At 50.2% G+C, this 71,448-nt stretch overlaps 2 protein-coding genes across 3 annotated transcripts in view; both read right to left on the reverse strand.

Moving 5' to 3' along the window:
* Positions 1 to 2,915: 2,915 nt before the first annotated feature.
* Positions 2,916 to 24,807, reverse strand: LOC149325308 (decapping and exoribonuclease protein-like). Of its 2 annotated transcripts, none has more exons than XM_089563145.1 (6): positions 24,373 to 24,807; positions 17,424 to 17,653; positions 16,414 to 16,657; positions 13,424 to 13,559; positions 9,224 to 9,309; positions 2,916 to 4,111 (listed from the first exon to the last, which is right to left on the reverse strand). In XM_089563145.1, exons 1-6 carry the CDS (start codon positions 24,780 to 24,782, stop codon positions 3,991 to 3,993), a joined length of 1,227 nt encoding a protein of 408 aa, XP_089419271.1. In that variant the 5' UTR covers positions 24,783 to 24,807; the 3' UTR covers positions 2,916 to 3,990. The 2 variants fall into 2 exon arrangements, with proteins under 2 accessions (XP_089419271.1, XP_089419272.1); XM_089563146.1 differs by having other exon boundaries at positions 24,368 to 24,807.
* Positions 24,808 to 53,535: 28,728 nt separating this feature from the next.
* The window catches only part of LOC149325309 (thiol S-methyltransferase TMT1B-like), a 19,349-nt gene continuing 1,436 nt past the window's right edge, over positions 53,536 to 71,448 (reverse strand). Inside the window, exons 2-3 of the mRNA XM_089562931.1 lie at positions 65,627 to 65,776; positions 53,536 to 53,898 (exon numbers count right to left, since the gene is read on the reverse strand). Coding sequence (XP_089419057.1) covers positions 53,665 to 53,898; positions 65,627 to 65,776 — 384 coding nt within the window. The 3' untranslated portion in view covers positions 53,536 to 53,664. The remainder of the gene's footprint in view (positions 53,899 to 65,626; positions 65,777 to 71,448) is intronic.

Raw genomic sequence — 71,448 nt, forward strand, 5'->3', positions numbered from 1 at the left:
ACAGGTGAAATCAAGAGGGAAAAGTGGGCTTGGGCAGGGCATGTGATGCGAAGGCAAGATAACTGCTGGTCCTTAAGGGTAACGGAGTGGATTCCAAGAGAAGGCAAACGTAGCCGGGGACGGCAGAAAGTCAGGTGGGCGGATGAGATTAAGAAGTTGACAGGTATACGCATCTGCTGCATCTGGCAAAAGACGGGGTTGATTGGAGAGACGTGGGAGAGGCCTTTGCCCTGCAGTGGGCGTAGTCAGGCTGACGATGATGTCCAGCCGATGTGCGAAACCTGCCACCCTACATCATTTTTAAGCGCAATACACTTCCAGCCACAGAGGTTTTCCCTAAAAACGTCTTTGTGTGCGCTCATGACAATGGATGGATGAGTGGTGCCCTTGTCAGAGATTGGGTGAACACTATCTGGCAATGCTGTGCCGGGGTCCTGTTGTTCAAGGAGCCACTCCTGGTTCTTGACAGACGCTGTAAAGTCCGTGCTTTCGGAAGGCGGTACGGACATGAGGTAATACCCGGAGGTATGACGAGCCAGCTACAACCGGTCGACATTGCCATCAACAAGCTGTTTTAGGACAGGCTGCATTACGATGACTGGCTGACGCTGCATGACCACCAGTTTTATTTGAAAAAAAGTTGTATTGAATAAACAAAAATAAAGTCCATGCTTTCTATAAAGAAATTCCGGCTATTTTTGGATCCCTCCTCGTATCAGCAGTTATACTGCCATTTTTTTCGTGTCTCACGTGATCCAAACACCACTTACACATCACAGCCATCATTCGGCTGATGAAAACAGAAATGAAACAGCATCAATACAGAATTGAACAATAAATTATTTAGTGGCCACAGACAAATACCACAGGGTGATCCATGTATATTAACGTCTAACGCATCATTGGAAAGAAAAAAAGCAAGGAAAAATTTGAAACCTATACTCCTACTTTTCTTGTGGCCTCTTGTCTGTTGAGGATATTTTCAGCTAACTTGCCACCATGACATTATATATGCAGTGATAAAATACACTCCAGCCGCACTGCAAACACCACTGTTACTATTGCTAAGCTTGCAAATTGCAAAGCTCGAAACAGGACACTCTCTTTGCAAACAACTGGCAACATTGCTCGCATCTAGGCGGTAGACCCTAACGGAAGATTCACGTAGGCTCAGTGACATACGCAGAACACCGGGTTAGTTGGCAATACATGGTGATGTGAAACACTGTGCAAAGGAAAGCCAGGACAAGTGTGTGCCATAAGAATCACCGGCCATGGAAAGCAGAAAGCTGACAGAAATTTTAGAGGCCTCCAACATAGCCGTGGCAGGTGAAGATTCGTGCATAAGCGCTGTACCAGTTTTATGATTAAACAAACAATGCAGGTTTTTAGGAATTGCTTGCTTTCACGATGTGTTCATCATTTCATGCGCTGGTTATCACATATCAGAACTTCTCACCGCTCTTGCATGTTTTTAGAGCGCAGCTTTTAGATGCCCATTTCTGTATTCCATGTCGATGTTGGTGTAACCGGTTGTCCAAGTAGCAGAGTGAAATGCCACCTGGAAGGTGACAGCCACCTTCCAGGGGAGGCAGGTGATGGCAGGTGACGTGTGAAGAGCGGCACTCAAATCTCGCATTACCAAGTATTGTAATTGTCTGTCAATTTTTCTTTTTATTCTTCAATTTTTCACACATGTTGAATTGATGCACACATGCTCACTGACGGGAGGTGTCGTCCGACTTCGCCCCAGTCGTTAGCGCACTCTTGTTTGTGCCATCCTCTCAGTTTTTCTGCGTGCACTGTTTCACACTGCACATAGCTGTGGTGCATTAATCGCTCCGTCGGTAATTAAGCTGATTACTGAATGAGGTGTGCCAACAAGTAAAAAGCTGAAGTCTGGCTGCGTATTTTCTTAGCATCGGCACCCCCTTTTCGAACGTGGCACCATGTTGCTTCCAAGGCTACATGCTTATCTCCGTCAATTTTGAGAGACGCTCCACCATTGCAAAGCAGTCAGCGATGCTTTCAAAGCCGAATTGTCCCCGAATTGTACACGCCGAATTGTCCCCGCATGATGAAACTAGTAATCATTTCATAGCACAACAGACAGCAATCAGAACACGAATGTGTAGGACTTGAGCCGTAAAATGCATTTCACATTAAAGAAAAAAATTCTGTCTCGTCATTGAGACTCGGTGTAAGCATGAAACGCTTCGGAAAAGGCTTAGCGCATTGCGAGATACCTCATAGACGGAGGTGGTCGCACTTGGGTTCTAGCCAAGTTCTTTAGGTACTGGAAGGGCCGCCACGTTCCGCAGCTTGTTTTTCAACATGGGCATGGTCTCCGCGGCTGGTATCGCGGTTTGGAAGCACAGAACGAACAGCCAAAATATGACAGAAGCCAACAGCCACTGAAACCAAGGGGCACAGGAGATCTTTTTAAAATTTATTTTTATTTATTTTGTGTTGTTGATCAATTTAGAATATTACTGAATATATTATCGCTTAAAGCTAATTGATTAGAAAAGCAGAAGAAAAAACAACCACATGCCGCCGGTGGGATCCGAACCCACGACCTCCGAATTACGCGTCCGGTGCTCTACCTCTGAGCTACGGCGACGGCTGTCAAACCTTCTGCTTTCGGGGGTATTTATGTTTACAAGTAACCTAACCTTGAGAGTGTTCATCAGCGCCACCCATGTTCATAAGCGGCGGACGTAGAACGTCCTGTGTTACCGCAGGTGTGACGTAGAACGTCATCGAACGGAGAGGGTGGAAGCTGCGTGAGAACCCTCTTATGCTTCCTATGGCGTCAAGGCTGCCAGAACCGAGGCCCTCGCTAAGCAATTAAGCAAACAAGGGAAGGGGAATGAGGGGCTCGGTATAAATATGACAGAAGCCAACCCTCATTCCCCTTCCCTTGTTTGCTTAATAGCCAAAATATGAGGAAGACGATGCAAGAACATGGTGCATGAGAGGCTACCAGTTAGAACACCCACTGCAAGAGGCCGCAGTGGTGGCTGAGTGGTCTAAGGTGTCAGAAAATGAGGTCGCTCTGCTCTGCTTGCGCTGGCACTGGTTCAAATAATGCTCAGGGCTACGGCTGACAAGCATTTTTTTTTTTCTGCTGGCAAGCATTCTGACAAAGAAGTTTGGAAGTTTTCGAGTCAGTTTCACTTTGTGTTTGGCCTCAAGGGTGCCGTGGTTTTCCGACGATGTTCGGCAGAATTTGTCAAGAATGATGGCCGCTAAAAGCATTTCATGCTTAAAATAGCACCCACGGTTTCTTCCTTGATTCAAATATTTCCCGAGCACAGCGACATAGATCATCATTACATTCACAACCATTGTGGAGGAGCAGAAATATTGCACAACTATGCTGATTGTTTATATAGAAAAACAAAGAGAATCATGTTGCTGCCTTATATGTATCATCAGAAGTCTTTGACACATACAAATGCTGTAGAGTGAGAACATATGAAAACTGATCACAAACAAATAAGAAGTCACAAGCATGTCTGAATATAATTCTGTCAGGGCCCATCAACTTGCCCACCATCCCCCGAGTGGCTTAATGATTAGAGTGCAAGATTGTCCTCCAGAGCTCCTCGTATGAAACTACTACTATACCAGAAGCAGAGTAGCCTGGAAGGTGCAACAGGCAATGGCGTTCACCACCTCTGTCACATCTGTGCCTCCCATGTCGAAGGGTGCGAGTTTGGCATCTACATTGCCAAGTTTGCATTTTGCAACATTTAAGCACAAACAAGCAACCCCGGTGGCTATCTCCGTTACATGCTTACTCGAGGCAGCTGGCGGACGTGACCTCACAGAAAGCCCCCGTCAAACTCGTGCCTGGTCGCACGCTTCTGTGATACATAGGCACCACAGCTTAAGAGTTCTGGGAGCCGGCACACCACCAATACAAGTGTGCGCCCCCATTGGGAGGTGCTTCAAAGGCAGGTACGCTAGGCCGCAGCCGGCACGTCACGTGGCGTCGAACGCCTGCAGGTACCAATCAGGCAGCACGGCAAACTCCCCAGGATCCGTGAGGTGCGTGCAGACAATCTCACGCGACTGTGGCAGGTACTGGAACAGGTAGACCACCCTGCGTGCCACACATGACAGACAGCACCCAGTTGGCACACTCAGCTGGCACACCAATTTGGCACACCCAGTTGGCCTGGCGCAACCAGTTGGCAAACCCAGTTGGCAAACCCAGTTGGCGCAACCAGTTGACGCAACCAGTTGGCACACCCAGTTGGCCTGGTGCAACCAGTTGGCAAACCCAGTTGGCGCAACCAGTTGACGCAACCAGTTGGCACACCCAGTTGGCCTGGGGCAACCAGTTGGCACAACCAGTTGGTGCACCCAGTTGGTGCACCCAGTTGGTGCACCCAGTTGGCATACCCAGTTGGCACACTCAGTTGGCACAACCAGTTGGCATACCCATTTGGCCCAACCAGTTGGCACACCCCTTTGGCACACCTATTAGGCACACTCAGTTGACACAACCAGTTGGTGCACCCATTTGGCCCACCCAGTTGGCGCAACCAGTTAGCGCAAACAATTGGCACACCCATTTGGCACACTCAGTTGGCACAACCAGTTGGTGCACCCAGTTGGTGCACCAGTTGGCATACCCACTTGGCCCACCCAGTTGGCGCAACCAGTTGGCGCACACAGTTGGCACGACCAGTGGCACAGTTATGATAAAGTTCTCAACCATGGAGGAAGGAAAGAATTAAGGAGAAGCCTGACCTGAGGGCTCCCCCTCTAATTGGCCACTGTCTCAGTGCACTTGCACATGTGCAGCAGACAATGAAGGAGACGACGCCGCTGCACCCAACTCTGATATTGGCAGCGCCATCGGCCAAAGACTCCCAGTGGCCCTTGCGAAAACATGTGACTTTCGGCACATTTTTTTTCATGCAGCTCAGATAGCAAAGGCCTCTCCTAAGCTTTCCTTCCTCCATGTTGCCAACCTTTACACTTCATGCAGCCCTACTTCGAGAGCCATAGCTGTACTCCCTAAGCCTTCCTTTCCCTGCCAACAGAAACATGTGGGTCCAAAAAAAAAAACATATTTTGGACTCTAAAGCAAAGACCATACATTTGCGAGCACTTAGGAACAAAATCTGTCTGTCTCCTTAGTTTGAGAAAACACCTAAACCTTCCCTCTAATCACTTCACCAAAAGGGCACACACTTGAGGCTTCCCAGACAGCGTTCGAGGTCCCCTGTGCACTGCTGACATTTACTTGCGTTTGACCATGTGAAAGGAAAGTGCTTCACATTTTTTCATGCCAAAGTCTAAGTTTCCTGTGACTTGATGTATCTTTGATCTCTGCTGTGCTGACAGTTTAATCAATAAAAGACAAACCTAGACATACATGTGGGTTCATTGTCCCTATTAAAGATTCAATTGCTTGATGTTTTGATCTAGATATTATGTCTGATGACGTTAAAAAGAAATAACTGCACAAAGAAGCTAGAGCTGCCACATTAGCGTGTGCCCCATTAGCCCTGAAAGACCTAAGGACTTTCTGTGGGAAGTACAGTCTTTGTCAAAAGTTTGGAGCCCACCATGAAGGGCTGCGGAGCGGCTGCGGGGCCGATAGTCGGCACTCCTGTCAGCCAAGCGCGCTTACTCCGAGAGTATAGAGAGTGAGGGAAACAGCCACTCTTTCTCTCGCGTCGGTAAGGGAAAGGAAGCCGCGCTGGCTTCATGCAAGTTAGTGCGGCATTCGCGTTGCCGCTCCCTTCGCCGTAACTCTGCACGAGGGGCGCTTCCATTTTGGCAAAGTGCAGTGTCACTCTCCGGGTGCTGCCAAACCGGCGCACGCTGCGCCAAGCTGCTGCGGCCGCTCAGGCGTAACTCCTCAAAAGGCTTCCGCCTTGCAAGGGCCCAACCGTAAAGAAACCGACACCATCTTCGCATGATCAGGTTGTGAAAAAATAAATAAATAAACAGCCTCAAGCCAGCTTCGTGCTTTGCAATGTGGGACGCCCGGGAGTTTTTAAGCTCATTACCGGTGATTTGTACTTGTTTTCAGCCGTAAGCTGCGACGAACATACTGTTAAATTTCATGTATAGTTTTATAGCGACACACTGCAAAGGGCGCTGTGTGCAGCTCACTGCACTGCATTTATCGAACGTATCGACCTTATCGCAACCGTGGCAAGAGCGCTACTAAGGGCGTTCGACAATTTCGACTATGATGCCTTGTGAGCACGAATCTCTATCGAGGCCTCTTGTTCCTCGCGAAAATTAGGACGTCAATCGGCCGTTTATGCACGTCGCTGCCTGCATTTCATTAAAGAGCTTCTCTCTCTCTCTCTCTGTCTGCAAAATAGATAGGTAGCGAAGCCGTGTTGTTGCGCGGGCATTTTGAGAAGCAGTTGACCTTTTCGGCTAGGCTGGCTGGCAAGTGGGAAGCATCGGAAACTGCGCGTTTGTCCAGAAAGGGGCATCCATCGCTTCGTAATAACCGATCTGAAGCTGCACCAGTGCCTGCCTCCAATTGTATGCTTATTTCTTAAAATTAAATAAATATTGTGTTACACGTCGCAAAAGCCGGCTTACCATGCCCCGGCTCTGGTTTCGTGTTTAAGGGGGGACACTGGTCTTGAAAAGAAAATTTTATTAATTTAGTCATAGTTATGAAATTTTCAGGGCACATGTATTTTTTTTTGCGCTGATTCTAGATATGTCATTTACTTTCATGTAAAACAATTCCTTGAGCACTTATGCACTTTTTATGCAAGTATATCACGGAGAGTTTTGAAGAAAATTTGCTGCAGGAAACTCGCTGAAATGTATGCCATTGGGTTCTCTTGACACCAAGGAATACAATAAGGGTAAAATTATCATCCTGGCTCTCATAGAACTTGAGTAATAGGGCACTGAAGCTGCCACTTCAGAAACAGGAATACACACTTTCCTTCTCATTTCTGAACCGACAACTTCAAAACCCTATAACTTAAGTTCTATGATAGGCAGGAAGACAATTTCACCCTTATTGTATTCCTTGGTGTCAAGAGAACCCAATGGTATACATTTCAGCGAGTTTCCCGCAGCAAATTTTCTTCAAAACTCTCCGCAAACTACTAGCATAAAAACTGCATAAGTGCTCAAGGAATTGTTTTACATGAAATTAAATGGCATATATAGAATCAGCACACAAAAATACATATTCCCTGAAGATTTCGTAACTGTGACTTCATTAATAAAATTTTTTTTTTCAAGACCAGTGTCCCCCCTTAAACATAGCACTATTGCGTAGTTACTATTCAATTCATGCTACGGCTGATCCAAGGTGGCGGCGCACGACACAGCATTGTCGAATTCGTCACGTTTCCCGGGTGAACAGGCTTTGTGCACGTGTCCTCAAAACAGCAATTACTGAATTTTTCCCGAATAGAAACGCGAGAAACAAAACGCACGCGCGCATCGGCAGAGGAAGCGAGCGTTGTTACGTAAGTCACCTGCACGGAGGCAGCCGATTCTGACCGATTAAGCCAGATGAACACATACGTGGATTCCGATTCGAAAGTGGGGTGCTTAGCCATTCATTGTACTTGTTTACGTTTTCTGCAAAATGTTCTAGGTAACGAGTTTACAAGGCCGCAAACAATCATGCGCACGGGTAAAGCTCAAGATCGTTCCGATGCAATTTAGTATGCCTTGAGCGGCAGCCAGAAAGTTTGAAGCTGGCATGGTAGCGACGAAACACTATACTGATTTTCAGTACACGCGGCTGAAAGGACCACGTTCTCTCTTTGGGGAAAGACGTCACCACACCACGCTGGTCTATTAGCGACAGCACATAATAGTGACCTTTGACATGTAGTGTAATCAGCCGGCGTTGCAGACTGGCCTGGAAGGCTGACAGGCACATGAATTTTGTATGGGAGCGCAAAAAATATCGGAATCCACTTATGTGTTCAAAACAAGTGCAAATCGCCGGTAACGAGTCTAAAAACTTCCGAGCGTCCCATGTTGCAAAGCACGAAGCCGGCTTGAGGCTGGTTATTTATTTTTTTTCACAAGCTGATCATGCGAAGATGGTGTCGGTTTCTTTACGGTTGGGCCCTTGCAAGGCGGAAGCCTTTTGAGGAGTTACGCCTGAGCGGCTGCAGCAGCTTGGCGCAGTGTGCGCCGGTTTGGCAGCACCCGGAGAGTGACACTGCACTTTGCCAAGATGGAAGTGCCCCTCGTGCAGAGTCACGGCGAAGGGAGCGGCAACGCGAACGCCGCACTAACTTGCGTGAAGCCGGCGCGGCTTCCTTTCCCTTACCCAAGCGAGACAAAGAGAGGCTGTTTCACTCACTCTCTATACTCTCGGAGCAAGCACTCTTGGCTGACAGGAGCGCCGATTATCGGCACTGCAGCCGCTCCGCAGCCCTTCACGGTGGGCTCCAAACTTTTGACAAAGACTGTACCTGCAGTCGTACACAGTAACGAAAAATTCCTACGTTCGCCACTACGTTTGTTGTAGCTTGTCCATGCTAGCCTCAATGCTGATGATGGTTTCGTTTAAGAGGGAGAGTGTACAGCTATTGTCACTAATTTGCCCCAGGGTGGGCAAACAGTCCTGGAGTCTTTACTTTTATTTTATTTGCTTTGCAACATGCCCATTTACCTTACAGCCGCACTGACACAAGACCCCAAACAGTAAATTTTGTGATTATTTTGTGGCGCTTAGCTCCCAACTTCAATGGCCCACAAAATGAATTGCAGGGTGATGTTGCATTGCTGGCCAACCACAGCCCACAATCAGGCAGCCTCAAACAGCTATCCCCCTTTTTTGCACGGGCTCTTGTATGCTTTATTCTCTGCTGCCTATCATCACTCTGTATGCGACACAAGCCCAAGACTTGTTTCACTGCTCTGTGAGCTGCATGTTTGTTGTCGTACTGATGTGCTGCTTTTCAAACATGGACAGTCTCAAAACCTTAAAAACAAATCAAGTAGTATCTTTCAGGCAAGAAATGTCATTTCTGATGCCAGGTGGAAGACATCAACAGCAGCCCACGAATTCGAATGCAATTGTTTAAATATGATGAGTTGGCATAATCGCATGCCAGAACCTACTACATGTTACACAACTCTACGACACTCATCGCTGGTGCGACACGAATGTGGCTTTCTGCACAGCACTATAACACTCAGACAGACAAGCTGGAACAGCACTGAGAGAGAGAGAAACGTAACTGACCCGGGGTCGTCCTCTGTGACATGCTTCTTGATGAAGGACAGCAGCTGGTTGCAGAAGTTCATACACACCGCCCCAGACCACAGGCCCTGCACGGAAGGAGATGCAATACCATCATCATCATCAGCCTGACTATGCCCACCGCAGGACAAAGACCTCTCCCCTGTCTCTTTAAATAACCCGGTCCTGTATCAGCTGCGGGCACCTTACCCCAGCAAACTTCTTAATCTCATCTGCCCCTCGACTTCCTGCCATCCCCTGCTACGCTTGCCTTCTCTTGGAATCCACTCCGTTGCCCTTAATGACCAGCGGTTACGTTGCCTTTACATTACATGCGCATTCCTTCCTCTTGATTTCGGCTAAGATGTCATGTTTGTTTCCTGGCCCACAGGCAATATACTGTACAACAAAGGAAGGTCGTCAGGTACGCAAGATGGGCATGCCGCAACTAACAAGCGCATCTTGCAACTAACATTTGAACATGCATAATGTGTATACATATCTCTTTTTGAGAGCACTTATATTATAACAAATTTTGTAGTCCCTTCAAGTTCGTCTTTAGTCTACTGTAAGGCGCGAGGAGACTTTTATGACCTAGCATGCACCAACGCTGCCAGAATTCCAAAGTAACAGCTTAGTTTCTCATAGCATATAAGTTTTTGTGGGAGATATAGGCACCCTGCGCATTAACTCCACAGCGATGCATGTGCCTCTAGCTGCGGTGTGATCGTCCAGAGGGGGGTAGACGACGGCGATGGAGCAGCATCTCGTGGTTTGCTGCAGAGTTCCTTTCTGTCACCTATGGAGCCTAAAAAGAGTAACACTAACTGCTGTGTCGTTGGCTGCAACAGCACTTGTCGGAATTGACAGGGTATGAAGTTTTGCCACTTTCCGATGCCACACTGGGACCACGAATGGCAAAAACTTTGCATGCATTCGAATTATTCATTTTCAGAAGTAAGCCCTTGTTACAATCTTTCGCCGTGATTATTTTCTTCACAAATGTGTTTGCTGTTGTTTTAAAAGATCTATAAAAGGCTGCTTTCTTGTTGCATACGTGCTGTTTGGAGTGAAATGACACTGTAAGTCAATAATTCCCTCGCTGTTTCTTTTGCCACGCTCGGCCTGAGGCAGATGGCGACACTACTACACTCTCATATTCAGTCATAAGTTCCCTCACATCGTGGAGATTACTGGATTCAAACAGCTTAAAGGGCTCTGAAGCACCTTCCAAAGAGAGCACATCAACTCACTCGATCCCTGCCTTGTGTTGCCATGAACACCTGAGCTGAATACTACACTTCTACACACCCAAATCACTCTTTCAGCCTCATACCATCCTCCGTCGCTTGCACCTGCATATACAGTAGCCGACCGATATTTCGGACTCCAATAATTCGGACTAGTGCGATATTTCGGACTTCGCCGAGGAACCATCGCGCACCTCATTGGAACGTGTACATTTTCACGACCGATATTTCGAACTTTGCGGAGTCCAAAAATTCGAATTTTCGGACTAAAATAGTTGCCGACAATATTGTGGTGATCGTTTTTCAGCTGAAAGTTTGTTATTTCAGCCTAATATAGACGCGAGCGGGCATCGCTGTCACTACCAACCCGTTTGCTGCCACCGTGAAAGGCGCCATCTTGGATTTAAACGGAATCGGCTCAGCGGGTGCAATCAGACTGGCTTGGATAGGCTTGGCTATTTGTTCTCCGTCGTTGCCATTCGAAATAATGAGATGCTCTCCATTGCCATCGAGATGGCCTACAAAGGGCGCGTGACTGCATTGAAAACGGTACAGCGGGACAGCTGCAGCGTCCACAGCGGCTTGGACGACGCACCCCGCGGTGCGGGGCAGCAAACGCGGTAGACGGGCAAAAGGGGGGGGGACTGCATGCGGAGGCGCTCGCTTCCGCTCACGTCTTCCCGTGGGTTGCCTCTGGGTCTTTGCAAACGTCATTGCATCATGCAAACCGACTGTTCTTGCTTCGCGCAGTGAGTGCATTCATTCGCGGCATGACCGCGGCCGCGTCGCACTAGTAATCTGGTATCATGATGTGATAGGGTGGGGGTATGAGGAAAGCACGGCTATGACTCAGATAGAGTCTAATAGTATTATCACTTTGTAGGCGGAACATGGGGAGCAGCGATTTTCGCGATTTTGAAAGCTGGTTTTTCACATAAAAGTTTATTTTTTTAAGTTAACACATTTTTCAGATTGTTCGATTATTCAGACCATTTTTCGGGTCCCGCCGAATCCAAAAAATCGGTTGGCGACTGTACTAGCTCTGAGATGGCTATTGGTTAGATTTTTTCTAACGTCGGGCAGCTATCATGTCCGCAGCCAGTAAGCCGCGCAGCTACGGCGAGTCAGGAAGCTCCGCCTCCGGGGGTGGGGCCAAAGCAGTAGCGCCGACCTTCCAGCGTGCAAAAAGTGGCGAGAGGAGAAGGGAAAGGCATGAAGAAGCTAAAATTCAAATTTTTACTACAGACATCTCAGCTACAAAGTGCACTAAAAAAATTCTTGCTGGACATTATTCGTGAAGCGCCGTCCTTTGACATCCCTGGCATACCGCAGCTTTATTAGAGCCCTTTCCAAAGCCCCTTTTATGCCTTTATTCAAGTTTCCACCTCAAAAATAAACCTGTGAGACCACTGACCTGCTGAAAACACGCTGCGTTTACAAACACGCTAGCGGATGCAGGGCGTATCATCGATGAAAGCGAAAGCGAAGTTCTAGAGGCCCGTGTGCTGTGCGATGTCAGTGCTACGTTAAAGAACCCCAGGTGGTCGAAATTTCCGGAGCCCTTCACTGCTTTGGGGGGTTAAACCCCATAAACCAAACCAAACTATATTACGCACCGGTGTATAGTCTGCAGAGGCAAATTTCGGCTAAAAATAAAATTTTCTTGCTTAGATAGTCCGCAGGGGCGAATTTCGGCTGAAAGTAAGTTTTTTAGAATTGTCTGCAGGCAGTAAGCAATGGGTAAGCAAGCATTTGCTTGTCAAGAAGCAAAGGTGTGCGTTTTAGTGAGCATCCAGTTATGGTGAGTTATGGTGAGCATCCCTGAAAACTGTGTGCGGCTGTTCCATGCGATGCTGTGGTATGCGCTGTGGGTCCGCAGCAACTGCAATGGCAGCAGCACTAGTGAGGACTAGTAGTCAGTCCAGCAAAAACTTTGTTAAAATAAAGATTCGGTGGGGGGGGGGGGGGCGTCAGCTTGCAATCATGTAAATACAGTATTGATTGATTGCCAAGTTCGGGGCGCGCCTATCATGCGCGGAAATAAAAAAATCTGATTTTTCACTACCAAACTGGGGGGTGCGCCTATTATGCGAGTAAATACGGTATGATGGGAGAAAATAAAGCACACAAAGGTAGAAGAAATGAATGGGTAACACAAGCACTGACTGCTAACCATGCTTTATAGCAGTGGTGGGCAAATATGAAATTTTCAGAAGTAGTTTGCAAGCAGGACTCAATTTTTCAACAAACTTTTTAAAGCTTAAAGTGCACCATTTTTTTCTAACAATGAAAAAATCAGAGTTTTTCTATTCCGTGTGAATTTGTGGTGATGTTTCTGAATGGTGTTCACAGCTTCAATTTTGACAGCCTTGCAGTCATTACATCAGCCAAGTTTCTCTTGGCATAGTTGAGCGCAACATGCAGCTGTGACATCAGCTGCGGAAGTGTGTACCACCCCTACGAACTCGGCAGGCTTGCATCATGGTTTGCACATTTGAAGTGTGCCTGCTTCTACGGTACACACGTTACCCAGGTACACATGGTAAGCCAGCTGGGGTTGAGCCAGAAGCTGGAACTGCGGGCTGTAGGGTGGGTTGCACACTGGTGGTGGAGGGGAAGTACAATCATCAGCACTTTTTTGTCCCGGGAGAGGCTGAAAGTCTGATGTTTTTCCTAATGCCATTTCATCGTTTGTGAACAAAGGAGCTGAAGACAGTAATGTCAGCACTACTGCTGAAAACATCGGCAGCGAACAGGCAGGTTTCTACCTTGCGTAAAGCTGAAATTTGGGCGACTTTATATGCATTCACTGTAGGGGAACAGTGCAACAGTAGCAGGACATAGACAGGACAAGCACCAAGCCACTAATGCCCTTATCCCCTACAATGAAGGCAGGTCTCTGCCAGTGTCACGGAGGAAAAGCAATCCAGAAGCGGGTGAGTGTCAGACCAACCTTTGCCCTGTGTGTCATCTCGCGGACATCAAACTCCTCGAGTGTGCCCACGAGGCCGTTGTCGTCGCGGAAGCCGCACAACACCCGCGGGATGCCCACCAGAAATGACTGCGCCCACCACTTGAGCAGCTTGAACCTGCAAGGGGAAGAAGTGATGTGACGGACTTCAGCTGTTGCACGCAAGTGCTACACTCACTCCCGTTCTGGTTATAATCAATAACTGAACTACTACAGTAAAAACTCGCTAATTCGGACTTCCAGGGACTGGAGATAGCGTCTGAATCATCCCAAGGTCGAAATATCAATGGCACTAGAGAAGCTGTCGAAAACCGTTTGTGTGACTAAATTTGTTTTGTGAAAAACTAAGCAATAGTGATCACATTTGCAGCTGAAAACTTACATGGAAACGGCAATTTTTCGCTGCTCTATCAAATGCTCTAACAGCCCTAAAATGGTTTGAACCGAGGATAAGAAAAGAAGAAGGTTTATAGATAGACGTTTGTGGAACACCCACAAAATCATATCTTCCAATGTGTGTGCGATCAATTGTTGTTTAAATTTATCAAGTTTTGTTAAATTTATCAGGTTGTTCAACTTATTAAGCTGACTCATTTTATCTGCTAACAGTGTTATAAGAAACTGTGCATGTGTTTTCTCTGCTGCTGCCACTGTATTGCGACTGAGGGCCTTTCAAGCTGCTTTATACAGCTTTTGCCTCAGTTTCCACCATTTTCTTTAAATGGCAATGAAATGAAATGAAATATTGAAAGACTTATCATATTTGTGATTAAAAACAACCCTCTGCCTTTCCTCCTCTCAACTCATACATCAAACCGAGCCAGAACAGGAGGAAGATTACAGGCCGGGATTCCGCTCCTTGTTTACACCAGCTGGAGCCCTTGCTCCCCTCGCCACAGCTCGACCGGAGGGAAGCAACCTTGTCACCGCAATGCAAACTGTCCCTGACCCCGTGCAGGCCTTTCCCCTACTTCGTCTACTAACGTCGCTGCGCTTTGCGCAATTCATTGCGTGGTGGGCCAATGATAGCCCCTCGCAACATACGTCACGTGACCCGTACGACGTTGCATGGCAGGATTCACGCGAGAACCTGACACTGGACCTGGCCACGAGAAGCGGGAATGAAAATTTTTAAGAAATTACTTTTAAAATATTGGTTTCCTTTCGAGGATTTGCACGCTGCTGTGTGAACGCTCAATAAACTTTACTCGACTTAATGGACGCACTTTACAGACACCTTCAAAACTGCTTCATTGGCCCTTTATGTGTACACGCTAGGCGTTGGAAGTAAAAGCGCTCCACTTCACATACGACGTTGCACTAGCAGCAGTGTGCAGTTTTGGCACGCTCATAGAACGGAAGAACCAGGCAGCCGGAGGTGAGAGAAACGCACACTGGCGCCGGAGCGGCAAGATGCCTTCGAAAAAATTGCCCGACAATTACGATACTCAGCAGTGCAAAATTTACACACCGCTGCTAGGGTATTTGAACTGTAGGCGATCGCACACTAAGCACGCAATGTCGAATGGCGGTGGCCCGCCTTTGTTCGGCCGGAGCGTTTTGCAACAGCCTGCTTTCTCGCCTTTTCCCGCCATATCATCCTCTACCGCTTTCCTCCTCACACTTTCTTCACTATCGCCATACTTTCGTCCTCCGCTGTGCTCCTCGTCTGCTGTGCCAGTTACGAAGATGAAGCCACCACTGATGCTCAGCCTAGGAATGAGCGCCTCAGAGTTGCGCTTTAAAAGGAAAACAACGAAAATAGCGACAGGTCAATTTGCATTCAAAATGTCGCGTAGCTACACTCTACTGACTGATGTGCTGGCGGCAACAATCCGAAAACGAAACTATGCAGTCAGACTATTACTTGGCCTGCCGTCACCTCGATGCCGCACTGTGCACATGTAAGAGGCACGCAGGGTACAAAATAAATGCAGTTCAGGTCTGAGGGCGGATATTGTGATGACTGATTGCAGAAAAGATCATGTTTCACGATCTTCCCGTCCGAATTAAAGAGCATCCAACGGCATAGACTTGCATGGGCTTTGGCCAGGGCCATGCCGGCTGGCTGACCTATCCGGATTTCAACGTTCAGCGTCAACATTCAGTGAAAAAGCATGCAGAGCTCATTTTGGGTGGAAAAAACAGCACGAAGGGACAGAAGACAAAGATGAAGGAAACCACACGGGCGAGCACAAGAGTTTCCCGTCTAAGGTGAAGAAAAGAGCCTTGGCGCTGTGCCATAAAATGAACCTCGCCTGCCTCACCAGAAGTATTAGGGGTGCAAAAAGGGACAAGCTAAGCTTTGTATTTTCAGCCAAGACCCATAAGGAAGGGATACCTCTGAGAGCTATTGTCACTAAGCAAGGCTGCTGGCAAGGTGAACTCTCCAAGTTCCTGCAAACGAGCCTTAATCTGCTGGAACTGAATGATCCTTTTCTTGCAAAGAACTCGAGTGAGGTTATTGGCTTTCGTTCGAAACACGAGGACATTGCAGATATGCATTACGGATTTTCTATTGACGTGGAGGAACTGTTCTACTCCATACCTCAGGCAGAGCTCTCTATCGCTGTTAGGGAGAGCACCGAGTCCCATAGTTCAGTCGCCTTCCAGAATTCTTCCGGTTCGTCAGTTGACAACTTCTTGGAATTGCTGAGTTTTTATCTTTCCTCTACTCTTGTTGATTTTAACGTTGACTCCTTCGTACAGAAGCAAGGTATGTGCATTGGTTCGTGCATTGCTCCAGTTTTAAGTCTAGCGTCTGTCCTGAGTGTTTCCGCTCTCTGTCCTTTGTGGGTATTCTAATACTAGTAGTATGTCGCAGTCTGTGGATAAAATTTAATGGAGCCGAATTAACGAGGTTTCACTACATAAATGAATTCCTCGATTTAAATCCACTGAATCTGTGACGTGTAACTTCTCATTGCCACAGACGTAAACTATGGCAAGACAAACAGCCCGCAGGGACGCACTTGCAGAAGTTGCGGTACTGCTGCTCGGAGAGGCAGTCCCGGGAGGTCTTGAGCTCAACGTATCCAGCTGTGGAGCCCGCCTGGTGCGACTCCCGACCGTGCCTGTGGTGCACGTTCGGGTCGACGCCGTCCACCTCGGCACCAAAGACGAGCGAGTGAGACTCCAGCCGGCTCCGCACCACCACGCAGTACTCCTCGCACTCGTTCACCACGGCGTCCACGTCTGGCGTGCCACCGGGCTCGTCTGCACCACACACACGGCGAACAGTCACTCTGGCTCAGTGGCACATAGCACTCAGCAGCTGAGCACGATCCTTAGCTGCAGTAATAGCACTGTGGTGCATCATCATCACCATCATCAGCCTGACTACGCCCACTGCAGGGCAAAGGCCTCTCCCACGTCTCTCCAATTAACCCAGTCCTTCGCCAGTTGTGGCCACTGTATTCCCGCAAATTTCTTAATCTTATCCACCCACCTAACTTTCTGCCGCCCCCTGCTACGCTTGCCTTCTCTTGGAATCCACTCCGTTACCCTTAAGGACCAACGGTTATCCTGCCTTCGCATTACATGCCCTGCCCAACCCCACTTCTACCTCTTGATTTCAACTAGGATGTCATTAACCCGCGTTAATTCCCTCACCCACTCTGCTTGCTTCCGATCTCTTAACGCTACACCTATCATTTTTCTTTCCATAGCTTGCTGCGTTGTCCTTAACTTAAGCTGAACCTTCTTTGTGACCCTCCACATTTCTGCCCCATAGGTGAGTACCAGCAAGATACAGCTGTTGTATGTTTTTCTCTTGCAGGGCATTGTTAAACTGCCATTCGTGGTCCACCCCACTCTTATTCTTCTAGTTATTTCCCTCTCATGATCCGGATCAGCTGTCACTACCTGCCTTAACTAGACATATTCTCTCATTACTTCCAGCACCTCGCCACCGATTGCGAACTGCTGTTTTCTTGCAGTGCAGGGGCAATGCAAAACACAGGCGAGGGCTCATCGCACTCACCGCTGACCATGTACTGCTCGAACTTGTACCCCCAGAAGGACATGCGGTCTCGCCGGGGGTCCGCGGTGTCCTCTTCGCGCCGCCGTCGCTCGGCCTCTGTCTCGAAGGCGCACAGGTAGATGCTGCCCCGGAAGCGGCAGGCGGCCAGCAGCCAGTCTTCCCGGGCCTCGTACGCTGTGCACGCCAGCCGCGTCAGCTGGCCCCGGTAGCAGACGAAGTCCGTGTGCAGGCTGCACGTCGTTTCGTCTTGTCACAGTTTTCTGCCTTTCACAACAGCAAAGACAGGGCCCAATTCATGCAGCAGGCACAGCGAACGGGAACCTAACGTTTTCATGGAAATCAATGGGCACACCAAGTGTCCCACGCTTCTCTACACGCAGTCCTGCCTCGTCCTGTCAACCAGCACAACACTGACGATCTCTTCGCTCGATTCGAGCATAACCTTCGTGCCTGTTCTCCAGAACACAAGAGACAAAATTAGAAGTTGCACGCTTCATAATGCAACATCATCATCATCATCATCAGCCTGACTACGCCCACTGCAGGGCAAAGGCCTCTCCCATGTCTCTCCAAATAACCCTGTCCTTTGCCAGTTGTGGCCACCGTATCCCCGCAAACTTCTTGATCTCATCCGCCCACCTAACTTTCTGCCATCCCCTGCTACGTTTGCTTTCTCTTGGAATCCACTCCATTACCCTTGAGGACCAGCGGTTATCTTGCCTTCGCATTACATGCCCTGCCCAAGCCCACTTCTCCGTCTTGATTTCAACTAGGATGTAATTAACCCGCATTTGTTCCCTCACCCACTTCGCCCTCTTCCGATCTCTTAACATAATGCAACAGCAGTTCTTAAAATGCAACTCAGAGGTCCTTAGGGCCAGCAAGAAGATGGTGTGTACTGGTTCAACAAACCATCTAGCACCACTTATAGGCACCAAATGTCGCAGTAAGTGGGATGCTCTGCAGAACCCACACACAGTGCTACAAGGCACGAACAAGCACCACACTGTAGGCACGGTTTGTGCAGAATCCTTCATCTAAAATTAAAGACTTCCAGGATTTAAAGCATACAATGAGATGATGATCAAGGAGGGCAAGGAATCTTTACGAGTTTGCCCGTAATCTCACTCTTTATGGGCACTTGAGTACAGTAAAACGAGCTCTTGGGCTAGTTGGTGGCATTCTTGTATCATAACTGCAGCGAAGAAACACGTTCACAAAGAGGAGAAACACGCAACACACGGACAAACACTGTACTCACAGCAGTCTTTATTGGTAACAAGGCATGCTGAATATAAAGGTTTTTTTGCAGCTGCATGCCACAGAAGGAGACACACAACCATGTGCCAAAGTGAAGCCAGAAACATCTTTTTGCCAAGAAAAGGTCAAAATCCAATGTGTACAGGAAAATTGACACATTGCTAACGCAGTTATCACCTCTTTTTCTTATGTCATAAGTAGGGCCCGGAAATTTAGGCATTTGCCTAAACATGCCTATAAATGCCTAAATGGGAGATTTTTGCACTTGCCTACCTTTTTGTCGTTTTTTATAAAATACTACCTATTTAACCGCACTTTTTGCCTATAAATGCCTAAATCTGGCACTTCGGTCATCGGTGCCGTTTTTCAATTTTGATACATCTGTCTATGTATGGTGAAAGGCGCGCGCCGATGCACGCACAAAAAGCCGTTTGTCTCGCGAACATTTTTCTCGAATTGTAACTTGAACATAGTGTAACGAAGTGTTTATCTCGAAGTGTAGCAAGAGGCGAGTTTGGAAAGAGACCTGACATATATCATTGCAAACTTCTCAACATTGACGGAAAGGATGACAAAGTTGGAAAAGGCTGGACTCTCAATAGGTGAATCGTTGAAGGTAGTGGCAGAAGTACCAGCAGCACTTTGGGAACTGGACGGAAAGGGCGTTACTGCTTCTACGGAGATGCAACAATTAGTAGAAAAAAATAGATGCCTGGAAACAATTTCCCAAATAATAGACTTTCTACGCGGAGAAGATACGGCCACATCACCTGAAGGCCTAAGCCTTTATCAAGTCTAAAGTTGGTAAATTGGTTTTTGAGGAAAGGGAATGGCGCAGTATCTGTATCACATATCTGGGCCGACACCTGAAGCGCGGTAAGGGAAGGAAGGAAGGTGGGAATGAAAGAAGAAAGAGAGAAAGAGGTGCTGTAGTGGAGGTCTCCGGAATAACTTCGACCACCTGGGGATCTTTAACGTGCACTGACATCGCACAGCACACGGGCTCCATCTGTGTTTCGCCTCCATCGAAACGCGGCCGCCTCGGTCGGGTTCGAACCCGGGTACTCCGGCTTGGTAGACGAGCTCCTTACCACTGAGCCACCACGGCGAGTATTTTTTTCTTGTTTTAGGTTCGTGCCACTAAGTTCATGTGATGTCAAAAGAAGCCTTCTAAAGTACAAAGCTATGCTTAGCGAAAACTGAAGGAGCTTCAAGTTCGAAAACCTGAGAATTCGCTTTGTTGCTTAAGTTGAGGACTGCATTCTCTCCGTGCTTGATTTACAAATTTTTTACTTATGAATAAAGAGTACTATTCAAAGCGCCTATTTTTGCTTTATAGCGCCTATTTCAATATTTTTTAGAGCCCAGATGCCTGCCTATTTCGGCGTTCTTTAGCGCCTAAATTTCCGGGCCCTAGTCATAAGCCTCTAGGAATTCTCATACAGTTCGATCCTTGCTCTTGCCTAGAATTCTTGTGCTGTCGAAACGCAGCGTGCATTTACAGCATGACCCACAATGCACAACCAAGCGCACATTTTCTTTGTTCTTTAAATTTCTTTGGTGCTCCCCCAGTCCTGAAAAACAATCCTGAAAAAAGTGAAGGCGCGCACAATGAATCTGAAGACATGGGAAACCGACAGAACTTTGCAACCGGAAGTTGTCTTCCACCTACACAAAGTGTCGCATAACATGAAAAAGGTTGCGAACAAGTTGGGGTGTTGCTCATTTTTTTTGGCTCTGGTGAAGCTTTCTAAACTATGCCCTTTTATCTCCAGAAAGGAGACAACAAGGGGACGTAGAAAGGAGCACACCATGCCCTATGTGCAGTGAGCTTCAGGAGTGGTCTAAGAACTATCACACTTACGTGTGGGAAGGTGTGTGTCGGTCAAACTGGCCGATGTATCGACAACCGACTGGGGGAGCACCAAAGAAATACAAAGAACAAAGAAAATGTGCACTTTGTTGCCCATTGCAGATCATGCAGTAAATATGCGCCGCGTTCGGCAGCTCAAGAATTCTAGACAAGAGCAAGGATCAAACTGAATGAGAACTCCTGGAGGCCTATCAGATAAAAAAAAAAAGAGGCAACAACGGCATTAGCAATGCGCCAATTTTTCTGTACACATTGGAATTTAACCTTTTCTCGGCAAAATGATGAGATGTTTCTGGCTTCACATTGGCATGTGGCTGCATGTTTGTTTCTGTGGCACACAGGGGCAAAAAAAGCCTTTATATTCAGCATGCCCTTTTACCAATAATGCCAGTTGTGAGTGCAGAGTTCATCCGTGTATTGTGTGTTTCTTCTCTTCATGAACGTGCTTCTTCACTGCAGTTATAATACAATTACAGGCACTCTTTTTTATATCCCTTGCTGTTTAACAAGGTCGTCTTAAGAGTGTTAGTTGTTACTCATCACGTTTCGAGATTTCGTGGGGTCTGCTACCACCCTTAGAGTCACTGGAAAATTTTCAGAGTATCACATTCTTTTTCTGCATGCCGCCGGCGTGCTGACTGGCTGATGCGGATAACGTCAGCATCAGCCATCTGTCAGCACTTGCTGACAGATGGCACGAGAATGATCATCTTGACGCCCGTTTGCTGACAGATGGCACGTACAGGTGGCCATCTTGCTCTGCCAGCCGCCGTTTTCGTTTTGATGCCCGCACTGTTACAGCGGCAGCCGCCTGTTGGTTGACCTGCAGTCATACCACAGCAAACGCATTCTGACGCGTTCCCATGAGTCTTGATAAAAACACGCATTCGCCATTTTGCAAGTCGGCAGTGTGCCTTGTAGCCTGACCTGCAACTTGTTTGCATTTTCGGTGCTCAAAAATTTTTTGCGAAAATTTACCGTGATAAATGAACAAGTGGCATCTGAACATGACCATAACACACTGAACTTGAGTGGTTTTTGTTTGCAGTGTTATTATTAAGAAAAATGTACATGAAAGACGCTAGCAGCCTGTATATCACTGTTTGACAAGAATAAATTACAAAACTAAATTGAAGAAAATTATTGAGGAAATTCACATTTGCTCGTAAAATTGAGGAAATTTGAGTTTTGTTTGGTCTTTGAGGAAAGGAAATGGTCCCACCCCATCTTGGTGGACACCAAAGGAGTGAAAGAAAAGAAAGAGGAAATTGAAAATTGGTTTTTGAGGAAAGGAAATGGCTCAGTAGCTACATCTGGTGTCCAACTGCACCTTAAAGGAAGGGATATAGGAGGGAATGAGCGTGTAGCTGCCACACCACCACCACTCCTCCACTTGCTCAATTTTTCACCCAGATGAGCTCAGCTTGACTAGGATAGTGACGCTTTAAAACTGTTGTGCAAAGTCAGATGGTGAAAGATGGCAATGTAACAGGTGAACCCCAATCCTCTTATTCACTTGTCGCCGCCATCCTAATCAGTTTTTGTCTTGTCAAGTTCCTTTAATAAATCTTTTTACTTCGCACTGCAACGCCAGCAGTGAGTAAATGCGTAATAACATATCAATGCGCAAGCCTGGATATGACCGAGTCTGACCCCCTGCACGAGCAATGCAGCACCAGGCCTTTTTAGAGCGCAGCTCTTTGGCGTCCGTTCCTGGGTTTCGCGTCGTCGTCGGCGTCGGCCTCGTAACCAGCTCCGCCCCCAATGTCATGCTTTTCAATTGGTCGAAATGCTCGTGACGTCACAGTGCGCGAATTTCAAATGGGGCCAATTGTACTTTGGCTAGTAACCATGCAACCAATCAAAGGGATCGTATAGTGATGCTGCAACTAAGTTGGACTGAGTTTAGTTAATTGCTCAATTAATCATTTAGCCTAATTAATATAGAGGAGAATGAAGAGGTCAAAAGAAAAGAAAGACGCGCGCCGCAGCGACAACAGCGTCGACAACAGCGTCCGCGGAAGGAGACGCTGCTGAAAAAAAAAACAGATAAGTACGAAGCCGCGTTCCCACCACCACCACGCACTTCCCCACTCAGTAAGACATTGCTCGTTTCATATACGTTGTGTCGAACATCCTAGACAGTTCCAACAATTGACAGGTTAATGACAGAACACGATGGATAGAAATGCAATAATGTAAATATGAAATAGCCTAATTAACCTTTCTAGTTAGACCGCATAAATCTATAAAACCGAGAACGAAATTGGTCGAGTTGGGGAATCGAACCAGGGTCTCCGGAGTGCGATACGAGCACGCTAGCCACTCCGTAATGCCAGCTGAATGGTTTGGAATGAACAAAGGCACCTCTAGCTAATACGGTGTCTTCGTTCACTCCCATCTTCCCCCTTCCCCTTACAGCGAGATGCAGGTGTCCACCCAGATATGCGAGAGAGATACATTTCCTTTCCTCAAAAAATAAATTTGGCGATGGCGTTCTGTGGACTCCCTGGCAGCGTTGCAAGACGCTGTCGCGTTCCACTCTTACAGGCGAAGCCTAACATGTTAACCACACATCAGTAACACACGCAGACAGCCAATGGACGCGTCATTCGCTGGCAGCACTTGATTCATCATTCACAACCACATTCTTAACGCACGCTCCCTTGCCGCACATGCCAAGGACGTACACCACGATCACATTCTGCGCCATTCCTCTGTACTTCGCTTTGCTGAAACCTGGATGGATCCCGAAGAGCCTCTCGAAATCATAGATTTCCTATACTGCTGTGGTACTCGCAGAGACCACAACAGAGCGGCGGGAGTCGCTATCTACTTGCGCACAGGTCTCTCTGCAATACCAGTCGAAATGTTTGGCACGTCACATGAACTTGGCGAACTGTGCGCCGCAAAGTTGCCCAACGGCTTGCTGGTAGTAGCTGCCTACTTCACCCCTACCACACTCACGAAAGACGTCGTGCACTTCCTGCAACTCGCATTAACCGTCCATCGATCCACACCGATGTTAGTAGTGGGGGACTTTAATGTTGACATAAAGACAAACAGCAATTTCCTAACACTTATGCGGGAGAACATCCCGTTCCTCTCGCTCGTAACGCGTCCCACGGCTGTGACAACCTCGCGAGGCGCTTGTATAGATCTCGTCTTTGAGAATCAAGCATTGGTGTACCAAGTCGAACATATATCAGTCTATTTCTCCGACCACAAAGCTTCATTCATGACTGTCAAGAACTGTTAGTGGAATCTTTGTTAAAGGAATACGTGTGAAAAATAAAAAAAAAACTTTGTGATAGCGCATACATGTGTTGCTCGATTTCTTTGCCTCAATCTATCGAAAAGGTGAAACAGCTTTTTGCTGCGCTCAAATTTCGCATTAGGAAGTAACGTAATCGTCGGTAATTTTTTAATCTACTTCAGCGACGCAGCGTGAACTTCTTTAACATGGCTTTTCTTGAGCGCAGCAGTCAACAGCACAGGAGTGCTTGTCTCACGATTTACTGCTTGCCTATGACTTCACGCATCACTTTCATATCAGCGCAAGCATTCTGTGCCTATGCACAAGGCACATCCACACAAATCTCTTAGAGCTCACAGGGCGGTGACATCCTCCCACGATAGCTGGATCGACAGAGATAAAATGGGATGCCGCCACGAAGGAGGCACGAAGTACTTCAAAAACACCACGCAAGCATCGGGGTGGGCCACAGGGACGCTCCGGTGATGCCCGCTGCTGTTCACGGTGCTGACAGAAGCGAGAACAACGGTCGCGCACAAGTGTATGCCGTGGTACCTTGCCTTTGTGATTCGGCGGGCGGCGGGTCGCCCGACGGCTGCGCGGCCGGATTCAGGGCGAACTTGTCCTTGTTGCGAAGGATCCAGCGAAGCAGGTTGTCCAGCCTCTCGTTCATCGAGCGGTCCCTGCGAATTGCCACCTCGTAGCCGCGGTTCAGGTCCCACATGAGTCTGTGCCGGTGGCTGGGCATCCGCAGGTACTTCAGCTGCACGGCGCCGTCGACGTACTCGCGCTGCTCCCCCGTTAGCGAGAAGTGGCCGATCTCGCGAGGCTCGCGAAAGCTGGGAAACTTGCCGTTTGAATTCTCGACGGCATCGCGCACGTTCATAGAAGCGACGAAATCGCCCGGAACAGGGCATTTTTGCCGCTCCCGCGCCGGTGTTTTGCTGCCAGCGTTACCGCTCAGCGCCATCTTGACGCCAATGCTGAGCCCAGTGTTGCTTTCCCCCACTATTTTACCAGCGCTGTGTGCAGCTGAAAATCCGTGCAAACTGCTTATTACTCGGGAGGGGAGTTTGCTTACCTGGCTTACCTCAAACTTGTTCAAATGAGTTCTGGCAAGCGCTGGCCGTTGGCGCGTTGGCTCCGGCAGCTTTACTGACAGACTTCTCGATGCGCTTTTGCTGTCGAGATCTGCAGCAGAACAGAAGGTCCTAAGTAGGATCGGCAGCGTGGAGACGGAAAATACCAAGACAATAGCGCTAGTTTCAAAACTTCAAACGAGCGTCAGGGAGAAAGACAGGAAAATGGTGTGTGTAGCAAATGAAAGAACTGATCAAGGTGACACGTAAGCAACAACGGCACAAAGCAAGCTGATCACGTCGTCGATTAGTGCCAAGACCCCGATCCGTGTTTGCGAAGCGGTCCAAGAGACAGCGAATTTAGTGCTGAACGGCTTAGGGATGGCTAAGAAAGATAGAACGGAAGTATAAATTAGGGTAATAGTGCAGAGGCTGGCTAGGGTTGTCATTCGTGCTGCTGGGCACCAAGCACCGCCACCAGTACCCCCCCCCCCCCCCCCTCCCCCCCCCCCCCCCGGAGATTGAGCTGTTGAGTAAGGGGACTTTACCGGGGAAGGGGGGGGGGGGGGGTTTGGGCAAGTCGACTAAAGACCTTGCCTAAAAGTTGGGAGAACAACACTTACAGCCTTAATAAACTGCCGCGGGTACATAACATTTGTCTCCCATCAACAAAGGAGAACGATGACAACATTAACAGTTTTCGATCTAGTTTTTGATCAAAGGGTCCGACTGGCAACGGGAGCTTTCCGAAGGTCACCTGTTCCAAATCTCTATGTGGAAACAGTTGAATGGAAACTTGAGGTTTTTCTTAGGCGCACAAACCATCAGTGACTGGAACAGCTTACCAGCTTCGTGTGTACGGTCTCGACCTGATAAGTTACCATTGTTAGTTTTTTTTTTGTTTTGTTAGTTTCTTTTTCTTTTCCATGTCATTTCGCGCTGCTCGTTTTCTGCTTGCACTTTGGTATTATTGCTCAATTTGTGTTCTGTTCTGTATCCACTCCTTCTTGGGCCTCCCGGCCTGCAGTATGCCATAAATAAAATAAATAAATAAATCTTTCATAAGACTTCGAATCCTCCCCAAAAACCCAAATCATGTCTTGACATGGAACATAAACCATGGGCGTACCTTTCAAAATAAGCTGTCTGTAACTCCACCTTCTGCTTTTAGCATGAACAGCGCCCTACAACACTAGTTTTGCTATTTTCTGTGCCGTTCTTCAAGCTCAGCACGGCGACGAGGAAGACATACCTTGCAAGCTGACCTTGACCAAAAAATTGGAGGGGCCACTTTAGCTCTGCCTTAGGATATGACACGATAGAGTTTATGAGTTGATTCCCATATATGCAGAACTGGTCGCTTATAGGCTTTACATTCATAGATCCCCGGAAGTCCTCATGCTACTCCTTGCGCAATGGTGGAGCGGTTAAGGGATGCGCCACTGCCCTGCGATAGCAGGCATGCTGCTACCGGTGGATCTTGTGCGACACAGGTTGCTCATCCCGAGCAACCTCTGGCGATCAGCCATTAATTTGCCAGGATGGCTAATTTGCTCACAATCCGGTGGGTAGGCTGTGATGCCGCCACAAGGTCACGTGTCCTACGTAGCCCGCCCAGGTTGCTTCCCCGCAGGTGGCTGCCTGGACCCCTTTACGCCACAACCCTGTTTATCGCTCACAACGCCGATGCGGGATTTTCTGCATGGGGCCGTTAATGATATCGCGTTGAAATATAAAAAGAAGATCGTTGCAAATGTTAACTAACAGGAATTCCTGGACCTCATAGCGTCGTGTAAGGATTACAGCAGCTTCTCTGCAGGTGGATAAAAGAAACCATGACCATTACAACCCTTGCTCTGTGACTACTGTTTCTGTCTTTTAACGCAACTGCGTTAAGGTCGCAGAAAATCCGGCGTCGTTGACCGCGAGCGAAAAATACACGAAAAATCCATTACATAACCAATTGTCACATAACCTTGTGGCGTCATCATATAACTTGCCCACCATTGTCAGCAAAATGCACATCGTGGCAGGTGGCAGTTAAATTAATGATACGTCGCTACAGGTTGCTCAGGAAGAGCAACCTCGGTTGCACAAGTACCACCGGTGGCAGCGCCAGCTATTGCACGGCAGTGGCGCATTGCTTAACCGCTGCACCAGGGGTGGTATGAGGATTCCCAGGGATCCGTGACTGTAAAGTCGAGAGTGACCAATTCCGCATGCATGGTCGTTAACCCATTAAGATATTGTTACAACGAAGACGGAGCGAGCAGTGGCGCGGGACAGAGCACTCGCGCTAGGCCCGCAGACATTAAAAATCATATTTCATCTGTCATCAGGTCCTGTTCCTTGGCTTGCCACCTCGTATCAATATAGTGTCATACCCTCCATTTGGAGATAAAGTGTTCCCTCCACTTTTTTATCAGTTTGGCAGTTCATTTTCATTTCTGAAAGACGAAAACTTTATAATCCGTTTTTAGATTTTGAATAATTAGGTTATTGTGGAAATATTTGTACTGCCCAGTGTTTCTTAGACACGAATATTTTAAAATCCCTTTTAATTTTTGAACTGTTAGCTTATTGTGGAAGTGTTTGTATTGCCCAGTGTTTTTTTTTTTACAAACGAAGAGTTGATTATGTAATATCTGCATTGTTAGCTTATTGCGGAAATGTTCGTGTTGCCCAGTGCTTTCTCTCACTTCGACTGAGGGAGGTATGTCTTTACGCATATTTAATTTCCTTTTTTAATTTATTTATTAAGTTAAGGATCATATGGGGTCACTCTTTTTAGTAAGTTTGCTCGACTAGGGACAAAATTAATTTTTACATATATAGCCGACTGTGCATATATTCGCCAAGGAGCATGTGTGAGGAGGGCGGCAGGGGGGGGGGGGTGAAAGGAACGGATGAAAAACACAGAAAGTGCCAACTGCCCCTCCCCCCACCCCACCCTTCCCTGACAAAATGAAAACTCGGCGCTTATAATAAAGCCGGAGAGCGGCGGCAAGGTTAGTGTCGACCGCTGTCAAGGGCAAGCGATCAGTCAGGTCCTGATCGCAACAAGCAGAAGGAAGCTGTTGAGGAATGCGATGGAGGATATCTTTACTATTGTTGAGGATTTGCGGGGTGTTGGGACTTAGGCATCCCACTGTTGTCACCACTGTTGGGACTGGTGGTCCGAGCCAGGAAACGGTCGAGGCGACGGTGAGTAAAATGACTTTTATGTACAGTATGTACAAGGGCTTTTACATGATACAAGGGCCAAGAGCACCACGGGCAGGCACACAGAAGAAGGGCGGCCCCGGCGGCGAGCGTAGCTCCGGCGTGATGGCTCTTCTGCTGCCCGTCTGCTGCTCGGGTTCAGCGCGGCTCCGCTTTTAAAGCCGCTGGAAACGGTTACGGCAGCCAGCCGTTCAAATCCTCCAATCACTGGCCACCGTTCAAATTAGACCAATGGTCGAGGGGCGACGGCCGATGACTCGTCGGAGGAGCCCGCACCGACGGAGAGGAGGGAAGGAGGAAGGGTCCGTGTCGGCGCCGGCGTGGCTGGATGAGTCACGCTGCATGTCGCGACTTGTCCGAGAAAGTCTGGGCCTGCTTTGAGCGTCGGCGAGCGCGCAGCGCTTGTTTAGACAGGCCCGCCAGCGAAATGTGGGCGCCGGCACGACAGCACCACCGCCGCCAGACAATGCGCCACGAAGACGAGCTACTTCCGCGTGGCTCGGATGCGGGGCGCGCTCGTACGCCAGGCTCCTCCAAGTTCTCGTGCGGTGTTCCGCCGCAGGTAGCTCCAGGCTCCTTTCCGAGAACGGGTCCCGCTCGCCAGGACAGGATCACTGCTCCGCAGCTTAGTCGCCCAGGTGACTGGATTAGCTTCGCTCGGTCCTTCGGAAGAGCTTGCTTCTCAGCATCGGTCGTTGATCGTTCTGCATGTTGCCAAGAACCGACCGACAACAGGCAACACCCAACACGAGCAAGTGCCCTCCGTTACCCGTCAATACACCAGACTTAAATTCACAAAACTCTTTTGGCTACATTTCTGTCCCCTTTTTGTTCCCTCTCCAACAAGAGACACATGTGGGATACGAGAACTTGAAAGTAATAAACTCAAACAAAGTTTCAAACACATGAAACACTCGGAATGAAATGAATGCAAAATAAATTCGCTCTCTTGAGATCACTCGGCCAGAACACACAGCTGAGGCCACAAATGAGGACATAAATTTTTCCCCGATCTACGAGCGAACTTAAAACAGCTGTTCGCGAAGAGACAAAATGTAGGTCACGAGGAGGCGAAGGTAGCCTTGCTCAGAGCGCACGGCTTAGTGCGTCTACGTTCGCGTTTTCCTCGCTTCTAACGGACGGTAAACAACACCCGCTACAGCGGAAACTAATGACTCTGCCTCTTTCGCTGTAGCTGCGCTTTTCTCTCTCTCTCTACTACCGTGGTAGCTAATATCTCTGCCTCTTTCGCGGTATACGCGCTTTTCTCTCTCTCTGTACTTGTCTTTCCAGTTTCTAGGGGAGGTACAGTAAGAGAACGATTCGCTTTCACTCACTTGCAACTTGTCCCTTTCTTTGCGCTTCGCGCGCCAGTCGCGACGTTCCATAACGAGTGCGGAACGCCTCCGATGGGACCGTTCTTTCTTTCTCTCTGTTCGTGGGGGCAAGTCAGACCTTCCACGAGTCTTGACTTTCTCGCGCACCCGTTTGCCTTTCCGCTCGGTGTGTAGTTCGCCTCTACACGGCCTTTTGATTTTACGCCTACTAAGTGGCGTCATTTCGAATCGCGGCTTTCTATCGCGATAACTGTGCTTGGCAGAGCGCTTAGACGGTTTCTTCTTGGCCATTTCCTTGCCCCTGTCACTGCGGCCTCGTACAATCTTTCGCTCTTTGAGCCGTACACGCGCTTTCCTTCCGCGCGCGTGCCGCTTTCTATGGGAGCGCGGTTTCTCCCGTGAATGCAGCGGAAAACGAGAGCCCGCATGAGAGCACGTGCCTTTGCGCGTCTCGCTCTCTCTGTGCTGGCGGCAAGATTCACACTTGTCCCGCTCCTTAATTTTTCGCCTCACGGGCAGCGCTCTCTTGTATCTCGGTTTCCTCCCAAGATACTCTCTCCCGCACGAATACTTGTACGATTTCTTTTTGCAGTTTATTCTACTGCCCAGACCTATGTGCCCCGACACACTTATGCGCTTCGCTTTGCGCGATAGTAATGCCTCGCACATTTCTTTAGCTCTGGTTCTGACGCTAGTTTCAGGGCTGACAACGTGACTGACTTTACTGAAGTCATTTTGCCGGCGACGCTGGCGCTTCCGATGGTGGAAACCAGTTTTCGCGCGTTTGCCCTTTCTCTCTTTTCGGCCGCGCCTGTCTTTCTTATGCCTGCCTTTCATCTTTCGGCGGCACCACTCTTTCTTTTGCCTGCCTTCCATCGTCTTTCGGTGACAGCTCTCTCTCTTGAGCTTGCCTTTCCTCTCCTTTCGACGGCAGCACTGTTTCTCTTGTTTCGTTATCACCTTGTGGCGATAGCTCACATTCCTGAACTGGCGGTGCCTTTCCTTCCGGTTGCAGCTTTTTATCGTGAGCTTTCCTTTCACTTTCGCCTGTGAAAGCACATTCTGCTTCCGTCGCCTAAGTTTCTGCTCTCTGACAACGTCGCTTTGATTGTCAGCTGATTCATATGTGCTACCTAGATCAGGCCTGTCTTTGGTGCCTTTACTAAGTCCCTCAAAGCTACGCTCTTCCTGCTCAGCGTCTTATGAGTGCGCATTCGTCCTCATCTTTTCCGGACGGGTTGACGTCTACCGCCCCTATATCGTCTGGACCGTTCTGTTCTCCACTGTCGCCCAGCACCTTAGTTTCTTCAGGCGCAGACGAACCAGTATTTTCTACTGACATTACTGCTGACACGCAGCTCTCGTCATGCTCATGACGCGTTTCAGCCGATTGCGGATGAGGGTCGGCTCTGCTCTCAGTCGCGGTGTTCTCGCTACTACAGCTGCTTTCTGGAATATCGCAAAGCTCAGAGCAGTGCGAAAGCACAGGGCTCGTTTTGCATTCCTCGCCAGAGAAACTAACGCACAACTCAGCGTCCGCAAACTCTCCATGCGCCTGCTTCCGTTGATCGTAAGTTTCGGGTTTCTGCATCTCTGCCGAACGCGCTGCACAACACGGTGTGCCATCCTCATCTACTTCGCTTGCGTCGGCGCAAGCGTTTCCATTAATGTCTATACGGACGTCCTCTCTGCCCTGTTCGGCAACTTCTCCTGCTTTCGACACGCTAGGAGATTCGCTTTCCGGTAACTCCGCCACAATTTCAATGGGCGAGACCTCTGTAACTGCCTCGTCCGATGCTGTGACTACCTTTTCCGATCGTATAGAGGCTTTCTCAGTTGGCGAATGCGGGGCAGTTCCCACTGTTACAGCAGCAGTTATATCTGCCACGTACGGACTACGTTCCTCTGTGCTGCACTGGCAGTGCTGCTCCACAGCGACGCACTCTGCCTCTGTGTCCCGATCTTCCGAACCTTCCGCATTTTCGAGCCATTCTAAAATGTCGGCTTTAAACTGGTAGGGAAAATCGTTAAACGATGGGGTGCTATTCTCTCGCAGGTACCTTTGGCGAAGGTCCAGCGGTGACACGTTATATCTCGTCAGTAAGAAGCTTTTCAGCTCATCGTAGTCCGCCAAGCCGTCGTCCAACAGGCGCTTGACAACGTCATACGCTTCGCTGGAAAGCAGGGCTACCAACTTCTGTGCCCAACCATTCCGCTTAACGCGCTTTCTCTCGCAGACGCGCTCGAACTCCGCAAGATATTTCGCCATATCTTCGGCGATCACGAAGGGCTGCGGCCTGTCTCTCAGCTGATGACCGTTGGTCTTACGCAGAGCGAACAGTGTTCTATCTCTCTCATAAAAGATCTCGTGTGCTTCAAGCTCCAGGTCCATCAGTTTCTTAGCGCGAGCATGCCGTTTTATCTCAAGCTGCCTCCGTTTTTCTGCCTCTTCGCGCTCAAGCTGCTTCTGTTTTTCAGCCTCTTCGTGCTCACGGCGTTCTGTGATCTCTTCCCAGGCCTCATTGGCTTCCTCAGCCGTTACCTCCTCTTTCCGCATGATCTCAAGAATCGCATGCTTTCGTTTTGCGGGGCCCAAATCAATGCCCAACTCTTCACAAATTTCGATGAGTTCCTTCACTTTGAAGTTCTCCATCGCGCACAATAGCCTCTTGTAGTTTGCCCTTTTCTTAGAATTCCCTTGTCGTTCACTACTATAGCGCTACTAGTACGACACGCGCAAGTAATTCTTTCCAACAACGCCTCGTTTACGCTCTCTGCACCAGCTTTCGTTTCAAAGCGCTCCGACTTGGCTCGAAACAGCAAAGCTCTCTCCAGTGCAACACACAGCCCTACTCTAAACTACAATCACGTGTGCTAGAGCAGTCTGGCGAATTGAGGGGAAAACATCAGGCACTCACCGCGCCGAGGTAGCTGACGCCGGTCGATCCCGCAGCTGCCATCCACTGTTGGGTCTGAAGCATCCCACCGCTGCCACCACTGTTGGGACTTAGGCATCCCACTGTTGTCACCACTGTTGGGACTGGTGGTCCGAGCCAGGAAACGGTCGAGGCGACGGTGAGTAAAATGACTTTTATGTACAGTATGTACAAGGGCTTTTACATGATACAAGGGCCAAGAGCACCACGGGCAGGCACACAGAAGAAGGGCGGCCCCGGCGGCGAGCGTAGCTCCGGCGTGATGGCTCTTCTGCTGCCCGTCTGCTGCTCGGGTTCAGCGCGGCTCCGCTTTTAAAGCCGCTGGAAACGGTTACGGCAGCCAGCCGTTCAAATCCTCCAATCACTGGCCACCGTTCAAATTAGACCAATGGTCGAGGGGCGACGGCCGATGACTCGTCGGAGGAGCCCGCACCGACGGAGAGGAGGGAAGGAGGAAGGGTCCGTGTCGGCGCCGGCGTGGCTGGATGAGTCACGCTGCATGTCGCGACTTGTCCGAGAAAGTCTGGGCCTGCTTTGAGCGTCGGCGAGCGCGCAGCGCTTGTTTAGACAGGCCCGCCAGCGAAATGTGGGCGCCGGCACGACAGGGGTCGCAGCGGAGCACCAGACAGAGACGACCAGCGTGGCAGGCTTCTAGTTCCGGACTGCCTGTGCCGGGCGTGCGCCACGAGCACGCGCTGTCCGACTTTATTCTCTTTCTAGCGCGCGCTGTAACGCCGATCTTAGCGCCGGCGCTTTATAGCGTCGCCGGGCGCTATAGGGCCCCCCGCCTAGACGGAACGGCGAAATGTACGCGCCGACGGGGCAGAGATGGATTAGCCACAGCGGCAAGCAGGTCTGCAGGTGGGCCGGCAACATCTGAGGGGAGCTCCTGGGGAGGTGTCTCGAGGTACGCTGGTTTGAGTCGGTCGAGGGAGACGACCTCTTGACGACCATCGAGCAGGATTGTCGCTGACTTTGTCGTCCGGGTGAGGACGCGGTACGGGCCATCGTATGAAGGGGTAAGAGGCGCCTTTACAGCGTCTCGCCTGAGAAAAATGTGCGTCGAGGAAGCAAGGTCCGGGTGCACAAAGACTTGATGGGCAGTTGAGCGAGGCGGCACTGGGCGCAGGTGCTGGAGACAGTCCTGTAGGCGGTGAAGGTATTGCAGGGGTTGGGACGAGGGAGCCGAAGGTACGAACAAGTCTCCGGGAAGCCGCAGGGAGGTACCGAAGACAAGTTCGGCCGCCGAACAGCCAAGGTCACGACGCAGGACGGCGCGAAGGCCTAGGAGCACCATAGGGAGGTGATCTACCCAGTGCTCGCGATCCAGGCGCGCAGTAAGGGCAGCCTTGAGCTGGCGATGGAACCGCTCGACCATGCCGTTGGCACAGGGATGGTACGATGTGGTGCGGCAGTGTTTAGTGCCGAGAAGCCGGGTGAGCGAAGTGAAGAGGGGGCATTCGAACTGGCGGCCGCGATCCGTGGTAACAATGCCGGGGCAGCCGAAGCGGGAAACCCACGTCGAAACGAAGGCTCTGGCAACTCTTTCCGCAGTAATGTCCGGAATGGGCACGGCTTCGGGCCAACGGGTGAAGCGGTCGACCATCGTCAGAATATACTTGTAGCCTTGAGAAGGGGGAAGCGGTCCAACCAGGTCAATATGAATATGGTCAAAGCGTGATCCAGGCGGCAGGAAAGACTGAGGGGGAGTCTTGGTATGGCGTGTCACTTTGGTGGACTGGCAAGCAAGGCACGAGCGGGCCCACTGGCGAACGTCGGTGTTAATGTTCGGCCAGACGTACCGCTGGGTAACGAGGCGCTGCGTGGCCCGAATGCTAGGATGGCAGATGTCGTGAAGGGAATGGAAAATGGCACGACGAAAGGCCTCCGGGATGAACGGTCGCAGTAGAGCCGATGATATGTCGCACGAGAGTGATCCGGGCACAAACGGATGAGGCACGAGCTGCAGACGGAGTGCTCGAGGGTGGTCACGCAGGGCGTGCAGCTCAGGGTCTTCAAGCTGTGCCCGCGCCAGGGAGGGCCAGTCCACAGCAGGTGGAGACACGCCGATGGTGGAAATGCGTGAAAGTGCATCAGCTGCCTCGTTGTCGGTGCCTTTGATATGTCGAATATCGGTTGTGAACTCCGATATGTAGGCCAGCTGACGAAGTTCACGGGCGACGTACTTCGAAGAGTTCGTACGGAACACATACACCAGAGGCTTATGGTCCGTGAGAACGTAAAACGGCTGGCCCTCCAAGAAGTGGCGATAGTGCTGGATCGTGGAGTAGATAGCAAGCAGCTCACGGCCAAATACGCTGTAGCGAGTCTCAGCAGGCTGGAGCTTCCGAGAGAAGAAACCCAGTGGGTGCCACTCGGAGTCAATCTTCTGCTGGAGAACCGCGCCAATGGCCACGCTGGAAGCATCCACCATGATGCGAGTGGGCGCGGAAGTCCTAGGGTGGATGAGGACGACTGAATCGGCGAGGGCTTGTTTGGCAGCCGTGAAAGCGGCCTGAGCTTCGGGAGACCAGGAAATCGCAGAGGATGAGGACTTCGTGGTGTGGAGAAGGTCAGTCAAGGGGTGAAGAAGCTCGGCGCAGTGTGGGATAAAGCGCCGTGAAAAATTCACTAGGCCCAGGAACTCACGGAGCTAGCGCAGGGTTGTTGGTGCTGGGAAGTCCTTAACGGCCTGCACGTGAGAAGGCAATGGACGAATTCCCAGCGCCGAGATATGGTGGCCCAAGAACTCGAGCTCAGAAGAGCCGAAGACACATTTCTGGACATTGACGACCAAGCCAAACTCTTGGAGGCGTTGAAAGAGTTCCCGGAGGTGACGCTCGTGGTCCTGTGGAGTACGATTCGCGACGAGGATGTCATCGATGTAGGCGAATACCGCCGGGAGACCACGCGTCACTTCAGCGATGAATCTTTGGAAAGTTTGAGCTGCGTTGCGTAGCCCAAAAGGCATGCGCACGTACTCAAACAGTCCGAAGGGTGTAGTGATGGCCGTCTTCGGAATATCGGCCGGCTCAACAGGGATTTGGTGGTACGCCTTGACAAGGTCCACTTTACTAAAGATCTTGCAGCCATCCAGATGTCCAGTGAAGTCTTGGATGTGTGGAAGGGGATAGCTGTCGTGGACCGTGTGAGCGTTGAGAGCCCGGTAGTCGCCGCACGGACGCCAGTCACCCGGTTCTTTCTTGGGCACCAGATGGAGTGGTGAGGCCCAACTACTGGATGAAGGGCGAATAATACCCAACTGGAGCATGTGGTCGAATTCCCGTTTTGCAATAGCCAGACGCTCACCGAAGAGGCGGCGCGGGCGAGCTGCGACAGGTGGACCACGCGTGACAATGTGGTGGGTGATACCGTGCTTGGGTGGCTGATGTAGATTACAAGGCTTCGTGACCTCGGGAAAGTCTGCGAGGACTTGAGCATACGGGCATGACGGAAGTAGAGTTCGGATTCCAGTGGAAGCGACAGCTGATATAACGCCAGTGATGGAAAGGCGCGTCTTGCTGTCGATGAGACGATGGTGACGCATGCTGACGTCCAGATCAAAATGCGTCAGGAAGTCTGAACCGAGGATAGGTTGATGTACATCGGCGACGATGAAGATCCATCGAAACGTGCGCCGTAGGCCAATGTCCAGAGTGAGGGATCGGAGACCATACGTTGCGATGGAGGTTGAGTTGGCCGCACGAAGAGTAGGTCCATGTGACTTGGAAGCACGGTCTGCTTTGGAGGCCGGCAGTACGCTGACTTCGGCACCAGTGTCGATGAGGAAGCGCAGGCCAGAAATGCGATCCATGACGACGAAAAGGCGGCCAGGTTCAAGAGCGAGGTCACACGCCGCCGTCAGTGATCTCGCTGCGCGTTTCCCGACCAGTTGCATGGTGGAGTGCAGCGGCGAGCGTTGTGCTGGAAAGTTCGGTGATACCAGCAGAGACGCGGACGGCGAGGACTGGACGAGTGCGGACCACTCGGGGAAGACGAACGGCGGCGAGGTGTTGAGGATAAACCGTGCGAGGCATGAGAGGACGTCCGAAGGGCATCGATAGAAGCGGCCAGCTGATCGATCCGGGCCTCTAACCGTGAAATGGCGGCGGTCTCCGGTGGAGAAGAGAGGGCGGTGACGGAAGGAGAAGCCGCGTCGTGGACTCGATCAGCGAGCTGGGCGAGGCGGTCTAGGGTCAAGTCACCCGCAGCAGCCAAGACGAGGCGGGTGGACTGCGGCAAGCGTTGTAGGAAGAGCTGCCGCAACAGTGCGCCGTTCGGGTCTGCATTGGTTTCGCCCAGGAGCTGCCGCATGCTATTGAGTAACTGGGAGGGGCGGCGGTCTCCAAGCTCTTCGTAGGTGAGCAGCTGCTGGAGGCGCGCACTCTCGGACGCCGTGGTGCGGTCCAGGATGCCCTGCTTTAGTCGCTGGTACGGGGTATCGCCCAAGGGTGCAGCGATGATGTCCGCTACCTCTTGAGCCACCTCCGAAGGCAGGTTGGAAAGCAAATGACGAAACCGAGATGCCTCCGAGGTGACGTGGTGCAGATGGAAGACGGCTTCCACTTGAGCGAACCAGGTCTGCGGACACTTGGGCCAGAATGTTGGTAGGCGGAGCTGGAGAGCTGCGACGTCCCGTGGGCGCAAGGTAGCGTCAGGCGGAAGGCCGCCTGAGGGCGGTAGGTTGCTGGGGTCGGTCATGTCTTAGGCCGGAGTCACCACTGTTGAGGATTTTGCGGGGTCGCAGCGGAGCGCCAGACAGAGACGACCAGCGTGGCAGGCTTCTAGTTCCGGACTGCCCGTGCCGGGCGTGCGCCACGAGCACGCGCTGTCCGACTTTATTCTCTTTCTAGCGCGCGCTGTAACGCCGATCTTAGCGCCGGCGCTTTATAGCGTCGCCGGGCGCTATACTATCTTTACTGGTGAGGTTGACGGGGGCTTCGGTATGGGGGTGGAGTCCTTAGTCCAGGGCGCTAACGGCCTTCGTGGCTGCGCTGACCGGGAGACCAGCTGGTGCTGATCAACCAGGTCGGGTGACCGGCGCACTCCCAGCCAGATACATACATTCGGGACGGGAAGCCGAGGGGCGGCCCGAATGACCTGGCAGGTCTAGACAGTGTGGCATGAAGGCGTATGCTGCTCGCATAGCGAGCAATTGGAGCGGTAGCGAGGAGGGTAAAGGCGGCGCGTGAGGTTAGGGTATGGGTGCCGGACTACTCGAGGCAGAGGCGAGGGTGAGTATTGCCGGCGTTGGGAGCGAGAATGCTTTATAAGTAAAAATGCTCTACGGAGTCAAAGAGGAAAGAGAGAAAGAGGTGCCGTTGTGGAGGGCTCCGGAATAATTTCGACCACCTGGGTTAGAACCCAACCGTGGAGGTCGCGTTTCGATGGAGGCGAAGCGCAAGAGGCGCCCGTGTGCTGTGCGATGTCAGTGCACGTTAAAGATAGAAATTATTCCGGAGTTGTTCATTAAGGGCACTGTTGCGTCTTGGAAGTCGAACGACATCGCAGCCGAATAGTAATAAGAAATCGGGTGGTGTATTGTCATCCGGCTGACAGACCGCGCGTCCTGCCGGTCAACGGCTGCCCGCTGTTGGGACTGGGAGTCCGAGCCAGGAAACGGTCGAGGCGACGGTGAGTCAAAAGACTTTTATGTACAGTATGTACAAGGGCTTTTACATGATACAAGGGCCAAGAGCACCACGGGCAAGCACAAAGAAGAAGAGCGGCCCCGGCGGCGAGCGTAGCTCCGGCGTGATGGCTCTTCTGCTGCCCGTCTGCTGCTCGGGTTCAGCGCGGCTCCGCTTTTAAAGCCGCTGGTAACGGTTACGGCAGCCAGCCGTTCAAATCCTCCAATGGTCGAGAGGCGACTACCGGCGACGCGTCGGAGGAGCCCGCACCGACGGAGAGGAGGGGAGGAGGAAGGGTCCGTGTCGGCGCCGGCGTGGCTGGATGAGTCACGCTGCACGTCGCGACATGTCCGAGAGAGTCTGGGCCTGCTGTGAGCGACGGCGGGCGCGCAGCGCTTGTTTCCAGAGAGGCTAGCCACCGAAATGAGGGCTCCGGCACTACAGCACCACCGCCGCCAGACAATGCGCCACGAAGACGAGCTACTTCTGCGTGGCTCGGATGCGGGGCGCGCTCGTACGCCAGGCTCCTCCAAGTTCTCGTCCGGTGTTCAGCCGCAGGTAGCTCCAGGCTCCTTTCCGTGAACAAGTCCCGCTCGTCAGGACTGCTCCACAGCTTGGTCGCCCAGGTGACTGGATCAGCTTCGCTCGGTCCTTCGGAAGAGCTTGCTTCTCAGCATCGGTCGTTGATCGTTCTGGATGTTGCCAAGAACCGACCGACAACAGGCAACACCCAACACGAGCAAGTGCCCTCCGTCACCCGTCAAAACACCAGACTTCAAGGTCACAAAAACTCCGCTAGCAATAGTTCTGTCCCCTTTTCGCTCCCTCTTCAACAAGAGACACATGTGGGATACAAGAACTTGAAAGTAATTAACTCAAACAAAGTGTCGAACGCATGAAACACTCGGAATGAAATGAATGCAAAATAAATTCGCTCTCTTGAGATCACTCGGCCTGAAGAGCACTCAGCTGAGGCCACAAATGAGGACATAAATTTTTCCCCGATCTACGAGCGAACTTAACAGCTGTTCGCGAAGAGACAAAATGTAGGTCACGAGGAGGCGAAGGCAGTCTTGCCTAGAACACACGGCTTAGTGCGTCTACGTTCGCGTTTTCCTCGCTTCTAACGGACGGTAAACGACACCCACTACAGCGGAAACTAATGACTGCCTCTTTCGCTGTGCTGCGCTTTTCTCTCTCTCTCTACTACCGTGGTAGCTAACGTCTCTTTCGCGGTAGACGCACTTTTCTTTCTCTCTCTACTACCGCGGTAGCTAATGTCTCTGCCTCTTTCGCGGTATACGCGCTTTTCTTTCTCTCTGTACTTGTCTTTCCATTTTCTACGGGAGCTACAGTACGAGAGCGATTGGTTTTCATAGACTGGCAACTTGTCCCTTTCTTTGCGCTTCGCGCGCCAGTCGCGACGTCCCATAGCAAGTGCGCAACGCTTCCGATGGGTCCGTTCTTTCTTTCTCTCTGTTCGTGGGGGCAAGTCAGACCTTGCACGAGTCTTGACTTTCTCGCGCACCCGTTTGCCTTTCCGCTCGATGTGTGGTTCGCCTCTACCCAGCCTGTTGATTTTACGCGTACTGGAGAGCGCTATCCTGACACGCAGCTTCCCATCGCGATAACCGTACTTGGCCGGGCGCTTAGACGGTTTCTTGCAAATTTTCTTGCCCCTGTCACTGCGGCCTCGTACAATCTTTCGCTTTTTGAGCCGTCCTCGCGTTTTCTCTGCGCGCGCGTGCCGCTTTCTGTGGGAGCGCAGTTTCTCCCGTGACTGCAGCGGAAAGCGAGAGTCTTCTTGAGAACACGCGCCTTTGCGCGTCTCGATATCTCTGTGCTGGCGGCAAGATTTACACTTATCCCGCTCCTTAATTTTTCGCCTCACAGGCAGCGCTCTCTTGTATCTCGGTTTCCTCCCAAGATACTCTTTCCCGCGCGAATGTTCGTACGATTTCTTTTTGCAGTTTATTCGACTGCTCAGATCTATGTGCCCTGACACACTGATGCGCTTCGCTTTGCGCGATAGCGACGCCTCGAACACTTCGTTAGCTCTGATTCTGACTCTAGTTTCAGGGCTAACAAAGTGACTGACTTTACTAGAGTCATTTTGTCGGCGACGTTGGCGCTTCCGATGGTGGCAACCCGTCTCCACGCGCTTGCCCTTTCTCTCTTTTCGGCAGCGCCCGTCTTTCTTATGCCTGCCTTTCATCTCTCGGCGGCACCACTCTTTCTTTTGCCTGCCTTTCATCGTCTTTCGGTGACAGCTCTCTCTCTCGAGCTTGCCTTTACTGTCCTTTCGGCGGCAGCACTGTTTGTCGGTTACCTTGTGGTGATAGCTCACTTTTCGGAACTGGCTGTTACTTTCCTTCCGGTTGCAGCTTTCTTTCTCGTGCTTTCCTATCATTTTCTCCTGAGGAAGCACATGCTGCTTTCGTCGCCTAGGTTCCTGTTCTCTGACAATGTCACTATGATTCTCAGCCGATTCACGTGCGCTACCTAGATCAGACCTGTCTCTAGCGCCTTTATTACGTTCCTCCAAACTGTGCTCTTCCTCGTCAGCCTCTACGAGTGCACATTTGTCCTCATCTATCTCGGATGGAACGGCATCTACAGCCCCCATGTCGTCTGGAAGGTTCTGTTCTCCACTGTCGTGCAGCACCTTAGCTTCTACAGGCGCGGACGAACCAGTCTTTTCTACTGACTTTACTGCTGACACGCAGCTCTCGTCGTGCTCGTGACGCGTTTCAGCTGATAGCGGATGAGGGTCGGCTCTGCACTCAATCGCGGTGTTCCCGCTACTGCAGCTGCTTTCTGGAAAGTCGCAAAGCTCAGAGCAGTGCGAAAGCACGGGACTCGTTTCGCATCGCTCGCTGCAAACACTAGCGCACAACTCAGCGTCCGCAAACTCTACATGCACCCGCTTCCGTTGATCGTAAGTTTCGGGTTTCTGCATCGCTGCCGAACGCGCTGCACAACACGATGTGCCGTCCTCATCTACCTCGCTTGCGTCGGCGCAAGCGTTTTCACTAATGTCCAGACGGACGTCCTCTCTGCTCTGTTCGGCAACTTCTCCTGCTTTCGACACGCTAGGAGATTCGCTTTCCGGTAACTCCGCCACAATCTCAATGGGCGAGACCTCTATAAGTGCATCGTCCGATGCTGTGACTACGTTATCTGATGGTAGAGAGGTTCCCTCCGTTCGCGAATGTGAGGCACCTTCCACTGTTACAGCAGCAGTTACATCTGCCACGTACGGACTACCTTCCTCTGTGCCGCACTGGCAGCTCTGCTCTACAGCTACGCACTCTACTTCTGCGTCACGATCTTCCGACCCTTCAGCATTTTCGAGCCACTCTAAAATGTCGGCTTTAAACTGGTACGGAAAATCGTAAAACGATGGGGTGTTATTCTCTCGCAGGTACCTTTGGCGAAGGTCCAGCGGTGACACGTTATACCTCGTCAGTAAGAAGCTTTTCAGCTCATCGTAGTCCGCCAAGCCGTCGTCCAACAGGCGCTTGACAACGTCATACGCTTCGCAGGAAAGCAGGGCTAACAACTTCTGCGCCCAAAAGTTCCGCTCAACGCGCTTTCTCTCGCAGACGCTCTCAAACTCCGCCAAATATTTCGCCATATCCTCGGCGATCACGAAGGGCCGTGGCCTGTCTCTCGGCTGCCGACTATTAGTCTCATTCAGAACGGATAATGTTTCATATCTCTCGAAACTCATTTCATGCGCTTCAAGCTCGAGGCCCCTCAGTTTCCTGACGCGAGCACGCCGTTTTGTCTCAAGCTGCTTCTGTTTTTCGGCCTCTTCGCGCTCACGGCGTTCTGTGATCTCTTCCCAGGCCTCATTGGCTTCCGCAGCCGTTACATTCTCCTTCCGCATGACCTCAAGAATCGCATGCTTTTGTTTTTCGGGGCCCAAATCAATGCCCAACTCTTCACAAATTTCGATGAGTTCCTTCACTGTGAAGTTCTCCATCGCGCACAATAGCCTCTTGTAGTTTGCCCTTTTCTTAGAATTCCCTTGCCGTTCACTACTATAGAGCTACTAGTATGACACGCGCAAGTAATTCTTTCCAACAACGCCTCGTTTACTCCCTCTGCACCAGCTTTCGTTTCAAAGCGCTCCGACTTGGCTCGAAACAGCAAAGCTTTCTACAGTGCTACACACAGCCCTACTCTAAACTACAATCACGTGTGCTAGAGCAGTCTGGCGAATTGAGGGGAAAACATCAGGCACTCACCGCGCCGAGGTAGCTGACGCCGGTCGATCCCGCAGCTGCCATCCACTGTTGGGTCTGAAGCATCCCACCGCTGCCACCACTGTTGGGACTTAGTCATCCCACTGTTGTCACCACTGTTGGGACTGGTGGTCCGAGCCAGGAAACGGTCGAGGCGACGGTGAGTCAAAAGACTTTTATGTACAGTATGTACAAGGGCTTTTACATGATACAAGGGCCAAGAGCACCACGGGCAAGCACAAAGAAGAAGAGCGGCCCCGGCGGCGAGCGTAGCTCCGGCGTGATGGCTCTTCTGCTGCCCGTCTGCTGCTCGGGTTCAGCGCGGCTCCGCTTTTAAAGCCGCTGGTAACGGTTACGGCAGCCAGCCGTTCAAATCCTCCAATGGTCGAGAGGCGACTACCGGCGACGCGTTGGAGGAGCCCGCACCGACGGAGAGGAGGGGAGGAGGAAGGGTCCGTGTCGGCGCCGGCGTGGCTGGATGAGTCACGCTGCACGTCGCGACATGTCCGAGAGAGTCTGGGCCTGCTGTGAGCGACGGCTCACAGCAGGCCCAGAGCTTGTTTCCAGAGAGGCTAGCCACCGAAATGTGGGCTCCGGCACTACACCGCGCAAACAGACCGCAAGCAGAGAGAGAGAAAGGGGGCAGAGCCCTCACAGAAGGGGGCGATGCCCTAACACCGACACGTGGCAATGAGCTATAGCTATTTGCTTGTCGGAACACAAACACTACAGGCACTTTTTTTGTGTCGCTCCGCGCCTCCTTCATCCCTCCTTCACACCGCAGTTCGAGGGTCCTCTCAGAAATGAGAGATTTACTGCGCCCTTTTCTTTCATAAAAAAAAAAGAAAACGAATTATTTTTTTTTCATCGAAACGCGGCCACCGTGACAGGGATTTGATACTGGGTCCTTGTTCTTAATATCCGAAAGTCCTAACAATTGAGACACAGCACTGACTAAATTGGCTATGGGGAACAAATTTTAGGGCGGTCGATGGTTAGATCCGGCGGGAATGAGCGAGTGACGCAATTTCATGACACACGCAATGTCCATTTCTCCAAGAAACCTTTATACCTTTATATTCCTTCGTATGTATTCATACTGCCACACCTGTACAACGACACTCCTTGCGCACAATCCATCACGTCCGCGACAGATGCGTTTGAACATGCCGGAAGCACATGTGACACTAACTGGGACGCCTGCACTCTAAGAAAAAAAAAACGGCCTGAGAGGGAGCAAAGGCAGCTATAGTGCTCAAAAACCCCCGTTAGTCCCTAAGTGACACACGGCACTCCTCTTGCAAAAAATGCACGCCGTGCGCAAGCGCAGCGGAGTAATTTATGAACCGCAGCATAACAGCACTCAAAAATCGTGCGAGGAGACCTCGACTGCAATAGTATCCGATTTTTCGAAGCGTAAGGTGTTGTCCAAGTCCTCTTGTCGAAGCGTTGGTGTGCACCTTGAGGCTTTCCCCTCCTGTGTTCACTTAGCGCGTGAAAACACCATCTGCCTGCCCTCTCTCCACCATAGACTGGAAATCATGCTTCGTTTGCATTTTTTTCTTTAAGCGGTTGCTCCCGCGGGGACTAACTGTTGTACCCCTTTCCTAAGCAATCAACAGTTAGGCAATCTGCAGTTAGTCCCAAAGGTGCCAGCAGTTAGACCCTTAGGCCCAAAAACGACTAATGGTTGTGGAAAATCGGACCCCAAAAGGACTAACCTCTGGCCCACTTTTGGCCCCTTTTCTTCGAGTGATAAGCAATGTCCAGCCAGGGTTGCGATAGCACAAGCCTGTTCTTCGCTCGTTCTTTTATGCGAAGCATATTACTAGAGCTACACTACAGCCCGTCGAGCGCGGCGGTGGAGCTACCATTGACCTTTAGCGTGACAACGTGACACCACGTGACAACATGACGTCACAGCAGAGGAGAGATGGGCTGCCGGCTCGCGCGGTCGGCCGCGGCGGTGGAGGCTCCCCATCAGAGGCGCGGCGGCTGACCACGTGACGCTACAGCAGCGGTATAAAGCTGAGCTTGCCTCGCTCTCCGGGCACTTACGAGGCGGCCAGGTGTTGGGATGCCGCCTAGAAGCAGGGCTGATTTGAACGAGAAGCGAAAGCTGTTGTAGCCGGTGCTGGGGCAGCGGTTGTACACTCTGCATTGAATTCACCGATGATCCCGTATATAGCTGCCACGGCAATCCTTGCTACACTTCTAGTGGTTGTATTAAAATGACCAAGTATTAACCAAGGAAAGCCATGTATTACCAAGCCTAGCCATCAATATGCTTCGCATCTGACTAGGATTAGCCTTAGCTAAGCCTCAGCCAATTTTTCTAATCTCCCCACGCAGCGCAGGTTCAGACATCCGTTTCCTCCTACCTGCCTCGTTTTCTTCGCTCTCTTTCTCATCCTTTCCCCTCTCGGCGGGGCCTCACTCCACGTTCGATTTTTGCCGTCATGGGCCCTAGTGCGAACCTGCCGCGGAGGCTGCGTTTCAATGGAAGCGAAACGCAAGAGGCGCCCGTGTGCTGCCCGATGTCAGCGCACGTTAAAGATCCACAGGTGGTCGAAATTATTCCGGACACCTCCACTGCACCACCTTTCTTTCTTCTTTTACACTCACCTTTATCCCTTCCCCCACGGCGCGGTTCAGGTGTCCGCCGAGATATGTGAGACAGTTACTGCTCCTTCTCCCCCCACCCCTCCCCACAAAAAAACAAAACAAAAACTTTGAGATCACTTCGACGACCCACATTAGAGCAATGCGAAAGTAAAACGTCCACATACTATATCGACGTCCGTGGCTGTTCTGACATTACTATATCGACGTCCATAGATATTTTGACGTCTAAGTGTATTTTTTTGCGTTTAATTAATCAGCTAATTACACCTCATCAACCAAATTTTTTCCCACGGCAACATTTTATCACACACTATCTGCCACATCACACTTTCACATATTTATCTTCAGAGAACGACCTAATCGTGCGGACAAAATTGCGGACACTTTTTGCTGACGCGACAGAGCCATACAGTGTTCTCGCATCAATAATCTCTAAGCCAGTTTCTTGTATTTCTCAGGATTGGTGCGGTGTGATGGTGTACAACGTTTATTAAAACAGCCTTTATGTTTGGCGTTTAATAGGTCCTGGGCCAGGTGACGTGGGCGCGTTGCAGGTTCAGGTCCAGGGAGGCGAGCCAGATGGGCCACGGTTGGGGTGGGGGAAAGGATAGACGGGAGACTGGAAGGCTGCGTGGCACTGTGTTAGGCAGTGCCGTATATCCGCATGCGTGTGTGAACAGTTTGGGCACGTAGGTGCGGAAGTGTACTGGTACAAATAAAATTTGGCTGGTCTGTATTCGGTGAAGAACGCGAGCTTCACGGATCGATAAAGATGTGTGTGGCGGTGGTAAATCAGCTGTCCAATTTTTGCTGCGTGTAGTATTCGTCGACAGTGAGTTTGCAAGCACTGACCGCCTGCTCCGTCGCTGGGCTCGTCCATGGGATTCCCGGCGTCTGTTCTGAAAGTAGTAGGACTGGTTTTTTCCTGGGCGGACGGGCGGGCGAGAGGCGGTCTGCGCGTGCAGGATCGTTGAAGGGGGATATTGGGAATGCTGGGGAAAATCGACAGTCGGCTCTCGGCCGTTGAAGGGAGGAGGTCGCTTGTACTGTGAACCCCTGTCGAAACGTCTCGTCACGCAGAATCATGGAGCGTTTACTGGATCAGTGATACGCGATCAAATTTTGTGTAAATATTGATAAAACGGGAAAAGAGACTCGCGACATGATTAAGGAGGCCTACGGTGACGCTCCCATGGGTAGATCAGGTGGTTTTTGAGTGGTACAAGCCGTTCCGAGAAGGTAAGAAAAGAGTGGAAGACGACGACCGCTCCGGACGCCCTTCGACCAGCAAGACCAACGAAAATGTGTAGCGAGTGAAACATTTACTGACTAGTGATCGTACGATGAGTATCAGAATGATTGCTGATGACTTTAGCATTCCTGAAATCCAAGTTTTTGAGGTCGTGACAGAAAACTTAGCCATGAGGAAAGTGTGCGCGAAGTTGGTGCCGGGAGTGTTGTCAGAGGAGCAAAAGGCCAACCGGAAAGCGACCTGCCAGGATCTTCTTCATCATGTGAATGAGGACTCCAATTTTTTTGCCCAGCACAAGGCGGCAACGATGCCTCAGGTCACCTACAGCCCCGACTTGGAGACCGGCTACGGCCAGGCGTTCACGGCTCTCCTGGGCACGCAACCCGCAACTGACCTTACCATAATACCGGTAAGAGAACAAAACCTCATTATTGTTCAGACTGCGAAACCTGAGCTAGCCGACCGGATCATCGGCGAATTTGAACTTAATGGACCCGACGGGAGGGTCCCCCTTGTGGGGCACCTGCGCCAAGACGGCAAGGACGTCTGCTACGGCGTCATTACCGTCCGTAACTCTGAAACTACGGACTCGCTCCGTACTAGGCTCCAATGGCGCTACGGCACCATCGTGGAAGTGCGAAAATTTGGGACATCCAACAAAGCGAGACTGACTTTTGCCGGAACAGAGAAGCCACGTTTCGTGCACTACGATTCAGAGCTTGTACAAGTTAGGCCTTACCAGCGAACCATTCCAGCCTGCCGACATTGCGGTGTGGTCGGCCACCGCGTGGACGCCTGCCCCGGCCAGAGGCTGGACCGGTGTGGCCTGTGCGGACAGCAGGCTCTACTCGTTGAGGGGGTGCGGGCCCCTCACCAGTGCAACCCAAAGTGTTCAGTGTGCGGCGGGGCCCATGCCACGGGGGGCCCTGCGTGTACGGCTAAATATCGCGCTATCCAGCCCCCGCATGCCGAGCGCGGCCGTAAATCGAAGCGGAATCGACGCAAGCGTGGCAAGCGTCGCCCGGACAAGCTGAAGGCCGAGGCTGTCGACCAAGCCATGGACCAGCCTGTGAATTCCTCTACCGGGAGCCAGGGGAAACCTCCAGCTGCGCCACCGCCGCCTCAAGCCGGTGCAGCGAAGCCCCTCGGACCTCCCCAGAACGGCGGCTCCAAGACGTGGGCAAACGTTGTCAAGCAACACTCCCAGGTGAGCGGCGCGGGCAGGGCAGCTTCTCCCTTCCCTCCCCCTTCCCAATCCCAACCACGGCCAATCTCTGCCGAACAAAAAGAAATATCTGCTCTCCGCGAGCAGGTTGCAAATTTTCAAAAGCGCCTCGCAATAGCGGAGGCCCGCCAAAATTCCCCCAACCACACCTCTGCCTCACCCGCAGCAGAGGCAATGGAAAGCGACGCAACCCCTTCAGGACAGGCTGCGCATGCCCTCACGGCACTCGAGGCGAGAGTGAGCGCGCTCGAAACTCAAGTTAACAACAGAATATCCGCATTGGAAACGCAAATCAACGCCACACTTACGGCGGCACTCAACAAAATTAGCCACCTTGCGGCATCTATCCCAAACCTCATAACCGCTCAGTTCGCTCAACTCACTCGCGCTCCCAAGCGCTCTGGCCCGCTCAAAACCTTCGCAGGCCGGCAGCTCAAAGCGTCTAGGCGTCGAATCGCCGGAGAAGAAGAAGAGGTCCCCTGTGCCATCCCCAGTATAGAGAACGCTCCTGTCTTTGGAGCCACTGGCTCTGAAGCCTCCTCTCTCCAAACTCACAACTCTACCCTTGATCATGGCGGGCGCCCCTAGAAATAGGAAGCATCCGCGAAGCAATTCGATCCCTATTCAAATTGTACAGTGGAACTGTCGCGGATTCAAGGCACGCACAAAGCGAGCCGATCTACGCCTTTTCCTTACAACTTTCCCAGAATTACCTGCTGTGGTGGCCCTTCAGGAGCCAAGAAATGGCGCCACCCTTGCCAGTTACACGGTGTACCAGCAGGATGCGCAGAGCTGCCTCTGCGTACATAAAAATTACACGGCCTCCCAGGTTGACCTGGATCTTAGCGCTAATTTCTCCTATGTAATGGTGACGATCCTTCCGCTACGCAAACAGGACCCCCCATTGCACATACTCAACATTTACTGTCCCCCAAAGCTACCAAATGTTACATTCGCAGACATCTTCAGCCGGGCTTTGAAGGTCGCGAATCGGGATCCCCTCATAATCGTTGGGGACTTTAATGCTCCCAGCAACTTATGGGGGTACACACGTGAAGAGAAACGCGGACGCAAGTTGGCGGAGCTTGTTTCCACACTGGGCCTTACTCTTCACACGGATCCCGCGCAACCCACTCGTATAGGTAACTCCGTTACACGCGATACGTGTCCGGACCTCACCTTTACGAAAAATATTCGCTATGCAGATTGGAGGAACACCGAGGAATCCCTCGGTAGCGACCACTGCATAATTACCACTACAATCCATACCAAACCACTCACAAGACCACAGGCCAATGCAAAACTACCCGACTGGACCAAATTTAGGAGCAGCTACACCAATCCTCAATCAATAATGGACCAAGGATACTCAACGTGGTCCCAACACCTAGTATCCCACTTGAAATCAGTCGAGCAAAATGTTCAACTCTCAGAGGCGAGCCCGGCGGTGGATAACCACCTCCTCCACCTCTGGGAGGCACGACAGAGCCTAGTGCGCCGCTGGCGTCGTCAAAAACACAATCGGAAACTCAAAATTCGCATCGCGGATATCACCCAACAGGCGGCACAATACGCGGCCCAACTTGCCGACTCCAATTGGGTGCACCGATGCAACACTGCAGCTCGGCAAATGTCGAGTCGGAGTACGTGGCGCCTCTTCCGCGCCCTTATTGATCCGGCACAAACCCGTACTGAGACACAAAAACAGCTTCAAAGGGCTATACATAACTTCACTGGAGACACGGCCAAACTGGCCGATGCGCTCCGCGACAAATATTTGAGTATACACCAGGATCCCCGTGGTCAGGCGTACTCGTATGCAGGTTCCGAGAACGCGGATTTGGATCAACCGTTCCAGCTCCATGACCTAAAAGCGGCCCTGGCTAAAATGAAGCGAGGTACAGCACCAGGCCGGGACAAGGTGACGGTAAAGCTTATTGCCAACCTCCCAGATCCCGCCTACGAAACTCTCCTCGATTACTTCAACACTATCTGGATTGGAGGCACAGCACTCCCCATAGATTGGAAAACGGCACTAGTAACTTTCATTCCCAAGCCAGGTAAAGCCATTAACACCGACAACCTCCGGCCCATCTCCCTCACTTCGTGTGTGGGGAAGCTGATGGAGACTATGGTCCGCGACAGATTGTCGGCTTTCCTGGAACAGCAAAACATTTTCGCAGACACCATGTACGGTTTCCGCCCACACCGATCCGCACAAGATGTCCTGTTGCAACTTCACAAGGAGATTCTCGACCCCGTCGAGCACCCCAGCAATGATAAAGTAGTCGTCGCACTTGACCTGCGGGGGGCTTTCGACAATGTGACCCACGAGATCATCCTATCCCACTTGTCGCAAACAGACTGTGGGCGCAATACTTTCAATTATATCAAAGAATTCCTTACAGATCGCCAATCATATATCCGGCTGCAAGACACAGAATATGGCCCATATCAACTTGGCACACGAGGGACCCCACAGGGAGCTGTCCTCTCGCCATTACTATTTAATCTGGCCATGATGAAGCTCCCTACCCAGCTGGCAGAGGTCGCCGGTGTGCAGCACGCTCTGTATGCGGACGACATCACCCTCTGGGCAACACAACAATCGGTTGGAGACATCGAGACCAACCTGCAACAAGCGGCAGCTATTGTGGACGAATACGCTCGTCGCTGTGGTCTTGAATGCTCCCCGAGCAAATCTGAATTTGTGCACATACGCCCCAACTCAAAGTGCACAACCAAAATTGCCCTTTCCCTACTTAGTGGACCGATACCTGAACACGAGGAGATCCGGGTACTGGGGCTTTTCATTCATCATAGACGCAAGATAGACACTACCCTAAACAAGCTACGTAAGGTGGGGGACCAGGTGGGTCGGATGCTCCGCCGGGTGTCCAATAAAAGGGGGGGACTACGATGCAAAGATGCCCTGCGGCTGGCCAATGCATTCGTGACCAGCCGGATTTTATATTCGGCTCCCTACCTCCACCTACGCAAATGCGATGAGAATGCCTTAGAAGTAGTTCTCCGCAAGATTTATAAGAGAGCGCTCGACCTCCCCATAACGACGTCCAACAAGCGTCTCCTCGGTCTGGGGATGACCAACACCTTTGGGGAGTTACGAGAAGCTCATCTTAACAATCAATACTTGCGCCTAAGCAAAACACCTGCGGGGAGCCGCCTTCTGACCCGCTTACACATATCCTACGCAACACATACAGAAGAATGGGTCCGCATCCCTGAAGCCTGGCGCTTTGCACTCCAGGTGCGACCCCTTCCGAAGAACATGACTGCAGACACCCATGATGGTCGCCGTCTCGCGCGGGCGGAGGCTATTTCTCAACAATATGGCCATAAGCCAGGTGTCTTCTATGTGGATGCGGCCGGCCCACACCATGGGGGTTGGTACACGGCGGCCGTCATCCACCAAAACACTACAGTTCAGGGCCTTACTTTCCGTGCCCCAAACATTACATTTGCGGAAGAGATCGCCATTGCACTGGCCACCGCAGATCCAGAGTCCCGAGTCATTATTACGGACTCCAGGGGCGCCTGCCGCAATATTGAGCAAGGGTATATTCCAGACCGTGCTTTCAAAATTCTCCACGCATGCGAATACACTGGGTTTCCGACCCATCGTACCATCGTGTGGGCTCCGGCTCATGCGGGTCTTGAGGGGAACGAGGCAGCAGACGCTGCCGCCCGCGCGCTTACTCACCGGGCGTCGCCTCATCCGCAGCCTGATCCGGAATTCAATTTCAATCCGGCCATCACCTTTAAAGAGATCACCTCTCTTGATCAAAACTTTCATGGTCTCTATCCCCCTCCCTGTAAAGGCCTCACCAGGGTGGAGGAGCGCTGGCTTCTCCGCCTCTATACCAATACTGTACTGTGCCCGGCAGTACTTAAGCACTTCAATTCTTCTTTCTCGGGCGCGTGCCCACACTGTGAGGAGGAGTTTTCGGACACCTACCACATGGTGTGGGCATGCCCTTCCAATCCTGCCTACCCACCCCACCTCCACCCCACTCGAGAGGACTGGGAAGCTGCCCTGCGCGGCTGCTCCGAACTCCATGCCCAACAGGCATTGGTAGCTAGAGCCCGGGCCGCTGCGGAAGCTACAGGGATCCCGGACTAGGGATCCCTCCTAGTGTTTGTAAGGGGCGGGCCCTTCCGGCTCGCCCCATCGACCTCTCACTGTAAATAGAAATAAAAGTTTTCCTCCTCCTCCTCCTCCCGACTTGGCACCGCCAGACTTTTTTCTGTTCTTGAGAAAAAAAATCGGCGCTCAAGAGGAAATATCACGGATCGGTAGAGGCGGTAAACAAGCCGGGACGAGGGAGCTAAATAGAATTCCTGTCCAGGCGTGCTCGGAGGCGTACGAAAACTAAATCTCATTGGCAGAAGCGTGTAGGTGCGGAAGGGTGCTAATTTGAAAAATTCTAATCGTTTGTACTATTCTCATGAATAAATTTTATTTAAAAAAATGAGTCCAACTACTTCCAGAACAGACCCTGTAGTATGGCAGGCAAGCTGGTGAGCCAGTTCATTGCCCGGAATGCCCATGTGATCAGGGTCCACCGAAGAGTCACCAGTCGTGGGGCTCAATGCTGTGAGGGCGGTATTTGAGGCCGACCGGGTAGGGAAGGGGAGGGCTCTTTTGTGAAATCCACGCCGCGCCCACTGCAGTGCAAAGGCCTCTCCCATGTCTTTCCAATTAACCCTGTCCTTTGCCAGCTGTGACCATCGTATCTCCGCCGACCGAACTTTCGGCCGCCCCCTGCTACACTTGCCTTCTCTTGGAATTCCCTCCGTTACCCTTAAAGGTGCCCTGAAGAGGAATCTGAACTCGTCTTTTTGCCGCGGGAACTCGATCTACACGTTCCTAGCATTCTTAGAAACTGCGACTTATTGCCCTGTGTGGCCGATTTCCCTAATTAAATCGAATTAACGCCCGGCTCCCGCCTTTTTTTTTAATTCTCTCTCGTACGGTGGGCGGAGTCGACCAACGCGTGGAGTGCCTTTCAGCCAGCTCCGTGGAGGTTTTGCTTTCGCTTGATTTTGTTTTTTAGGTTTCCACGAATAAATAGTTTGATTTGCAGATAATATAACCGCAAAATAAGCCCGCAGAAAAAAAATACGCGCGGACTATTTGCTTCTACGGACTGCTACGTATTACTCCGCCGATGGCAGAGCGGCAAGCCGCCACGGGACTGGGTGAAAGGCACTCCCCGCGTTGGTCGACTCCGCCCGCCGTACGAGGGAGAATTCCAAAAAAAAAAAAAAAGGCGGGAGCCGGGCGTTAATTCGATTTAATGAGAGAAATCGGCCAGACAGGGCAATAAATCGCAGTTTCTAAGAATGCTCGGAACGTGTAGATCGAGTTCCCGCGGCAAAAAAGACGAGTTCAGATTCCTCTTCAGTGCACCTTTAAGGACAGCCAGTCATCTTGCCTTCGCATTACATGCCCTGCCCAAGCCAATTTCTTCCTCCTGATTTCGACTAGGATGTGATTAACCCGCATTTCTTCCCTCCCCCACTCCTCCCGCTTCCCATCTCTTAACGTTCCACCTATCATTTTTATTTTGCTTAACTCGCTGCATTGTCCTTAACTTAACCTGTACCCTCCTCGTTTGCCTCCGCATTTCTGCCCCATAGGTCAGTACCGGTAAGGTACATGCGTTGTATACTTTTCTATTGAGGGATAGTGGCAAACTGCCATTCTTGATTTTAGAGAACCTGCCATATGCGATCCACACCATTCTTATTCTCCAGATACGCACGCATGCTTTTGGATGAAAAAATTGCGCAGATCTGGTCAAGACGACTGTCCACACTCTTCACAAGTTCATTCTACGTAGATGGTGGGGTTTCATTTCTAAGAAATGTTGCTCCTTCTTAGTTGAAACAGCCTGTATTTGTAAAATATTACCAGGTGTATAGTTCTCAAAAAAGCGTTCAACATGTTCAGTGTGCTGCAATTTTGCAATAATATGGAACATTTTATTTTATGTTTTCTTGAGGTTAATTTAAATCTGTTGGTTAATTACTTGAAGTTAGTAAAGGAATCTATCCGTCTAATCAAAACAACTAACATTTATTCCTGTGGTTGAAGCCGAAAAATTAAGTCGAACAAAACGAAGTAATTGCTTCCCTGAAAAATTTATTGCTAGTTTCTTTTGCATGCGCACTACTTTCTGCTACGCACTCGAAACGCCGGAACCATGATGCAGTACGCAGAGATACCTCTTGTCCACAAAGTCCTGACTTTCAGATCGTACCACTGGCTTATTTCACGCCACCGCGTATCCGTACACGTGCCGAGTGAGGACGATGGGCATATCGATGGAGGCCTCTTGCAGGTGCACTTGGGCGAAACCTGCTCCCCTGATGAGGTCGCCCGTGTCCCGGTCGAGGCGGCAGCCGCAGCAGATGAGCCTCCAGAAGGGAGTCAGCAAGCACTGGAGGAGCCGGCCAGGGCTGCCTCGGGGCTGGGCCACGTGCTCCACAAAGAGAAGTCGTCCACCCTGGTGCAACAACACAAAGAAATAAAGCTGCGCTCATAAAGCCGAACGAAACGAAATTTCACTATGGGCAATGACCCTCCATGTGCTGCATACGTCACAAAACTAATCGTGACAAAGTTCCACATTTCACAGGGAACTATAGCCCTGCAGCACACCATACATGTACTATCGGGGACAAAAGTGGTATACTCCACGCGGCGGGAGCCGGAGCAAAGAAAAACTGAGGCATTTTGGCGAGCCAAAGCACGAAACATTGAAACGAACCAAGCGATATGCCTGCTGACAATAAAGGTGACGCATTGGCTGTCTCGATCCCAGATGCCGCCTGTAGATGGCGTTGCAAGGCAGTTTTCGGTTTCTCCGGCTACCGCCGCGTGGAGTATACCAATTTGACCCCGATAGTACCTGGCGGCGTGCCGCGAAATAGGAGACTAGCTGTATTGAGGAACCAAGTAATGGCGACCTCTCCCGAATCCGGACCCATTGTGCATGAACGGGTCATAGACGGCTTCGTCTCAGGGTTGAAGGCTGTATCATGTCAGACGAAAGAATAGAAGCTGTGCGCGCTCTTTTGCCATGTGCTTATCCTTCGCCCTCTGTTTGCTATGACACCTTTCCACCTTTGGCTGTAATTAACAGCGCGGAATAAACCAGGAGGTCCACTCTTCTCCTGGCACCATGGCTTCCCATTCTTCTCGTCCCGCTCGAGGACGATACGCGGTGTCAGAACGGGGATATGGTGGAATCCAGCATTTTCGCCGAGTAGTGAGGAAAGTTTCGCGCCTCCTAACTCCCTTCACTGTCCTGCCGGCGACATATTTGTTAGTGCTCTATCTACAAGGTTTTGTTTATGTGCCTTGGGTTCACGCAAACTCTTAACATGCCATTCTTTTTTATAGGAATGTCTTGCGGGCTTACCCAATCCGTCGGGCTGCTGACCTTCTGGATGATGCCTTATCTTTCCATACCCAATTCATCACGGAGAGGTTCTCACAGGGACAGGGGAACCCTGCGAGCTGGCCGAACTGTACACTGGCGGAACAACTTTGTGCAGCATGATCTTGTATACACGCGGGGCACGCCCTTTTCCATGGAAAAGCCGTGGAAATTCCCCCACGACCGCTTCATTGTTGTTCGTCGTCACGTTTTATGCAGCAAAGTGGACAATCCTTAGCTTCTCGCTGGTTGCCAAGCCCAAGATAGCACTTTGGCCAGGCAATCCCTGTGGTCGCTCAAAATCACGGATTCTGAAAACATGCCGATATTGTTCATGACGCTACCATCGAACGAACGGCGTCCCTTGGCATCAGGGTAATGGCCTTGAAAGGGGGTTCGCGTACTAGTGACCTCAGCTATACAGTTCGCCAAACAGCTGAGCGGACGGCAGCAAAATCACAGTCAGTCTACACAGCCAGAGAGCTGGAGCCGCGCGCGCCGGCACACTTCGTCGTCAACTTCTTCGTCTGCCATCGAGGCAACCTGAGGCGCATTCATAATAGTTCAGGCGCGTTAATTGTAATTCACTACAATGGCCCCGGGATGGAAGAGGAGCCATCCTGGCGACCTATGGTGCTGGCAAGAGGAGCGGGTCGTAATAAGTCTTGAGGCGACTGACATGGACAAGCTCACGGCCGCGACGACGCAAGTCCGAAGAGGGTGTAAGCGGCTCTACAATATAATTAACAGGGGATGTTGATTCGACGACGCGGTAAGGGCCATGATGTTCTCTGCGAAATTTCGAAGACTGTCCTGGTGTAGTGGAGGGGACCCAAAGCCAAACTAATGAACCTGGAGAGAAAGCGTGCGCGGTTTGATGGGCATCGTGTTCATGCTTTCGGCGACCTTGGGAGTCCGAGGTGAAAGAACGGGCCAGTTGGCGACATTCCTCGGCGTGCTTGGCGAGTTCGGAAAGGGGCGTGCATTCGGAGGCGTCCGGAGTGTACGGCAAAACCGTGTCCATTGTGGAGGACGGCTCACGGCCATACAACAGGTAGAAAGGGGAAAATCCGGTGGTTGACTGGGTGGCGGTATTGTATGCGTACGTCACAAAAGGCAGCACAGAGTCCCAGTTAGACTGATGGTTATGGTTATGATGCATACGTCGTGGCGTATGCGAGTCGGGTGCTCAGCAAGGCTGAATGCAACTATTCCGTTACGGAGAAGGAATGTTTAGCGATCGTCTGGGCACTCATGAAATTTCGACCCTATCTGTACGGCCGCCAGTTTGATGTCGTCACGGACCATCACGCGCTTTGCTGGTTGTCGTCTCTTAAAGACCCGGCCGGCCGCCTCGCCAGGTGGGCTCTCCGCCTTCAGGAGTTCGACATCCGCGTTGTATATCGCTCTGGCCGTAGGCACATGGATGCCGACGCTCTATCTCGATCTCCTCTGCCCACCGCCGCTGCATGCTCATCCGTGCCTGAACCCGTCCTCTCGCCTCTTACCGCCTCTGATATGCTTGCGGAACAGCGCAAAGACCCGTGGCTTGCGTCCATCATCGACGTCGTGACCAACGCTCACACTGCTGTGCCTTCGCGCACTCTACGCCGCCAGGCACCACATTTTGCGTTCCGTGATGGCCTGCTCTACCGCCGTAACTACACGCAAGATGGTCGACGGTGGCTCCTCGCGATACCTCGCCATTTACGTTCTGAGATCTGTGCCTCGTTTCACGCTGACCCACAATGTGCCCACGCCGGTGTGTTGAAGACGTTTCAAAGAATATCTCAGCGTTATTATTGGCGGGGCATGTACGGGTACATTCGCCAATACGTCCGCTCCTGCATCGCCTGTCAGCGACGCAAGTCTCCCGCGCCACGTACGAGCGGCCCCTTGCAGCCATTGCCGTGCCCGGCTCGCCCATTCGATCGTGTTGGCGTCGACCTCTACGGCCCGCTGCCCTACACGTTATCTGGGAACCGCTGGATAATTGTTGGCGTCGACCACCTAACCCGATATGCAGAGACCGCCGCACTACCCGCTGCCACTGCTCGTGACGTTGCCCACTTCCTGCTGCACAATTTTGTTCTCCGCCATGGTGCGCCGCGCGAGTTGCTCAGTGATCGAGGCCGTGTCTTTCTTTCGGACGTGGTGGAAGCCCTCCTCAGAGAGTGTTGCATCATTCATCGGACCACCACTGCCTACCACCCTCAAACTAACGGGCTGACTGAGCGCTTTAATCGCACTCTCGGCGATATGCTCACCATGTACGTCTCGTCAGATCAGCCTTAAAAACGTTTTCCTGCAACCCTGCATCAACTTTGAAGCTTACGTTTTTGCCACCAATGCAAGCGTTCACTCGCCAGTCACGTTGTCTCTGTTAGCGTTGCCGATAGCTCGAAGTCGTCGTTCTTGTGCCGTACTTCGTTAGCGCCGTATTGTTTGCTGCAACAAGGCGCGAAGCGACTTTGCCCATTACACGACTAACAGGTTTTTCCGTAGGCTGGGTAACGTCTCATGGGATGTATTCGACTATAACGCGTACACTTCGGGTCGGACCTGGGACATGTCGGAGTGCTGTTCCCGGACGCGACAGGGTTCACATCGAGTTCTTCGTTTGTCCTTCGCCAGACTTCGTTTTCACGAGCTGAAGTTTGTGCCTCCCTGCACATGGCAGCAACCTTTCCCAAGGTCAGGTTCTTGTCCTTGAGCGCCTTCTCTCGGAGCTTTGGTGCATCGGTTCCAAACGCCACTTGGTCGCGCACCGTATCTTCTGCTCGAAAGCTGCTCGAAAGGTTCCTCCTCACCCTGAAGACGGGCACGGAGGACACATCGTTTTGTTGTTACAAGTAATATTCTTCAAATTTTGCACTCATGGTGGCGTAGTCTTCGTTGCTCTCTTGCCCGGTGAACAAAAAGTTATTGAAAACGCCTAAGCCTCATTTCCTGCCACGCTGAGTAGCAGGGCCTTCTTTGCCGCCTCCGACCTCGGCTTGTCGCTGCATGCCGTGGTTCGGAAGAAAAGTTCGATCTTAACAGCTTCCATTTCCTTCCTCCATCAGCTGTCAAACGCCGTGGTTTAGGCGGCCTTAGGTGATCCATGGAATCCGTCCTCGTACTTGGCTAGCCCCGGAACCTTTCGTTGTAGCAGCGACTTCATCCCACTGCTGGCACCATGCACCGCCCTTGAGCGGGACGCCAAGAACGGGCAGCCAGGCTGTGAAGAAAACATTGGACCTCCTGGTTTTTCGGCGCACTGTTGTTTATTGCCGAAGGTGGAAAGCAAATCTTTACAGTTTTCGGATAGGCACTGAGGCATAGCTTTCTTTTGTAATCTGATCCTCGAGCACTATGATGAAACGATATATGTAGCCGTCAAGTACAAAAATCAGCACGCCCCGTCGGAAGAAATTAGCGGCCATTCTTTTTCGTTGTTCGGCAAGCATCGAAATATGTACGGGATTTGGCGATCCGTCCTAAGCCTGAAAAGCTCCCATTCTGGGCAAATTCGGGCAAACGTCGTGACAAAAGTGTAGCGAAACCGGTGCCGAAACTGAAGCTGAAACTGAAGGCGGAACTGAAGGAGAAACATTCCGCGACACATGCAAATTTTCAGCTAGGATGGCATTCAAGAGAAGAAAAGGGGACTTTCGCCTACTTAGAGTCGGCTGCACTGACAGCGCTGCTAAGCTCAGCTCGCTGCATTGTCCTCAATTTAAGTCGGATTTTATTTGGTTAGCCTCCATTTTTCTACCCCACTGGCGAGCACCGGCAAGATACGGCTGTTAGCCGCTGCGGTGGCTCGAGGGTTATGGTGCTCGGCTGCTGACCCGAAATACATGGGTTCGATCCCGGCCGCGGCGGTGGCATTTCTATAAATGCTAGAGTCCTGTGTAGAGTGCGATGTCAGTGCACATTAAGAACCCCATATGGTAGAAATTCTTCGGGTCCTCCACTACGGCATCCCTCGTGGCCTGAGTCGCTTTGCTATGTTAAACTCCATAAACAAAACCAATTGATACAAATATTATACACTTTTATCTAGAGGCATATTGCCAAACTGCCAGTAAAGATCTGAGAGAACCTGCTAAATGCTCTCCACCCCATTCTTATTCTTCTAGTTATCTCCCTCTCGTGATCAGGATCTGCGGTCACTACCTGCCCTAAGTAGACATATTCTCTTACTACCTCCAGCACCTCGCTACCAGTTGCGAACTGCTGTTCCCTTCCGAGACTGCTTAGCACTACTTTGGTTTTGCGTATAATAATTTTTAAACCCACCTTTCCTTTCTGCCACTATAACTTATTGATCACGCTTTGCAGTTGATCTCCTGAGTGACTTAGCAAGGCAATGTCATCACCAAATCGCTGGATCACGCCGCTGGCTCGGACGATGTGAACCAATCAACGGCACCGGTTGCTCCATCCAGCTATAGCACAAATATCGCATACTGTGCTGCCGCATGTATCGCATTGATGACCTGCAAATTTTGATCTAATAGCAAAACTTCAAACTGCATTAACCAGTTTGTGAACTAACTTTTTGCACTACAATACCAGTTCGTTTCCAAGAGAGGCCATCATTTGCGTTGTTTCTGAGAACTTTTCTCTCGGAGGTGCCTGTAGTGGAGACCGCATTAGGTGAAAGCATGCCAGTTTCACGACTGACTCACGATGTGAACGAACTGTTGACTGGTTAGCTCTGGCGAACCTGAGGCCTCGTTCACGTGCACTGATTGGCGTTTTCATTTTGAACCGCGAATAGTTGAAAACTGGTGAGGGAGCCGAATGTTATAGCTCCGCCTAAATACAAAAAAAAAAAAATTAAGGAGTGACAAACAAAGAATTTGGAGGAGCGTGCCGATAGTAAGCCGCTTCCAAGAGTCTGTTGATTTAAAAGGGGGGAGTGGGGAGGGTTAGAAGAGGTTCTATATAATGTTCTCTTACTAGTGCTGCATTTTAGTTGCTGCATTGACATTCTCTGTGTTTTGAATGTATGTTATTTGTTTTTGTAACAAAAAAGATACCTCTGTTCCTGAACTTAGCTCACGGTTGAGGGACCTATAGTCAGGTACTCCCCACCTTTTGCGCCTGATGTTTTACCTTTCTGTGGATAAAAAAAATAAGAGTAAATAAAAATGAAATGAAATGAAAAAAAAAAGGAGGAGGTCAGCGGGCTTTCGTCCGCCGCCCGAGGAGGGCCGTCGAACGAGACCCACCCTCGAAGGTTATGCTCAGAGCCGCATATCCCTTGAAGGAAATGTATGGCTCTGGTTATGCTGGGCGGCTGCCTCTGCGAAAGTACCAGTGGCTTCGATATAGGCGGAAGCTCCCACGGCCGACTGACATGAGTGCGAACGGCTTCACGGTGACAGGCAAAATCTCTAGACCCCTTCCCTCGCCGCACTGACAGCGAGAGCGGAAACAACTTTGAAAGGAACAAAACACGGTGCAGCTCGCATGTATTCATGCTCTAGGGTAGTCCACGCGTAGCACGGGCTACGCCTGCAATTTTTTCTAATACACTGCGTTCGGTTGACGTACTTGTCTGATTCGACCGGAATGATTCGGACGCTCGCATCGTTTGCGGTGATTCCGGACGAGCAAGAATTCTTTTCAGGAGAGCATGCTGCCTGGCTAGTTGGTGCTGCATGGCGTGAAGAAGCCAGCGCGAAAATCAGACGAGGGACAGCGCTGGCGTCTTATTGCGTCCCTAGCCTGGTTTTCACGCTGTCTTCTTCACATCAGACTGTTCTCGTGACAGCCGTAATAACATCGCCATCTCTCTTTGGCGAGGTACATACAAAAGTAGACGCCGCAGAACAAAAACTGCTTTGGCCTTGCGGGCGTTTGTGCGTAGTGTAGTAAATTCATGCGCCCGACCGGCGTTCCCACCACTCCTGTGGGGGGACCATGAAACGATATTTGTCGATAATAAGAAATTCGGGCGAGTGATATGTGTTCTATCACTCGTCAGTACAGCGCAAAAAATTTGAGCTACCCTCATTAGCACCGAAGATATCGACGAATAAAAATGACATACTTCCCCTTTCAACTCATACACTCTGGTGCGCATCAAAAAAAAAAAAAAAACAGGTTGGAACTACGGCCCGCGTCAAAATCCGGTTTGTTTACTTCTGGTGGCTGCATCCGCTCGTGTACCTTTGACCGCTGTCGGAGCTTATAATGAATTCGGGGCCCCAATAGCGAGCTCTGCAAGCGACTGCCGTGATGGGCTTGTAACCCCCATACAAGTATACCGTGTGCAAGAAACCGCTGCTGAATGCCGGCTACAGCAGGAACGACTCGTCCGCATCCTCAAGGGACTCGCCCAGCCTGCTGGCGTTACCAGGAATTCGGTACAAGTGCTTCTAGTTACCTTGGCTGCCACCATGTGGCGCATGCTTTGACATCAAAAACAGCGCGTTGACTTCATACGTAATGTAAGAAAAAGCATGGCCGAGTGGCTCCGGAACAGAGCGTGATAGACCTCTAGGCTTGGCGGCACTATCTGGGTTCTGTCCCATATGTCTGGTAATTGCGAATGGAAGCGGCGGAGATGACTGCGGACTTATAATTAGCATTGATATTTGCATGTTATTTATTTAGGCCGTTAATATTCTGCAGTTTCTACTGTAAAGCTGCCGGTGTTTCAGAGAAGACTTTTAAAAAAATCTAAAGATAGAGAGTGTCAAAAAGAACGAAAATCTGTTCAACAACACATTGTCAGCCACGGCGGCTGTGAGGTAATATAGAAATAATCATAATTATTTAGAGAATTACTTGAAATTTAGAATTAACTTTTAAGATAACAGAGTCTGCTGGTTAATGTTAAAGGAGAGTTCGAAGCCATGGACAAGGCTATGCCGTATCACTTTCAGAGACGAAAGAAAAGTCCCTCTCTAAAGCTCGGCAGCGCGAAGAAACCCGGCGTTTTTTTCCGCCCAAAACCAAAACAGTGCATTGGCGAGCACGGAGCTCGAAGCGAGCGAAACATCCGCTGATGACGCTTTGCAGAGCCTAGGACGCCTGATAAGAACTTCCTGCGTTATGTTACTAAGTCGTGCTCATTATTTTGCTTCGACCGCTTGCTGTAATGGAACGCATAATCGTCGCCAGCTGCGTGGTCGTTTCGTTTAAAAGAGACACAGAGCGACTGCCGTCCCCCGCGGTTGACAGTTTGTTGCCGGAAAGGCTTCCTTCCTAGAACTCCTTATTTTTAGGAATTTTCTAAAGTGTTCACTCAAACACCCGCTTTAAAAGGCCTACTGCAAGCGACCTACTTTTCGCGATGACGTATAATTTTTTTCTTTTCTGTTAAACGCGTACAACTCGCAAAAAATTGTTCCCGCGAATAATTTGGGTACAATGTCGACTTATAGGTCTCCAAAAAGCATCTTCAAAAAACCGCGTTGTACCTATCTTCAGTATGTGCGTGATGCAAATTAACACCTTCAAACCAGCTTTGCTCAAATACGTGCATTTCCCAATACCTGGCCTTCCATAAGCGAGCGTCCTTGCGCGTTTGGAATTTACGATGCACTATATTGAGTTGTGCAGGGTCAAAAGGCCATTCCGTTTGCTCTTAAGCACAACATTACGTCCACCGCAGTTTGTCCTTGCTCTGATGCCTGTTGTATCAGCGCAGCATGTGTACACGCGTGAAACTGTCTCGCCTGAAAGAGGGATCCGCCTCTTCTGCTTCGCGAAAATGTGATCCCACAAATATTCCAAAATACCCATTTTAGCCGCATTCCGGCAATGCTGAGCTCGCGGAAAGTAAGGAGTTCACAGTATTCGTTTTAAGTTGCAGTGGGCAGCTGCGGTAAATCCGTAAAACCACAGTTTATTTACGTCAGTTGGATAGACACAAAATAGCTCTATTCGCTTCAACTTTTCATGTTTTAACCGCACTGCTAGCGTAACTGCTGTGAAATTTAATACACTCGACCCTTAGTAATGCGAAATCGAACGGGACTGAGCAGATACTTCTTAATGCCCTTGGTGGGGATGGCCATCAGTTTGAATAAACTGCATGTTCGCATTAAGCAAGTTCGAAAGAAATATATGCTATTGTACAAGGTCTGTTCTGAAAGTAGTAGAACTTATTTTTTTTTACTAAAATTTATTCAAGAGATTAGTACAAACGATTAGAATTTTTCAAAGTCGCACCCTTCCGCACCTACACGCTGCTGCCAATGAGATTTCCAGTTTTCGTACGCCTTCAGGAACGCCTGGACCGGAATGCTATTTAGCTCCCTCGTCACGGCCTGTTGAACTGCCTCTACCGATCCGTGATGTTTCCCCTTGAGCGTCGATTTTATTGTGGGGAATAGAAAAAAGTCTGCCGGTGCCAAGTTGAGGCTGCAGGGGGCCTGAGGCAGCGTTGCCACCTTGTGCTGGACAAAAAATCGGAGTCCTCATTCACATGATGAAGAAGATCCTGACAGATCGCTTTCCGGTTGGCCTTTTGCTCCTCTGACAACACTCCCGGCACCAACTTCGCGCACACTTTCCTCATGGCTAAGTTTTCTGTCACGACCTCAAAAACTTGGGTTTGAGGAATGCTCAACTCATCAGAAATCATTCTGATACTCATCTTACAATGACTGTTCAGTAAATGTTTCACTCGCTACAAATTTTCGTTGGTCTTGCTGGTCGAAAGGCGTCCGGAGCGGTAGTCGTCTTCCACTCTTTCCTGACCTTCTCGGAACAACTTGTGCCACTCAAAAAACACCTGATCTACCGATGGCAGCGTCACCGTAGACCTCCTTAATCATGTGAGTCTCTTTGCCCGTTTTACCAAGATTTACACAAAATTTGATCATCACGTACGCTGATCCAGAAAACGCTCTATGATTCTGCGTGACGAGACGTTTCGACAGGGGTTCACAGTACAAGCGACCTACTCTCTTCAACGGCCGAGAGCCGACTGCCGATTTTCCCCAGCATTCCCAATATCCCCCTTCAACGATCCTACAGGCGCAGATCGTCTCTCGTCCGCCCGTTTGCCCAGGAAAAAACCAGTCCTACTACTTTCAGAATAGACCCTGTATTTCCTTTCCGTCATGGACAGCCCATCGAAAATATTGTTCCGTCCAAGGATGCTTCATAAAATATACTGCCTGCCGAGATCCCATGACTAACCCACTTTGTGGCACCATTTAATTTGTGACTGTGTCGATCACGGTTACAAAGATTGCGTTGTTGCCACACGGACAACGCACTGTTTACAAATTCGTTACCTGATGATATATTCAGTCACATGTTGATGCCATTTTCTTTGATCTATCTAGGGCCTTTGATCGAATCTCCCATTCGAAATGGCGCCTTAAGCTCATAAATAATGGCGAAGAATCATCGGTATGGTGGATATATAATTACCTCTGAGACCGCTATCAATTTGAGCGATACGATCATGATGTCTTGAAATTAGTTCGTGTTCTTTCAGGAGTCCTCCAAGGCACATTTTTAGAGCCGCTGTTGTTGCTACTGTTTATAAACGACATATAAAATGAAACTGAAGTGAAAATTTAGCACCTCACTGACGATTGCCGGCGATAACAAGAAATAAACGACACTAATGGCCAGAAAAAACTGAACAATGCTTTAAGAAATATCGCAGAATGGTGCGAAAAATGCCAGATGACAATTCATACAGAAAAAATGGTTGATATGTCGATTAGAAGGAGAAGTCCAACTTAGATTTGTGTACTCTTTAAATAACGTGGATATTCGAAGTGTGCCTGAATATCGGTGCACAGGTGTTCTAACCTCTGCTGAATTCAGTTGGACTGCACATGTTCAAACCACCACCAGCAAAGCAATGACCAAGTTTTTTTTTGCTTAGAAGAGCCCTGCGTCATTCCACAAGTGATACAGAACTTCTAGTCATTATGTCATGTTTATCCGAGCAGTCATGGAATAAGGTAACACCTCCTGACTCCCTTACACTACGGTTAACGTTAAAACACTTGAAATGGAGCAAAGAAAAGAAGTGTGCTTTATCTTCAACTGCTATTGTCACACACATTCATCCACATATCTTTTACGCCCCACAGGCATCCATACGCTGTCCAGCCGTGCTAAATTACACCGCCTGAGATTTTTGTACGTACTACACAACACAACAACAATGCCCTCTACCGACTTCGTTCATAACAACCATTCAAGAGGAACTTGACACAAGCATGCACTCAATCCTGAAGAACTTCTTTGTTTCAATAATTCCCTAGCGATGTTAACTTTTTCCAAAAGTAGTGCGAGATTGAACTCAAATGCCCCCATCATTTACAGCTCAGTCAACCGTGGACAAATTTATCAAACTGGTTGAGAGCTCTATTCTTACATTTCTTTTGAGATGAATCTGTTAATTTTATTCTACTGCAGTGTTTCTCCTGGTGTATTTAAGAGATGCAAGGGCCGTTCTCCTTTTATTACTTGATACCTTCTTTTTTTATGCCACGTGCGCTGCATGATTATGACCCTATTGTAGCCAATGAAACCGTACTTGTGTATACATTTTGTTTCTGAACGCTCCGTAAAATCCTCAAGGGAGGGATTGACTGTACTCCTAAATAAAATAAACCTAAGGGGGAGCTACCATATGCCTCTCTTTAGTTTGTGCTGCACACTAATCATGCTACTTGTTCCCTGCCCCCCTCTGCCATACTTGCTACAAGGAAACACCCATTTTCTTCATCCCTTGAGCGCAAAGAGGACCATTGTAAGAAGAGACGAGTCCATCGGTCTCATTCCCAGAAGCACCAGTGGCCTGAAAATTCCCCACCTTGACCAGGACTCGCCTGCACTCCTGCAGGACCTTCTCTGGGCTGTCAACGGAGCACAGCAGGTGGGTGACGATGACTGCGTCAAAGTGGTCGTCGGGAACTTGCTGCATATCCTCCCCGTAAGCGGCCACCCAACGCTCCAGCTCCACCTGAAGTGTATGAGGGTGGAGTCACGGGGGCGCAAAGAACGGATGCGGAGAGACGCAATGGCACACTGGCACACTGGTTCGCGCTAGTTCGCCTGCACGCGACGAGCATTTGCAAAGATTACTTGCGGTCCTCAAGTATTCACTACCAAGACGAGTAAATGCGCCCTGAGATTGTATTCCACATTGGTTTGGTTTGGTTTATGGGGTTTAACGTCCCAAAGCGGCTAAGGCTATGAGAGACGCCGTAGTGGAGAGCTCCGGAATTTTCGACCACCTGGGGTTCTTTAACGTGCACTGACATCGCACAGTACATGGGCCTCTAGAATTTCTCCTCCAAAGAAATTCAACCGCCGCGGTCGGGATCGAACCCGCGTCTTTCGGGTCAGCAGCCGAGCACCATAACCACTGAGCCACCGCGGCGGCCGGACTGGCCTGTTACGCTAAGTGTGAATGGCTTGCTTGCGGCAATTTGAGCAGCCGTACTCGGGGAACAATTCAGCGTGGCGACCATAGAGATGTCTATGCACCCTAGGCCGACAGGCAGCTGCAGTGAGTATTGCCGAGGTTGCAGTCAGACACGTCACTTGACAAGTTCGGCAATGCCCTGAGCACCAGCTGAATTTTGAAGATCCCTGGACAAGCACGTGTTTTTTTATTCTGCAGGCTTTCTTGTTCCTCTCCCCGGGCCCATCTACTTCTGGCACCAACAAAGCCATCCACCCACCTCTGAGAGCGCTACAGAGGCCTGCCCAATGCAGCTCGAGCATCATCGCCTTCAACTGTGGAGTCATCAAGTGCGGCGCACCCTCTGTGCCGGGCTTTCCACGTGATGAAACGCCACGAATTTGACCCGTTTACCTCTTTTCTTTATCCGAGAACTCGCTGAAGATGGCGCTATATTTTCTGTGCCACTGTCGCTGCAATGAATGGTGAGCTCTAAACAAACGCATAAGAATTTAGCAAAGGCGCGTCTGAGGTTCCCTGACGATAACGCACACGGGTAATTTGTTGCGTTGGGTTTTATGGCACATAAATAGCCAAGCCTAGCATGCACCAGAAGCAAGGTTGAAATGTCTGTTTGTTGTGTTTAATAGACCAAAGAATTGAAATATACGCTTTAAGACATTTGTTTCTTAAAAAAACTAAAAATACAGGACAAATAAGCAAGCCCACCTAACAACAACTTTGCATGACAAGAGGTGTGCTCCTTTCAAAACAGAGAAAAATGTTTTTCTTAGTATTTGGAGTTTTCTACACGAGAAAAAAATGTGCTTTATTGTGAGTTCGTCTCCGCATGTTCGACATAAGGACTTGTCTTGTTTTGTCAGTATGAGGTTATGTGTTAGGTGTATGCGCTCTATGCGAAGAGACGGCATAGAATTACTTCCATGAAACGTTCGTGATGTGCACCTGATATCCATTCCCGTAGCTTGGTGTTTACAATTTTTGTCTATTATTTACTTAACTTTTTTTGTGTGTAGACTGTGACTTCCCCCTTAGTTCGCAGAGTACTAAGTTCATGCAACCTTTACTGGGGCGTACTTACTTTCTTGATTTGCTTGTTGTGTTCTTGAGCAGCGCACGCGTCTGCTCTCTCGTTCACAAAATCCGATGCGACTTCAGACTGAACATAATTACGTTTTTGACCTGTGGCTGTTGTTGAAACGTGCGTGATCTCTCTAACTAGCCGTATGACTGTGTGTTTGCGTCCTTTTGAAATTATTACATGAACTTTGGAATTATTTTGGCTATGGAATTCGTTTTTACCACAAAGAGAGTGAAGTTATCTTGCCGTACCATTGACGAGGAATGAAGAATACTTAGGCGTGCGGCAGTAATGATTCAAGTTGTGAACATTTCATTGAGTTCGTCGGCGGTCTGGATACGTTTTGTACACACTGCAGACCTCTTATCGAAGCAGTGCTCAGTCAGCTATGTGGAGCTTCCAAAGGCGTGGTTCGCTTGGGGTGATTGATGGCGAGGATAAGCTGGCACCATAGGAAGGTGATCGCATCATATCGGTTGTCAAGATCATCCCATTTTAAATAAAGACATATCTAACAGCTGATTTTTTATGTACCCGGACAGGAGTATGTGCGTGCCAGTATTGAAGAGCAGACATTAATACACAGAATAAAATATGCTAAAATACGACCTCTAGCATTACTTCGTTGGCTTCCTGAAAAGCAGTGGGGAACACTAAAATCCAGAACTGCGTCATATGGCTAGCGGAGTTGTTTTAATAGTGCTTGCATGTCTTGAAGTGCTACTGTTAGATGCGGCTCAGGATATACAGAACGTATTTTGATTGTTTTAAAATGAAGAACGGTGATTGCAACAGCTTCATATCTGGTTTCAAGCTTCATTTCGCAAATTGCAACGCCACTCGGGACAACAACAGAGGCACATTCACAGAGCCTACTAACTTCCTCTCGGTCGGAACTTCCTCTCGGTCGGATCGGAACGAGAAACTTTATACTTCTTTGAAATGGTGCTAAGTTGGTTTCTTATCAGCATAAAGCCACAGGGGAAATTTATTTTTAAGGACATACTATACCACTTTATGTTTTGAGCAGTCCACCACAGTTCCAATGAATTAAAGGTGCCATGTTAAAGGACCTTTTGAGGGTACGGTTAAAACGCATGTTGCTGGTTTCGTCGGGCCCGTTATTCTGGATTTTACGGTGTCGGCGCGCTGAAGTGAGGTGTGTCGCCCCTGCGCCGTGGACGCGCCGGGGGTTGTGTCCATCACCTCACTGGAGGGATGCGGGGAGGGCGCGAGTCTACGAGATTTAGACCTCCCCCGATGCGGAGTACCGGCAGCGCCTTTTCCAGAGACGAGAGGGCAGCCTTCGCTGTGTCTGCCAGGTTCGTGTACGGCCCTGCTTGAGGATTTTCCAGGGCCGTAGCCAGATCCCTCCGTGGCGTGCCGCCCTCACGCACCTCATCGGAGAAATTTGTTTTAGCAGTGAAGAATGTTTTTCTATTAAAGGAGTATAGACACCTAACTTTTGAGTGCGTGTTTTCTTGTTTGGAATGATGCGTAAGGCATTATTATACATGGATTACCACCTGGCATTCTCATACGACCGCTAAATAATTTAAAGTCGAATTTCCCGTGTTGTTTCGGTTTTAACAGTCGAACGAGAACTGTGACGTCAACGTGTGGTTATAGGTCACATGAGGTATGAAAAAGCTTCAAAATAATCACTGCTTCTATATTGTTTGTCATTTCGGTACTTGACAAAGCTGGCTTCAGCACTGTAGTGAATTCAAACAATGAAGCCGCGATTATATCGATGTTTTCCCATGTTTCGCTGAAACCTCAATTTGATACAACAACCTTTCAGCTGACGAAACCGAAACAGCATGCCAGAAAAATTCGATTATAAATTTTTTAGCGGTCGTAAGTGAAAACTACATGGTCAATCATGTAGAGTAGTGTCTTACGAATCATTGTAGAAAAGAAAACATGCCACCAAAATTAGGTGTCTACAGTCCTTTAAGGTAGAAGCGGCTTATTGCTTATTTAACTGTGATGTTTCATTTGTTCTATAGAGTTATAATCTTTTATAATACCTTATTCATTCTTCCGCAATGGACATGATATGGAATATGGGGTATACGCCTCGTCACAGTTCGCACAATGCAGCTCCGCGTCACAGCCATCGAAGGGAGAGTCGTTGAAGGCATATTTTGTTCACATTTGACGGCTATGGCAACTACGGCAACGGCTACGGCTACGGCCATATTTATGGAAACGATAATTTGGAGCGTCGGAGATTCATTTTCCGGTATCGAACTTATAATTAATCAAGCAGTGTGCTCGAGTGCAAGGTGAAGACTAGGTGTCTTGTACACAATTCATTGTCATCCTTCCTGATTTTGATTCTATTTACGTTTGTGGGATTTCTTTCAGTGAGTTCCTCGTGCATTTCTTCCTTTGTGGGATTCAAAAAATTGTATCATATGTTTGTTCGGCGCTTCCAAATGCTCTTTGCCAGGCTGCTGCCGCGGACGTGGAATTTTGCAGGTTAAGTGAAGAGGTAAAAATGGCAGCGTATGTCGTCAGCAGCTGCTTATTTTGTGCGTCCTCATTCGGTCAATACCCGCCGCGGTGGCTCAGTGATTAGGGTGCTCGACTACTGAGCCGGAGTACCAGGGTTCGAACCCGACCGCGGCAGCCGCGTTTCGAGGCGAAACGCAAAAGGTGCGCGAGCGCTGTGCGATGTCAGTGCTCGTTAGAGATCCCCAGGTGGTAGAAATTATTCCGGAGCCCTCCACTACGGCATCTCTTTCTCCTTTATTCTTTCACTCCATCCTTTATCCCTTCCCTTACTGAGCGGTTCGGGTGTCCACCGAGAAGTGAGACAGTTACCGCGCATTACACTTCCTGATAACCAATCATTAACTCACACTGTCAACCCACAACGCATTGCGTTGCGCCCAGCTGATGTCTTTTTTGTTCATCTTCGTTCAGTGTATACACGTCAAAAAGCGGAAGGATCGAGGGACGCTGCGAGTCTGCAAGCACGAAAAACAAGCGGTCCGTAAAACAGCAAAATCTGGGGAACACTTAAGCTCCCCCGTTAAGGGTAGGACACGGTACCGTTAATGGGTCCCGTCAGAGTCACCTCTAGCCACGTAGGCAAGGACACTGTTTCCTTATTATATGCTTCCATATTACATATTATGTGAAATACCACACGACAGACATGTAAAACCCCGATATAACCAAGCCGGACGAATGTGCCTGCAAGGTCTATAGGCGTAGCGTGCCTGACTCGCAACCCAATGTCACGGTTTGGTAGCCGAATAATTACGCCAATTTTTTTTTTCAGGGCCATTCATTTACTTTGTATACTTACTTGTCCCAATGATGTTTCAGTCAAGTCGCGACCTTCTGATCGCCTGTTTTCTAATGTTTTAATCATTTCTCTCTCGACAGCTGCACGTGTTACGTCGCTACCCTCTCGACCAAACCGGCTTTTCCGCACACACCGGCGACGACGTCTTCGCCCGGTTTTCCGCTGAACGGGACCCATAACGATATTGCGTTAGAAGCAGCACAGAAATGCAAGCGCGTTGCCCATATAAAAAAAGCGGCTGATCACGGAAGCCTTGAAAGCAGCCAATGAGTCCACGCCCGCTACACCTGGCCGATACCCGAGTGTAGCTACCAGTCTCTACGAGCCGTCAAAGAATGCTCACTACTTTCCAGCAATGAATTTAATTATTACAATGACTCTAGACGACGGCATGTAGACTGGAACTTTTTTGTTCATGTCCTTACAACTCGCCCTCCCGGTAGAACGCGTGAGCATACTGACAGGAGAAAAGCCCCACGTTTCAGTATTTGCGGTATCCCCAGAAAAAGTGCAGCCATACGCTGATGGACCTTTCGCTGTCCAACTCAAGCAGCTGCGTGACTAAGTCCATTGGAAAACAAAAAGGGGCTCGATCTTCGCTCCGATGCTTACGCGTCCTGGGCACGTTAAGTGTAGCCTAAGCTGTTTGCTCTTCATCTTCAGAGTCAAGGTGGTGGAGAAAGCGAATTGCTCATGGCTTTACTCGCGACATGATATGAGGGCGAGGCCCGCAGAGATCACCAAGGGCATTACTTGAGCGCCACGGATCACCGTATGGTCTTCAACGAATAAGATTCCAGATAA

This window comes from Amblyomma mixtum, chromosome 10, assembly GCF_055824585.1.
Source record: "Amblyomma mixtum isolate Tamu chromosome 10, ASM5582458v1, whole genome shotgun sequence".
Taxonomy (NCBI): domain Eukaryota; kingdom Metazoa; phylum Arthropoda; class Arachnida; order Ixodida; family Ixodidae; genus Amblyomma; species Amblyomma mixtum.

What these genes read in the sequence shown, in the direction of transcription:
- LOC149325308 (XM_089563145.1), bottom strand. Translation starts at nt 24,782, where the DNA reads ATGGCGCTGAGCGGTAACGCTGGCAGCAAAACACCGGCGCGGGAGCGG. An exon ending in CCGCCCGCCGAATCACAAAG is followed by an intron (nt 17,654 to 24,372) that starts GCAAGGTACCAC and finishes AACGACGTGCAG; the next exon opens with CCTGCACACGGACTTCGTCT. An exon ending in AGATGACACACAGGGCAAAG is followed by an intron (nt 9,310 to 13,423) that starts GTTGGTCTGACA and finishes CCTTCCGTGCAG; the next exon opens with GGCCTGTGGTCTGGGGCGGT.